This window comes from Quercus suber, unplaced genomic scaffold (assembly GCF_002906115.3).
Source record: "Quercus suber isolate HL8 unplaced genomic scaffold, Cork oak 2.0 scaffold_612, whole genome shotgun sequence".
NCBI classification, from domain to species: Eukaryota; Viridiplantae; Streptophyta; class Magnoliopsida; order Fagales; family Fagaceae; genus Quercus; species Quercus suber.
The window spans coordinates 366,710-438,798 of record NW_027070055.1 but is presented as its reverse complement, the minus strand read 5'-3'; the positions used below and the strand labels follow the sequence as shown (position 1 = coordinate 438,798).

Here is a 72,089-nt window from a genome sequence, read left to right as displayed (position 1 = left end):
ATTGTGCTTTGTCTCAAAATGAGTGACACGAAACTTACCATTAGGCTGACGTGCAATAGTCATATGTGCCAAGCAACCAGTTCTTGTTTCCTGCCGGGATTTCCTCACATTTGAATTATATTTGGTAGGCCGATAACCTTGTCTGTAGCAAGTGTACCTTCTAGAGACAACTGCACCATTTACCCTACTTTTGTTTACAAAATCTTTTCGAATGCTGAAACCTTCCAGAACAGCATATCTACTGTAACACTTATACGCATCATCTTCTGATTCAAACTCCATGCCAACTTTTGGTATCACATATACATCATCCTCACTCTTTACAACTACACTGACCCCTGCAGAGATAGCATTTGGGTTCTGACACTCCTGCTCACCAGCAACGTCCATCTCAAACTTGCTAACGTTGGAAACCCTTGGGATCTGACAGTCTTCACCATCAATTTCCTCCTGACTTTTGTCAACAGAAGAAACACTTGGAGTCTCAGAATCATGATCACTGTCAATAACTACCTGACTCTTGTCAACAGAAGAAACAGTTGGACTTTGACTCTCACGCTCACCACCAATAACCACCTGACCCTGTTCAACAAAGGATTCTTTTGGGCTCTGAGATTCCTGCTCTGTATCAATCACGAATGTGGACGATGTTTGACATTCATTTTCGATATCCTTTTCCCGTGGATGACCTGTTATATCAGGTTCGCCACTGCCCATCTGATGTTCAGTAGACAAGGGGCAAAAATTAATTGAGACAAACATACAGCAGTAACTGATGAAGAACAACCTTTGATAGTTTTATAATTCATGTTAACACGCAACTCAAAGTTACATACTGATGTATACACATCAAACATTGAGCATGTCCAGTAGATTCAATAACAGAAGGCAACAGGAAAAGAATCCTCCCCATCCTCCACACCATTAAGTATTTAAAAAAAAAAAAAAAAGACACAGAAGGAAGCTGCATAAAATTGTTACCAATGCTCAACAACAGAACCTAGTCTTCAACCATGTCCCCCTTCATAGTTGAGCACCACAATGAGCCTCAAAAAAATCTAAAGCATAGTATAATATCAAAATGAAGATTCTTGAACTCCTATTCTCAACAAAAAACTGCCAAACCAACATAGTATTAGTTAGTACCAGCCCATCAATGTTCCATACACTTTCTATGTGAACTTCTAACTGATTCCTAGTACAAAATCAACATGGGTACATTCTTTTTGGCGTGAAAATCAATATGTGTATGCATGTCTGAGTCTCTGTCAGCGTTCCTAGGTAGCATGCTTATAGCAAATTCTTCATACTATAATATGAAATTAAACAAACCTTCAATAAAATACAGCATCAAACACAATAGGAAAAAAAAAAGCTATAGCCAATTGGATAAACGTTAATGCTCAGCTGGGTTACTCACTAAATAAATTAAATATATTTCAATATCCTATAAAACCAAAATAAAATAAAGAACTAATTTTTTTCTCTCAAAAACATATATTAGTAGCTGACAATAATTCAGTTGCAGTACCTGAGAGATGAAAGGTGATGGGAATTCGGTGAGACGGCGGTGCAAACTTTATGATGCGGCGGCGGTTTTTTTTTTTTAACGGTCCAGATTTAGTCTGAGTTTGGTGAATGGTTAGATGTGTTGGGTAGGCAGAGGAATCAGAAGAATTGTAGAGAGATAAGGGGTTTTCTCGGCGGTTCGGTTTGGAGATTTGGGGAAAATAAGAAATGCGAAACTTGGTACCGATCGAACCTGACGTGTGTTGTCGTGGCAGTTTGTTAGTGGTTAGCAACAAATTGCACCTTAAGGCACTGTTTGGAGTTGAGACGATCCTGTGTTGTGTACATGCCATGAAATCTTAATCTTTTTTGCAATGGGTCCAATGGGTGTCATTACTGTTTACTACGGCTGTAAATAAATTATTTCGCTTAAGGTAAAATATTATTTTAGTCTTTAAATTTTATTAAAAATTTATTTTTTTATTTTAAATTTTAAAAATTTGTTTTCCGTTTTTAAATTATTAAAAATATTTTATTTATATTTTTAAATTTTATTAAAAATTTGTTTTTTATCTTTAAACTATTGATTTTTTTTTTCTTTCATTTCTATTGTTGTGTCTAAACTATTGAAAAAACTCTTTACAAAGTTTAGGGATGAAAAAAGAACATTTTAAAGTTTTGAGACAAAAAACAAAATTTTATTAAAGTTTAAGGACCAAAATAGTATTTTACCCTTTTGTTCATAAACGGTTCAAATTTTATTTTTTGAGAAAGATAAACAACTCAAATTTGACTCAATAAATAGCTCATATAAGTTTGTTTGTTTCTAAATAAGTCAAGTTTGAGACTTAGTTTTATATTTATTTGATAAACGAGCTAAGTCTAAATAAAATAAATTATTCATGAATAAGCTCATGAACAATAAAGTTTGATAATATATACATATATATATATATATATATAAAATAAAATAAAAAAGCCAAATCTAGGTTCAATTATAAGATTGGTAATAAGCTTGATAAAAGTTTGAAAAATAAACTCATTTAATTAATTAGGGTTTTGGGACCACTCTTCCAAATCAAATGAGGAATAAAAATATATATATATATATATATTTCATATGATATGTATATACAAAATTTCATATGGTTGGTTTATACTTTCAATTTGTTTCAAGCGAATTTGGCAGATAGATAAATAAACTTCTCCAAAAAGATACATATTTAGTAGACCATTACAACAAACTCTTCCAATACGAATATAGTAATTTCTTGTACATGTCAAATAACAAAATTATTGCTAATTTTTAAGGTGGCAACCAAATATAAGAAAAAAAATTATTCTTTGACATATATGTTTCAAAGACATTTACAATCAAAACAAGTTGAGGTTCCTTATGTATTGAAATTAATAAATTTTCATTGTAAAAATATAATTTACTAGATCTAAAATTGTATGGTATCATATTGTTTAAAAAATATTATTCTATTATATGATTATATGATAAATAATAACTTTTGGCAATCAAAATTAAACAACATTACATTATGTATATTTTTTGTAGAGTATCAATTTGTGACCCAAGCCCACGAGATATGGAGTATGAGCTTAACAAGCCCAAAACAATAAATTTGTAAAGAGTGGGTGAAAGAACTAAATTGATAGTGAATTAAACAACGTCTAACACTGATTCTCAAGGGTGACCGAGTACGAAAAAACACTTGAAATTCAAATAAACAGTTGTCCGAAGAGATCAATTATTGTTTAAACAGCTAATACAATTCTTAGAGCTTCCCTTTTTTTTTCCTCCCTCCTCTCTAAGAGGTATCTTACACTTATATAGTTTTCTTTAGACTACCTTGATCGTCCACTTGTCTTCATCTAAACGTTCACTTCAGTACACGTCCCATCAGGCATCTTCATCGGTTCTCCATGAGTGGCGGTAGTTGAGATTGCACTGTTCAGAGGTCTTCTCCACATTAATGCGGCCAGAAAAGTTGCTGCAGTGCATTTAATGCGGTAGTAGCAGTTTTTCCTTTAGATATTTCTCTGTTCTTATCTTCTCCATAGATGCTTGAAATTTATCCTTATCATTGGGATTGCCAGGAAGGTCACTCGAACCTCTTAGGTACTTGCTTGACCGATAATCTTTATATTCGAGGAGAACAATATCTTCGGATTACATTTCTCGATCATTTCCAGGTGTATCTTTCCTACCTGGGGTCCTTCTTAATCATTTTCTCTTCTTCGAACACACCTTAATATTCAAATAGGGCCTTAGGCCCAATACATAATTTTGGGCTTTTATCCCCACATTTTTATATGGGTCATATTCAAGTTATAGCTCCATAATTTTTTATTATATAAGAACTTACAACAAATTAATAGTTGAATTGCATTGCGTTGTTATACCATCCAAGCTTGTAAAATATAATTTTGTTATTTTTTTAACAGAATAATTTTGTGAATTAGATGCTATAAAATTTGATTTACATATGTTAAGAATAAAGAGAATATATAATGTTTTTTATATATATAATCTAAAGGTAGAATTATGAAAATATTAATTTACTAAGAAAAAAATTATAGAGTTATGTATCATAGTAAAGAGTTACAGTAAGTGTAATCTTATCATAATCTATTTTAACTCTTTACAGTAGGTGTAATCTTATCATAATCTATTTTAACTCTTTACAGTAAGTGTAATCTTATCCTAATCTATATTTATATTAAGAAATATGCTACGTACACAACATTTTTACAACTAATCATAGGTGATTAGTTGTTATTAGTTCAAATTTGAACATAACACTAAAATTACTTTTTTGTCCTAACAATAATAACCAGTAACAACCTGCCACTTAAAATTTGTTGTAAAAATATTGTAGTCATATCATTTCTCTTATATTAATGATTATTAAATTTCATAATTGAATGCCTTTTGTTGGTAAATGATGAAAATATATATAAAACAAAATAAAAGGAACAAGAAATATATATTGATGAACTCTTATATTCAAGTGGTCATCCACAATTCTTTTTATCTCTCTAAGATTTGCAGTAAAGAAATCCCACATATATATAGGACCTTAGAATGCTTGTAGAGTTTATGGGATAATGTTGTAATAATGAGTACAATTATGGACATACATCTCTCCTATAAGCTTTACACATTTCAGCCTTTACACATCCCAAATAACCTTTTCATTGCCCAAACTTTACACATTCCAATTAGACTTTATTTCTAACAACTTTATCAATTTTACAAGCACAAGGAGAAATCATTATCTGGTGTTGGAAACTTGGAATTTGTTTTGTTTTTGCCCTTCTTTTATATAATTTTTTTTTTTTTTAAATTCCAAGTTTCCTTCACTATCCAATTTAAAAAATTATTGAACTATGTTATTATTATTAAGGTAGTAATATTAAAAGTCATTTAACATTTTTTTTTTTTAAATTTGACCAATAACTTTTTAACTCAATTAACACTTTTTAATGTTTTCAACAGAAACATTTTTAAGAATCAAATCCATCATCTTCTATTCTTGTAATTATATATATATATATAGTTAAAAAGGATTGAAAATATCATTTATGTTGATTTGCAAGATAATTATCACTAACTCTATTGGATATGGTCAGATATGAACCTCAAGCATTTTAATTGGTAATAACTCATTGCTCATAAGTCTCTCAAATGAGTCGAGCTCTAATTTAGTTGCATCAATTAATCTCTTCCGGGAGAGAACTTGAATTTAAATTTTATATCCTACCTTATTGCAGGGAAAAAGGAAACCACTCAAATGCATTATAAGGCATTTGCAAGATACAATAAATAATAAATAAAAGCATTTGTCCCATCTCGTTTTAATTTAGTTTCCTTGGGATATGTTTGTCTCAAACTAAATTCCTTGAAATGCAAATCCAAAATGAATTCCTAAAGGTGTGATCTCAACTTACTCAAAACTTATATGTTATATCTCAAAACACACTTAAAACATAGTAAGGAAATCTCAATTTATTCAGGGTGTGGTAAATGGTAATTGAGAGAAGAGTACCAAAATGGGCTGGTTGTAGATTCTTATCAAATTTCAAGAGAGTGAAAATGCAAATGTGAAAATAAACCTTAGTCATTAAAAGAAAAGGATAACCCTTAATTTGTTTCCCCTGTTTCTTAGGTGATAGAAAAGGATCAATAGACCCCAAATTTAGGAAAGATGCACCAATGGAACCCTCTTATAAGATCACAAATCTCTTGACCATGTGCGTGTTCTGGAAATAGTGTCAATTGGTATAATTTTTTGCTGCTTCAATCGTTAGGATTTACCGTGATTAAANTTGGGTCCACTCTCTCAACCCGTAGAAGTGCTCAAACCCGGTTCCTACAAAAATATTTTGAAATTTCACCATCAATCACAAAGTCCTCAATTTTATGAGGGAAAAAGTCCATAAAGTTGAGCTTGTTAGGCCAAGTATTTAATATTATTAGTGGAACATGTAGGATTTATTAGGCGTTTTAAGTATCAAGTTATATTTTATAACATGCGGGAAGGAATGAAGGGATGTTTAGGCCCCAATTTGCCAATGAATATGAAAAGGGAAAATGGAAAGTGAGTAAGCGTTCAAACTACATTCATTTGATTACTTCTTTTTTTTGGTTGCTGTAAATTTGATTAATCTTTTTCTCAATTTACTCTTTCAATTCCTTCTAAAAAAAAAAAAAAAAAAAGAAGAAAAAAAAAGAAAAAAAAAACTCTTACAATTTCTAGGTTATATTCAACACGGTGCTTCTATTGACATTGGCTAATGTTGCTATGTTAATGATGATGTAACAAGCACATGTAATTACAAAACATGTACAATTTTTATGAAAATCTACAAGGTGGTGCTTGTTATCAAATTCAGTAATATAATATTAAATATAAAACCTAGTTTGGACTTCAAAAAAAAAAGAAAAAAAGAAAAAAAAAAGAAGAAGAAGAAGAACTAAACCTAGTTTTGAAACAAAGCAAGTATTTAAACCATTTGATTTGTAAAATTAAAGTCTAGAAATTTCACAAATAATAAGAGATTCTTCAATTTTATGAGGGGAAAAAGAAATTTCACAATTACCAAAAAAGAAAGAAAAAGAAAAAGAAAAAATGCATGATAAAAAACTTAAAGGATATACCTGAATTTGAGTTTATAAATAAATATATATATATATATATATCAAAGGTATATCTTTCGGTAAAAAAAATAGGGTTAGTGACCACTAGCACTTCTTTTTCAAAAAAGAAAAAAGAAAAAAGAAAAAAGAAAAAAAAGACCTAGCTAGCATCTGGTCCAAGAAAACATCAAATATGACAATATACATAGACAATTATCATAATTGCATAGCAGCATTCTCTAAGGCATTTTGTCTATAAGACAGCGAATAAGCTTGAAGATCCTTAAGCAATGCATTCTTTTATTATAATTTCCAATCCTGAATAGAAACCAGTTGAGCATAAGTTTTACTGAAAGGAAAAAAATTAACCATATCAAGCATTTAGTTATAGCACAACTGCATACGGAAATATATCTATTATGAATTTATGATATTATGATCTTTACCGGTATTAATATCATAATTTTTTTTAGTTCATCAAAAATTTTATGATATCAATACCGGTAAAGGCCTAAAGGGTGGATGATGTATAAAGGCATAAGATAGAAAGTATAATAAGAACGTCATTTCATCAATATTTGTAAAGACTTACCTAAAATTGTGCATATATTAACAAATACTCTAAAGACACCCGTTAACCAAACCTCTACATTATTAAATGATTAAACAGGTAAATGACTTAAACACAATGTTATATCCAAACTAAAAAAGTCGAAAGACCTATAGGGGAGGAAGAAGAATACTTCTTTCTTTTTTATTTTTTATTTTTTGGAGGAAAGAAGAAAAATGAAAATCAAGAGAGTGATACCAATTAATAAACTCATTTCAATCCACGAAAGCAAAAATTTCAACTATGTAATTCTAAATTAACATTTGGATTAATCAAAGTATCATAACTTTACGGTTTAAAATATCTAACTTCGGAGAATTATTTTTTAGACTGTATACAATCATTGTTATTATATATGACAAAAGATAATAATATTTAAAATAATCTAGGCTTTGAACTTTGTGGGAAATGCTAGTCTTAGTTCTAGAACCGGAAAATTAGTTCTCAAAGACAGGACATGGTCGTGTTAATCTGCTAAGCTTGCGTGCCATAGATAATTTGTTTCACCATATATAGATAAACACTACACCAAATAACGGTAAAATCTATATGATCAATGATAAGGGTAAATCCCAGGGTAGACGGATTGAATTAATGGAGTTAGACTTTAGAGACGAGGTAACCAAAAGAGACGGTATAGTTGCTCTAACAAAGCTAGTAGACGGATTCGCAACTTGAACGGATAAAAGGAGACAGTCTGTTGAAGCCATGTGTCACTCTTATGGCATCTACATGGCACCCACGTGGAATGGGTAGTCTCCAAGGATTCTAGTATGGAAATGTCCATCGTAATTATAGGAATCTCTGTAAGGAAATAATCCCGTAAATTGTGAATATTAGTGAAGATCTTCCCTACAAGGAAATAATATTAGTGAAAATCTTCCCTACAAGGAAATATCTTCTCCACCAAGAAATTAAGGTCGACTCTACGCTACTATAAAAACTCCAAAACTCTCACAAATCAAGGTACGCGTAATTCTCCCAGCTCTGACACTCTAGAGTTGTAGAAATTCTCTCTAACTTAACCTTCGGATGGTATTTGGCCGGTATCACACTGGTATTCTCTGTAAGGTCTTCTTTGTTTCTGTTTCGCATATTCTATCTAGAGCACGTGAGGACTGTGTGGCTTACTGGCGATTTTTGGCATCATCAATCAACCTCTTTATATCAAACATAAAATCCACCCCCCTTACACCAATAGAGCACTACTGTTGATTTGGTCACTTCAAAAATAAGAAACCAAAAAATAATAATAATAAATATAGAAGAAGCATTGGACTCTTTCAACATGAAAGCATTGGGTGGTATACAAAGATTGAGATCCAATACAATTTCTAATATATTGCACGGGGTGCAATATTCCTCTTCCCTTCTCACATAAAATTTTAATATAACCTAGAAATTGTAAGAGTTTTTTTTTTCTTTTTTTTTCTTCTTTTTTTTTTTTTTTTTTTGAGAAGGAATTGAAAGAGTAAATTGAGAAAAAGATTAATCAAATTTACAGCAACCAAAAAAAAGAAGTAATCAAATGAATGTAGTTTGAACGCTTACTCACTTTCCATTTTCCCTTTTCATATTCATTGGCAAATTGGGGCCTAAACATCCCTTCATTCCTTCCCGCATGTTATAAAATATAACTTGATACTTAAAACGCCTAATAAATCCTACATGTTCCACTAATAATATTAAATACTTGGCCTAACAAGCTCAACTTTATGGACTTTTTCCCTCATAAAATTGAGGACTTTGTGATTGATGGTGAAATTTCAAAATATTTTTGTAGGAACCGGGTTTGAGCACTTCTACGGGTTGAGAGAGTGGACCCAAACCCAGCTTGCCTTGCAATGAATTTATAGAAAGTGGGCTCAAGAACTAGGCTCTAGTAAAAAATGCAACTGCCATGCATGGTTGCCTGTGGGTTTAACAACCTAAACATGAATTGGGATGCACAACAATGCTCTTCGGACTTGCCTTCCGGAGCCTGGAGTTCTTGTTATTTCTTTGAAGATTGATTACAAGGATTCAGAGAATATAAGTTGCTACAGTCCTTCTTAATTCAGATTTTCCCCTCCCCTTCTTAAGAGAGATTCCTTACATTATATACACCTCTCTCAACTGATCATAACCCTACATTTGTTGATCAGCCAGGCCACCATTTGAGAGCCTGTCCCATCAGCCGCATTCTCATTCCTCCTGTGGGTTGCAGCACCCAAGACAGCACTGTTCAGGAGTCCTATCCTCATTAATGCGGCTAGGACGTTAGTTGAGGGCACTTAATGTGAAGGTGACAGCTCGCCTTAGACTTGCTCCTTCACCGTGCTCCCGTCGCCGACGCGTGGCGCTTGCCCTTTCCTCCTTGGATATTCAAGAAGACCCTTCTTTGGTGGAGTGGTGCTCGTGTGCTTCAAAGGCTTCGGATGTCCGAGGACAAGGTCGTCCTCGGATATGTTCCTTGGGGGCCGGACACCGTACTTTTATCCTCGGACTCTACATGCATCCTCGGCATGGGCCTTTGGGCCTGGTTTAAAGTGGGCCGAGGCTGCCTGATTTTCTAGCCCCACAATAGCCCCTCAAAATCTTGCTGCATGCATCCTCGGGCGGGGAGAAGGATTTTGACATCCTCGGGCCTGCTTCGTGCCCAGTCGAGCCTTATCCCCCGTCAGTACTGGGTCTATTCATCTGCCCAAGGCACATTGCTGACGTTTCGGAGTGCGTAACGTGCCCTTCATTAAATTCAGGCGACTCTGTGCTCCCCACGTTCAACGAGACGTTACCAATCTAACGGTGGAGATTTGCCTCACATTTTTGGGCGAGAAAACCCGCATGGTTCTTCGATTTGGGGTATAAATACCCATTCGAACTGCTTTTCCTTTTCTTATTTGCAATCAAGAATTCTCGCGCGTCTATCCTAAGTTCAACCAAACTTTCACTTACATCTCCAGTACAAAAAGCCTGTCCGAGGAGCTCCTCCTCTTCCCAATAAGTCGCTTTATCCCTCTCTGAGCTCTCTTCCTCTTTACCCCTTCTTCTCTTTCATTTGTTCTTTCTTAGTTCCTTTAGGCATCACTTGGGATGACTAGATTTAGGAAATACGTCTACACTGAGGAGGCGATGGAGAAATTCATCGCCAACTATGGGATACCTAGCAATGTAGGCCTGAGGTATTGTGAGGATGGGGAGTGGCTCTTTCGAAGAGAGAAGGGCGAAGTGGTGATTCCCATTATCACTTTCCTCGAAGGGGGTATGAGGATCCCCATGGGGCCGGTGATGAGGGGCTACCTTACGCACTTCCAGCTAGCCCCCAGCTAGTGCGCAATAAATGTCTTCAGGATTCTGGGCTGTGTGGACGCCCTGAACGAGAAGATGAGGCTGAGGTTGACCCACCACGACGTGAACTGGTGTTACAACCTTCCGCTCCTTAAGGGCAAGTCGTATTACCTGAAGACAAGGGATGACAGGGTACGGCTTATCCATTGCCTCCCTGAGTCTAGCAAGGGGCTGAACAAGGATTTCTTTATCGTGTCTGGAGAGTGGCACGATGGCCTTCACTGCCCAACGACGGAGGGAATACCAGGTGGAGCAGTGGGAATAGGAGGGGGTTCAAGTTCTCTTGTTTTTTTTTTCTTTTTTTTTTTCTTTTATTGCTTGTTTGGTTACTAATGTGAATGTGTTTTCTTCCTGCAGACCCGCACGCCTTCGAGTGCCACTTCCACCTGGTCAACAGGGAGGATTTGCATAAAGTGCTGAGGGCGTCAGTTTTTGTAAACGAGGACAACCATCAAGTTAGAGCCGCCCACAAAATCTTGGGGTACACTCCTGTTCATAAATCATTCTCGGTTCCGAAGCATGTGATCCGAGCGAACGACCCTCGGCTACAAAAAATTACTGTGACTGAGGATGGGTTTCTGTTCCCCGAGGAGCCCTCTGATCCAGAAGTTGTCACCTTGGCCGTCCCCTCTTCCTCTCACAGATTCGCCGAGGCTACAGAGGAGGATCCAGAACGGGAAGAGGAAGAAGCCGATTTTGGCCCCGCCGCGGAAGAGTTTGACATTTTCAATCAGGTCGATCAGTCCGAGGATCCTCCCGAAGACTTAGGCGACCCTTGTCTGACCGAAGCGAACTTTCTAGCTTCAGAAACCTCTCATCTGCCAATGATGGGTTATAAGAGGAAACCCCCCACTAGCCTGTTGGATCTGATTGAAGGCCAACTGGGGAAGTCCCAGCAAAAGCTTCCCCCTCCTTCTCCCAAGACTCAGTCTGTTCAGACTAGGTCGATTTCTGCCCAGCAGAAGCTTCCCCCTCCTCCTCCTCCTCCTCAGACGAGCCTGCCTTCTAGGTCCGTGCCCGCTGACCCCAAGAAGAAGAAGGACAAGGGCAAAAGGCTTATGGAAGATAAGCCAGTGTCCTCGCAGGATGAGGACAACACTCTACGGCATTCCAAGCAGATAAGGATAGGCGGCAAAGGCCAGGATAGGCAGGTCGTCACCACCCCGTCTGAGGCTCAAGCCTGGCTCCTCACCCCAATGCTCTATAGGGAGCCCTTGAGGGAAGACGCCTCCCTCAGAGACTTTAATGAGGGTGAAGGTGCGCACGTGGCTGACGCGCTGGAGAGATGCCTGCTGCTCTCGGCGGATATGGCTGAGCTAGATTCTTTGAGGAGTAAGCAGGTCTTCCTCAGCCTCAAGCGTTATCTGGGAATGGTAAGAACCCTGATACTTGTGATTTTCCTGATTTCAACTCTTCCCCTTTTTTCTTTTTTGGGGTTGGGCTTATAGTGCATTGGTTACTCTAGCAGGCTGTCTAGGCTACCTATAGGTTGGAGGAGGCAGCCAATGACCAGGGGAAGGCCCTAGAGCATAAGAGGCGCTTTCAGGCCTCCTGGACCCTCAAGACCTCCGAGGCTAACCTTGCCACAGCCAGGGAGGAATTGAAGGCGATGACCAGGGCTCGAGACAGCGCGGAGTCGGGTCTCGCTGGTGTCCAAAACTAGGCCAGGGAGCAGACGAGGCATCTGGGCGAGGCGGAAGAGCAACTGAGGATCGCGAAGGAGCTGATCGCAGATCTAAAAGCTAAGGTGGCTGCTGCCGAGGGGGCCTAGAGGGAGGCAGAGTGGGCCAAAGATGAGGCCCTATGGGCTAAGGCCGAGGCGGATTTTGGCAGGGAGGAGGCCCTGGCTGCCAAGGAGGAAGTCGAGGCTGCAGCTTACGCTGAGGGGGTGGCCGAGATAGAGGCTGCTTGCAAAGCTCAAGTTCCTGGAGTATGTAGGCGCTATTACTCTCAGGTCTGGGCTGAGGCCCTCAAACAAGCCGGGGTGGAGGCTTCGTCCGACCTGTGGAAGGCGGAGAGCGTATACTACCCCCTTGCCATCTCAACGTTGGGGAGGTTGTTGAAGAGGTAGGGGCTACCCCGGGTGAGGGGGCTTCGGCTGCCGAATCAAGGGAAGACCCGAGCGAGGAGGCTACGAACGTCCCTTCCGATGCCTAGATCTCCGCCACCGAGGAAGCAGCCATACTTGCCGTACCTCTGCAGGCTATCCCTTTAGGCCAGAGCTCAGAGGACCTTGAGGTTGCCTCTATCCAGCCATCTACCGAGGGTGAGATTGAGCAGAAGGAATAGATCCCTTAGCGTCTTGGTTTAATCTGCCTTTGCCATTTGTTTTATCTTTTCCTCTTTTCTTTTTTTTTCTTTTTTTTTTAATGTAACGTGGCTCTTGCCATGAAATTTCTATGGACTTATTATTGTAATGCGAGTTTAATTTCCCTTTTTATCTATTCTGGCTGTTTATTTGCTTGCATGCTACTCGTTTCCTTTCTTTTCTTTTTACTTGCATAATTCTAACCTGAATTGTATCTTCGCCAATCACGTCAGTAACAATGATAATGGGAGGGAATGTATGCTCGGGCAGTCCCTTTATGTCTCAAGGGCTAGGCAGTGTTTTGGTCCTTCCTAACAGAGGTCCCTCGCAGGGTAGTTGTTCTTTCGTGGGCTTTGGTCCGAGCCCCATGCAAGGCCTTGGTTATATCTGACTCTTAGGACCCCCTTCTTTTTTGCAGTGGTTAGTTTCCCCATAGGCTTGAGTCCGAGGACCATACAAGGCCTTAGTTCTGTCTAACACTTAGGAGATTTATGAAGTAGTTAGTTCCCCCATAGGCTTGAGTCCGAGGACCATGCAAGGCCTTGGTTCTGTCTAACACTTAGGATATTTCTGAAGTAGTTAGTTTCTCCATAGGCTTGAGTCCGAGGACCATGCAAGGCCTTGGTTCTGTCTAACACTTAGGAGATTTCTGAAGTAGTTAGTTTCCCCATAGGCTTAAGTCCGAGGACCATGCAAGGCCTTGGTTCTGTCTAACACTTAGGAGATTTCTGAAGTAGTTAGTTTCCCCACAGGCTTGAGTCCGAGGACCATGCAAGGCCTTGGTTCTGTCTAACACTCAGGATATTTTTAAAGTAGTTAGTTTCCCTATAGACTTGAGTCCAAGGACCATGCAAGGCCTTGGTTCTGTCTAACACTTAGGATATTTTTGAAGTAGTTAGTTTCCCCATAGGCTTGAGTCCAAGGACCATGCAAAGCCTTGGTTCCGTCTAACACTTAGGATATTTCTGAAGTAGTTAGTTTCCCCATAGGCTTGAGTCCGAGGACCATGCAAGGCCTTGGTTCTGTCTAACACTTAGGAGATTTCTGAAGTAGTTAGTTTTCCCATAGGCTTGAGTCCGAGGACCATGCAAGGCCTTGGTTCTGTCTAACACTTAGGAGATTTCTGAAGTAATTAGTTTCCCCATAAGCTTGAGTCCAAGGACTATGCAAGGCCTTGGTTCTGTCTAACACTTAGGAGATTTCTGAAGTAGTTAGTTTCCCTATAGGCTTGAGTCCGAGGACCACGTAAGGCCTTGGTTCTGTCTAACATTTAGGAGATTTTCTGAAGTAGTTAGTTTCCCCATAGGCTTGAGTCCGAGGACCATGCAAGGCCTTGGTTCTGTCTAACACTTAGTCTGGCCGTCAAAATGCGAGATACATAATCATGATAGGCTAAGAATTTGAATCCAAAAAGACTTCTTTATTAATAATAATAATACCTTTTTAGGTTATTTACATTCCACGGATGAGGTATAGGTTTTTCGTCTAAATCTTCTAAATAGTATGCACCTATCCCCGCTACTGAGGTAATTCAGTAGGGCCCCTCCCAGTTGTGCTAGCTGGATCATCGCTCGTTCCCTTCATTCGTCTACTAGGTCCAGGCTCCTCTCCAGCTATTTATCATTGCTGCCTGGAGTGAAAGAGCTCGTCCTTAGCGTCGGGAAGTTTGTTTCCAGGGGGATCACCGCCTCGGCACCATAAGTCATGGCAAAAGGTGTTTCCCCCATTGATCGCCGGGGCGTAGTTCGGTACGTCCAGAGAACGTGGGGCAGCTCTTCTACCCATCTCCCCTTGGGTCGTCTAGTCTCTTCTTAAGCCCACTAACGATGACCTTGCTGACGACCTCGGCCTGTCCGTTTCCCTGAGGGTAGGCGGGCGTTGAGTTTCTATTTGTGATCCCAAGTTCACAACAGTACCTCCTGAAGGTCTTGCTATCGAATTGTAGCCCATTATCCGAGATGAGGGTATGAGGGACCCCGAATCGCGTGACAATGTTCCTCCAAAGGAATTTCTTTACATCTACGTCCCTGATGTTGGCCAGTGGCTCGGCCTTGACCCACTTGGTGAAGTAGTCCGTGACCACCATCAAATACTTCTTATTCCCTGGCGCTTTGGGGAAAGGTCCTACAATGTCCAAGCCCCATTGGGCGAGCGGCCATGGACTGGACAAAGGATTAAGGACCCTTCCTGGCTGATGGATATTTGGGGCGAACCTTTGGCACTGGTCACACTTCTTGACATACTCCTGGGCCTTTTGCTGCATCCCCGGCCACTAATATCCTTGTGTGACGGCTCAGTGAGACAAGGATCTCCCCCTTGTGTGGCTCCCGCAGATTCCCTCATGCAGCTCTTCAAGCAGTAGTTCTGCTGCTGCGGGGTGGACGCACAGTAGGTATGGCCCAGAGTAGGAGCGCCTGTATAGTTCGTGATCCTCGGATAACCAGAACCGAGGAGCCTTTCTTCGTACTTTCTCAGCTTCTGACTTATCTTTGGGCAGGATATCATCTTTGAGGAATCTCACAATGGGGTCCATCCAACTAGGACCCGCCCCGACCTGAAGGATGGGGATCGTTTCCTTTGCCACCTCACTCGCCCTCTCCAGATGCTCCACAAGTACGATCCGAGGTAGACCGTCTGCCGAGGAAGTTGCGAGTGTGGCTAATGAATCGGCATGGTTGTTCCCACTCTTGGGAATATGAGACAAACTGAAAGGGTCGAAGTCCAATTGCAAGCGCTTGACCTGGCTCAGGTACTCTTGCATTCTCGAATCTCGGGCCTTCATCTCTCCCTTTACCTGTCCTACCACCAGTCTCGAGTCTGAGAACATCTCCACCAACTTTCCTCCCATCTTCTGTACCATGACCATTCCTTGCAATAATGCCTCGTACTCGGCCTCGTTGTTTGTGGCCGAGAATCCGAGCCTCAGGGACTTCTCTATGACATGATCTTCAGGGGATACTAAGACTAGTCCTACTCCTGACCCTCTTTGGTTTGCCGCGCCATCAACATACACTTTCCAGCATGGTGACCTCGGGACAAAGACCGCTCCAACTGGCTTCTCATCAGTGATCCTTCCCTCGCTCTCCACTTCTATAGTAGGCTCAGTGAACTCCGCCGTCAAGTCTGCCAGAACCTGGCCCTTTATGGCAGTCTGAGGCATGTATTTAACGTCGAAGGCCCCCAGGATAGTATTCCACTTTGCAATTCTTCCCGTGTAGTCGGCGGCCTGAAGTACGGACTTCAAGGGTAGTTGGGTTAAAACGACCACCATGTGAGCCTAGAAGTAATGGGGCAGCTTTCGCGTGGCGTGGACCACGGCGAGTATGGCTTTCTCCAAGGGTAAGTACTTGACCTCGGCTTCGTGCAATGACTTGCTAACGTAGTAGACCGGTTTTTAGACGCCACTGTCATCTCGTATCAGCACCAAGCTCACAGCGTGGTGCGCCACAGCAATGTATGCGTATAGGACCTCGTCGGCCTACGGGTTAGACATGATGGGTGGCCGGGCCAGGTAATCTTTGAGTTGTTGGAAGGCCATGGCACATTCTTCGGACCACTCAAATCCCTTCCACTTATTGATCAGGAGACAGAACGGTCTACATCGGTCGGCCGACCTGGAAATGAATCGATTCAAAGCCACGATCATTCCAGCAAGCTTCTGGATCTCTTTGGGGTTTCACGGAGGATTTAGGTTTTGTGTAGCTCTAATTTGGTCGAGGTCAACCTCAATCCCCCGGTGGGTGATGATGTAGCCTAGGAACTTGCCAGATCCCACGCCAAACGAGCACTTGGAAGCATTTAGTCGCAGCCTGTGCTTTCTAAGGACGTCGAATATACAGCCAAGGTCCCCCAGATGCCCGGACACCAATTTTCTCTTCACCACCATATCGTCAACATAGATCTCAATCTTTTTGCCCAACAGTGGCTTGAACATTCTTGTCATCATCCTCTGATAAGTAGATCCAACGTTCTTCAGGCCGAATGGCATCACCTTGTAGTGGTAGTTCCCGATGGGTGTCACGAAGGCCGTCTTCTCCTGATCCTCCAAGGCTAAAGGGATCTGATCATAGCCCTGAAAGGCGTCTAGGAAGCTCATCCAAGGATGGCCTGCGGTCGCATCCACCAACTGGTCTATTCGTGGCATTGGGAAGGGGTCCTTTGGGCATACTTTATTAAGGTCTGTGAAGTCCACGCAAACCCTCCATCTCCCATTTTTCTTCTTGACCACCACAGTGTTGGCTAACCACTCTAGGTAGAATACCTCTTTAATAGCCCCCGCGTGCTTAAGCTTATTGACCTCTTCCTTAATTGCCACGGCGTGCTCCTTTGACGGGCGTCGGGGTGGCTACTTCTTGGGGATCACCGAAGGGTTGACGTTAAGGTGGTGATAAATGAAGGATGGGTCAATCCTTGGGGCATCGCAGGGATCCCATACGAACAAGTCAAGGTTCCTCCTAAGGAACTCAAGCAACTCCTCATTCTCTCGGGGAGGCAGTTGGGTTCCGACCTGAAAGAACCTCTCTTGGTCGTTGTCGATGACCACTTTTTCTAGGCCTTCAAGCCCTGCTTCCTTGGCGGCCGTGTCAGCTAGTGCCACCGAGGTGGTTAACTGCTATAAGTTTTCGGCCACGGTGGCCGAGGGCTCCGTATCTTGCGGACGTGAGGTGGCTGCGACCATACACCGCCTTGCCGTTGACTGGCACCCTCGGATCTCAAGGATTCGGCCTCCAGACGGGAATTTCACCTTCTGGTGCAAGGAAGAGGCAACGCCTCCCAAGGTGTGGAGCCAAGGCCTTCCCACAATGGCAGTGTAGGGGGAGTAAGTGTTCACCACTATAAAGTCCACTTCTACTACTTCCGGGCCGGTCTGGATGGGCAGCCTGATCACGCCCTTCGGGATGACTAGCTTCCCGTCAAAGCTCATCAAGGGGGAGCTATAGGGCAATAAGTCCTCAGGCTTTAGCCCCAGCCCCTTATAGAGGTCGGGGTACATGACCTCCGTTGCGTTGCCACCATCCACCATCACCCTTTTGACTTCATAGTCCCCAATCCTGAGGGTGATCACCAAGACGTCATCATGGGGTTGGGTGGTCCCGTCCTTGTCCTCCTCAAAAAAAGTCAAGGTCGGGTGACAACTTCTTCTGGCCCTATTCGGCTCGGACTGGGGCTCCTCGGCGGCCACCTGGGTCACAGACAGCACTCGCGAAGGGCGCATGCCTATTCTTCCTAGCGCAGCCAAGATCACATTAATCGTTCTAGCGGGCTGCCTCATGGCAGTGTCCTTCCGTGGCTCTTGGTAAGTCTGGCCCTGCTAGCTGCTGGAATGGTGCAAGAGGTGCTTCAGCTTCCCCTCACGGACTAACTGGTCCAGATAGTTCCAGAGATTCCTGCAGTCCTCCGTAGAGTGCCCGTGGTCCTGGTGATATTGGCAGTAGCGGTCCTGATTATGCTTCTCAGGATCCCCCGACATCTTATTCGGCCACTTAAAGTACGGTTCGTTCTTGATCTTTTCCAGCACCAGCTTCCCCTCACGGACTAACTGGTCCAGATAGTTCCAGAGATTCCTGCAGTCCTCCGTAGAGTGCCCGTGGTCCTGGTGATATTGGCAGTAGCGGTCCTGATTATGCTTCTCAGGATCCCCCGACATCTTATTCGGCCACTTGAAGTACGGTTCGTTCTTGATCTTTTCCAGCACACTGTGCACCAGTTCTCGAAACACAACACCGACAGCCTGGGCGTTTGTCGCCCCAGATTGCCCCATGAAATCTCTCCTCGGACGGGCATTGTTATATCAGTCCGACCTGGAATCCCTCCTCTCCTAAGGGATAGCTTTCTCCTTCCCCTTGCCTTGTAGCAAGTCCTCCTTCACCCGTTTGTATTTGTCGATCCGATCCATTAACTGCCACATGCTGGTGACGGGCTTACCAGTTAAGGACTTCCTCAGGCCGTGCCCTATCGGGAGCCTGTTCTTGAATGTGTTGATGGCGACATCGTCGTACTTGCCATCCAGCTCGTTGTAAATCTCCCAATACTTGGCCGAGTAAGCCTTGAGGGTCTCGTCGTCGCGCATGGTCAGGGACAGCAACGCGCTCATGGGCCGAGGAGGTCTGCTGTTCGTGACAAAACGGGAACCAAAGGCTTGGGTCAGCTGTCTGTACGAGTCTACGGAATTCGTCCTTAAGCCGTTGAACCACCTCATTGCCACAGGTCCCAAGCTGGATGGGAAGACTTTGCACATCAGCGCCTCGTTCTTAGAGTGAACGGCCATCCTCTGGTTGAACTGGCTCACGTGCTCCACGGGGTCCGTTTTGCCATTGTAAACAGTGAAGGTTAGCTGCTGGAACCTCCGAGGGAGCACCGCCTCTTCTATGTGACGCGTAAAGGGCGATCTGGAGAGCCGATCCAGTGCCTTGCTCATGGCGTCACTTCCTAATCCCCTAGGGGTTGGGCTGCCACGCCTACTCCTCTGGTAACGCTCATCCCCGTGGAAGAAAGTTTCGCTCGGGGGTGTTGTCGACCTTTGCCTGTAGTCGTCATCATTTTCGTCGTCAAAGGGTAGGTCAAGGCTGGGCTCGGATCGCCTTCGCTGTGCATGGCCAACTTTCTCTTCAGATCATCTATCTCTCGCTGCATGGCCACCTTATCGTCCTGTCTCTAGGAGGCGTGACTCTTATCCTCTCGCGATCACGTGGCTGAGCCATTATCGCCCCTCTGGGGCACGCGGCCGCTTCTATGCATGTGGCTTTCGCTAGTTTGTGAGGTATGCACACTTCCTTCTCGGAATCATCCGTTCTCCTCGTTCTGGCCATGCCCAGTGTTGCCATAGTCATTCGGACGTTGGGATCTAGCTAGTTCGTGCCGATGGGAACTCACTTGATGAGGGTCTGACCCTACCATGCCTGGCTGTTGTCCTTACTGATGCACGAGTTCTCCCTACAGACGGCGCCAATTGTAGAGACCGGGTTTGAGCACTTCTACGGGTTGAGAGAGTGGACCCAAGCCCAGCTTGCCCTACAATGAATTTATAGAGAGTGGGCTCAAGAACTAGGCCCTAGTAAAGAATGCAACTGCCATGCATGGTTGCCTGTAGGTTTAACAACCTAAACATGAATTAGGATGCACAATAATGCTCCTCGGACTTGCCTTCCGGAGCCTGGAGTTCTTATTATTTCTTTGAAGATTGATTACAAGAATTCAGAGAATATAAGTTGCTACAGTCCTTCTTAATTCAGATTTTCCCCTCCCCTTCTCAAGAAAGATTCCTTACATTATATACACCTCTCTCAACTGATCCTAACCCTACATTCGTTGATCAGCCAGGCCACCACTTGAGAGCCTGTCCCATCAGCCGCATTCCCATTCCTCCTGTGGGTTGCAGCACCCAAGACAGCACTGTTCAGGAATCCTATCCTCATTAATGCGGCCAGGACGTTAGTTGAGGGCACTTAATGTGGAGGTAACAGCTCGCCTTAGACTTGCTTCTTCACCGTACTCCCGTCGCCGACGCGTAGCGCTTGCCCTTTCCTCCTCGGATATTCAAGAAAACCCTTCTTTGGTGGAGTGGTACTCGTGTGCTTCTAAGGTTTCGGATGTCCGAGGACGGGGTCGTCCTCGGATATGTTCCTTGGGGGCCGGACGCCGTACTTTTATCCTCGGACTCTACATGCATCCTCGGCATGGGCCTCTGGGCCTGGTTTAAGGTAAGCCAAGGCTGCCTAATTTTCTGGCCCCACAATTTTATTTAAATCTTTGCTTTGCGAAAAAACTAGGTTTTTTTTTTTTTAATATAAATAAAAACTAGGATTTATATTTAATCTTATATTACTGAATTTGATAACAAGTAGGCGCCTTGTACTTTTTCATAAAAACGTTTTTTTTTTTTAATTAATTATGCTTGTCACATCACTATTAATTAGTATTAACAAATTATTATTAGCCGATGTTAATAGAAGGACCGTGTTGAATAATGAATATAACCTAGACTACTGGACTCGTTTGAGAAAAAGATAGATCAAATTGACAGCAAAAAAGAAGTAAAAGTAATGAATAAATTTAGTTTGAACTTTTAAGTTTTTACTCCAACTTACTGGACTCGTTTTTTTACCATTGATATATATGGGTCCCTGGGTTGGACTTTAAAGTTAGGAATCATAGTTATTATTAGGAACACGGAATTTGATCATAGAAAGGGATTAGTCCAAATTTTGTTCTAAGAAACTTCTTCATAATCGTTAAAACGTGGGCCTAATATTGTACACGAAAACGAAATGGCCAACACAATTTCCCTTAAGAAAATTTCCAAACACTTTGCAAGTGATCCATGTCTCCAAGAATGCTATCATGAGTCATGACGGATTTATTAAAATACGGCGTGACAAGCCAGTCCTATTATCGCAAATATCATGAAACCCTCGATTTAATGAGGCCTCAACTGGGCTGTCATAAGAAGAAGTCACTCTAGCCAATATTATCCTTGAAATTGCTATTTTTTAGTCAAAAACACGTAGCTTGGAGTAATGACCAAGTAATGGCTTAGCTTAATCTAATATCAAGTTTGATTTTGAATAAACCATCAAGTTTTTCCAACATCTCACCCTTATAAATACCCCAAGTTATCAACTTTTTCATCAGACCAAAGAAACCAAAGCCACATATCAAAATCAAACCTATTGAGCTCTTTGCTATACTTTCACCTAAGTCCAATCTCATTCTTTAGTTCTCTCAAGTCTCAACTTTCTTCTCCAAAAAAATAAAGTCTCAATCTTGGTTTTTCTTTATTCCTCTCAATTTTGTTTTTTAAACCAAAAAAGCAGTGTTCATGGAGAACCACGCACCATGGGGGCAACCTTATGAACAAGGAACATACCCAATTTGGTATCCATCGGATGAGAGAATGACCAATTATCCTACAAACAACATGCCATCAAGCTCTTGGAATCAACCAACTTTCGGCACAATTGATGATATGTCAATATTTGAAAGTGGTTTGTATCGGCAACAATATGATTATTATGGTGACAATATGTATATGGGTGCTAATAACTACTACGGATTTGAACCGAAGCCAGAGAAACCAGTCGATCCAAGGTTGTTGTCATTGTTAAAATTCTCTAGGGAGCTCTATGTTCGAAGAAAGGAATTATGCAAGAAAAGCTTTCCGAAACTTCATGATGAATTTGTAGAGTTGTCTAAGAAATGTGGTGGTGGTGTGCCTCAAGTACAAATACCTCATCTTCAAGTGAATAGAAGGAGATCAACTCCAACCTTGCAAAGGAGTTTGAGCGTTGGCTCGCCAAGAACACCATCTAATAGAGGAGGAGAATCGGATTTGAGGCTTGAGCGGTTTAGGGTACGTAATGTAAACGTAGACCGTGGTGATGACGGTGGTGGTGGCGGCGGCAGCAGCGGCGTTGTTGTTCAAGGTGGTCAAGGTGGTCAAGGGGATACTACCAATCCCGGTGGCTCTAAGTCTAAGTAAACCTTTGGACGGACGTGGAAAAACGTAATATTAGAAAGAATATTCTTTGTAATTTACGTGGATTTTTTTTGTTTCTGTTTTGTTTCTTGATAATATTAGAAAGAATATTCTTTGTTCCAGGAGAATATATTTATTTTAGCCTGGTATTTTCGAAAATAAAAATAAAACACAAGGGATAAGGCCTGTATTTTCATCATCATCATCATCATTATTATTATTATTATTATTATTATTTTGAAGCTGTATTTTCATTATAATAAATTCCTAGGGCTTTTTCCCCATTGTTTGCATGTAAAGTTTAATTACGCTGAAGGGTTATTGTAATGGTGAGGAGCTATCTTCTTGTTCATATATCAGTAATACTCGATCGATTTTCCCTTTTGATTATAAAATTTGATTGATTTTGAGTTGATTAAGTGTGGCAATTCGCTTTACCAAAATGCAAAATGTAATTGATTTCGAATTACACTTTGTTGTTACTCGAGAATTACACTTTACTGTTACTCGAGATTTTTGTGGAGATTAATATTTGTGGCAATTGTAGATTGGTGCCTTAAAGACATATGGTGTTACGCAGTTATTCGGTCTAATAAAAATTTTCATGACCCAAGGAAATGGTTAGGCACATTTGATGGCCAGTATAGGTTTCCTTACCACTTTGGAAGTGCATTCATTTTCTAAGAAAGTGCCAATACAAGGCATCACCAGAGTACACCATCATTTCTTACATCCACATTGTTCGTGGGACCCTTAGCTTGATGAGGAATATTTATTTTTGCCCCAAATACATTTCCATAAACTTTTTTATCTTGGTAAAACCAATTTTTTTTTAAGAAGACAATTAGTTATTGTTAGGTTCTAAAAGTTTAGAACAATTGGCAAATCATAAATATAAATTTGTTTAGATATAGATCTTAGAGTCTATAAGTATTATTAGACAATACTCAAGGTGATTCAAGTCAAGATTCAAGAGCAAGTAAGTTGCAGAAAGAAGATTTCAAAATTTGCCTGGTTCGACCGATCGAAAAATAGGCTCGATTGATCGAAATATGGGTCTGCAGAATTTTAAGTTCGACTCAACAGCAATTCAAGCCCAAAAAGGATTAGGGTTTCAGATCTATTTCTCCTAGTATATAAAGGAAACCCTAAGCACATTTTTATGAGGCTTTCAGTGAGAGAAGAGTGTGCCTATTTTTGTATCTAGGGTTTTGTACCCAAAAAACTCTTTCATGTCTTCTACCGGTATTATTCCTTGAAGAATCTCAAGATGCGGTGTTATAAAAGTTGTTGCCTTCTCTAGTCATCAAAGATGCTGATAATCTAAACCTTCAAGGGTGGTATTGGAGTCACAAACAAGAGAGTTTGTGTTTTTTATCACAAGTGTGGGTGCTTGTATTGCAAAGGCCTAATAAAGAAAAAGTCCATGGATTTGAAGTTTGCACATGGTCGTGTTAGTAAGTTGTACATGTGGTAGTAATAGGATGTTAGTGATCTCAGTCTTATTGTAAATTTCAATTCTCTATAGTAGATTTGTTTTTTACCTTGAAGATAGCTAGATTAAATCATTCCCAGGTTTTTTACCGGTTTGGTTTTCCTGGGTTATTATATCGTAGTCTTATTTACTTTTCCACTATTTTACATGATATAATTTTATTATTTTAAATTAGATCTGAATAATAAACTTAATAATCAACTTGGTTAATTAATTAGATTAAATAATCTAGTTTATAGGGATCTAAAACCTAACAGTTATTAAGTAATACGTACAAGTAATGATTTTAGGTCTGTTAAGGTAGATTTATCGTTCTATGAAGCAAAACTCATCTATGGCAAATTTAGACCGCCGAAAAGAATTGGTTCCGAACTGTTTTTCCAACTAGGGTAGGGACTATTTAGAGTAACTTTTTCTTTTTTAGCTAGAAGTATTCCAAAAATAAAATAAAAATCTTTTCCTGTTAAGTAAAATGGAATCCCTGTCCATTTTTGTAAAGGCCCAACCCATGTTAGTCTTTTACCATCTTTGGATATGATCTTACCATTGCCTTTTTCGATTGAAACTGTCTTTCCCATGTCACTCATATCAAGCCATTTTAGTTTGGCATGCTCTAAAAGTTGTAAGGGTTGTTTAGTACCGGCGTTTAAATAACAGTTTTCAATATTTAAACAATAATAACATTTTTAACACGTTTTCTATAACATTTAAACACGTATTTCTACAACTTTGAAAACTGAATAACAATACTAGAAATTTCCTACCAAACGGACCCTTGGCTTTTCCGTTCCTATCTTCCCTATGTTTCTTCTGTTTCACACAAACAAATTCTCCTACTTTTATATTCTGCTGATTTTTTTTTTTTTTTCCCTTGAATCAAATTCTCCAAAACTTTTCAATGGGAAACTAAAGTAAGCTTTGTCCACGACAAAGTATGATCCATTTAACAGGTCAAGAGAAAAACTGTGGTCATTAACGTGAATAAACAAACATGATAAGTGTATGTAAGAATACAAAGTTACAAACTAAAAACATCCCGCACCAGTTGATGTATAATATAAAAAGATGTGAAATTGACACATTTAAGCCTCAAAAAACATGTTTATGAACTTCTATTTATCTATTTCAAATTTTGATGGCTATTTTTCCAATAATTGGATGCCAATAAGCTAATCCAAAACTTTGTTTCTTAGTTTATTACTTGTACTAGTTTAATGTTTTTTTAAACACCGAGACGTGTAAGCCATGCTGTCACACCATATATATTTTCAATCTGAGGAAGGTCCTTCTGAGTCCTAAAATGCAAGCGACCCAAATATTCAAGAAACAAAGGATTTCTATTACGACACGATAATAGCATTGCGAATAATAAGACAGTCCTATACTCCTATCACAATTCACAACCACAAGATTATGAAGTTGACCAATTTTTAATTTTCAGCTTATCCAAAACCTGCTCTATGATTGGGCCATCTTTATTCATTAAGCTATAGCTTTAGCTGGAATAATCCAGAAAATATAAGAAAGTCGATCGGTCGATAATGCCTAACTTAATTGAAAATGACCAAGTCATGGTTAATTTAGCAATTGTTAATTAATTATTCAAACATGTTATATACTTGCATGTTTATTTAATATTCTATCTTCAACATCTATATATATAAGGCCAAACCTAAACACCAAACCAAATTTATAAACTATTATTCATTGTCATCTACCAACCCTAAGCTACCTCAATCTTATTTTTTCAATTTTCTCATCCATCTGATCAACCCTAAGCTACCTCAATCTTATTTTTTCAATCTTCTCCATGGGTAACCTTCTAAACAAGAATGATGTATCCAAGGTTGATCGCAATCACAAGCTGCAGCCGGAGTCTCATGCACCGGAAAAACACGAATACAAGAATCCAACCGATGAGCAAATGGCTATTCCATCAAACACTTCTCCAATTTCAGGCTTTGACATTGATGCATCACAACTAAAAAGAAGTATGCTTCACAAAAATGATGGCGACATGTGTGACAATTGTTATGCAATTCATAAGAAGGCTGCAGGGAAAGCAGTTGATCCAAGGTTGCTGACCCTACTAGAATTTTCCAGGCAACTCTACGTTCGAAAGCAAGAAATGTTCGAGAAAAGTTTTCCTGAGCTTCATGATGATTTTGATGAGTTGTTTAAGAAGCATGGTGCAAAGTTATCACAAGTCAAATCGGGCCGCATGAAAGTTCAAACTGTGCAAAGGAGTTCGAGCGTTGGATCCTCACGTGAGATTTCGCAGAATGATTTGAAACTTGAGAGGTTCAAGATAAAGACTATAGATTTTGGTGGTGATGTTAAACAAGGTCAAGGTGGTAATAGCAATGGTGGTCAGGATGATAAAACTAAAACTAAGGGAGGTGGTTCCAAATAAGGTAATTCTAATGAAGGGTCAATGTAGTAATGGGTTCTAAGGAGAATTTATGACAATTTTTGGCAGAATATTCTTTGCTTCGGAGGATTTTCTACATACCAATTAGTTGTTGCTTGTTAATGTGTATAATATATTGTGGGCTTTAGGCCCAGTTAGGTTACTTGTACTGCACACATATGCCTCCTATATAAAGGCACCTATGTACATTCTTTTATCAGGAAATACAATACAATTACATTCAGTATTTCTAACATAGTATCAGAGCCACTGCTCTAATTTTCTTGTGTCGTGCAGTCTTGTTTTGTCGGTATTTTCCGCTGCCTCAACTTCTGTGGTCAGTAAACCCTTTCAGTGCCCTCTCCTGATTGCTCCCCGCCATCAGAGGTCCTCAGGGTTGAATCTCCACCACCAGAAGCTACTCCTCCACCGCCAAAACCACTGCCATCATCGGATCTGTCACCTCCGACCTCCGATTAGGACATAAGACATATCACCGTGTAGCTATTCACTTGATCTACACATCGCCGCTAGAAACATCCACATCTAACCATCCACGCGCCGCCACGCGCCGGTCAACGTTTCGGCCAATACATCCACGCGCTCCACGTGCCACCAGGGCTGCTCCAATCTTGTTTCCGTCGACACCATTAGAATCGTCCTTCCCTGATCTGCATCTTCGGAAAAGAATCACCTTCATTGGCTGGCTCACGCACTCTCACGCGCCGCCAAGATCTTCGGCAAAGCTAACCCACATGCCTCACGCGCTACACGCACCACTGGGACACCTACTGACGTCATCTCTGACGTCATCACCACCACGTCAGCCCTAGTTAACATCACCTGCTTACATCAGCAACACATCATCTGCTGACGTCATCACCAGTTAGCCTGCTGACGTCATCCGTTGACCGTTGCTAAAAGGTTGACTTTGACCAGATTTGACTGTTGACTTTGGGCCAGAGTTGACTTTTTTGCAGTCCAGGTTCTCCTTACCCAGTTTTTCACGTAGATTTCATTTTGCAGTCCATTTTTGCATATTTTGCTTCTAAATGAAGAATAAGGGCAGGTCTTCTTCTTATTGCAACAATCGTTGCTACCAATCCATCAAACGTTTTTACAAATTTTGCAAATGTTTTGGCCACAATATTGAGACTTGCTATCATTGCAACAAATCAGCTGTTTCAATTTTTGCTGCTACTATTGCTAACACTGAGAGTGTCCAACCATTGGCTCCTATCTTTGCATAGTCTAAGTCTTCTGGATCCACTTTCTCCATTTCTAGAGATGACCTTATAAATATCATCGCCAATGTCATTCGTATGGTTGGTAATGCATCTTATTCCTCTTCTCTCTCAGCCTTATCTAGTATGTCTCCTACCTCTTGGCTTATGGATTCTGCTTGTTGCAATCACATGACACCTCACTCGTCCTTATTTTCTGATCTTAAACCTGCACCGCACCCTCTTAATATTCGCACAGAAAATGGTTCCACAATGTCTGGTCATAATATAGGTTCAGTTTCAACCTCCAACCTCTCGATTCCTGGAGTCTTTAATGTTTCTGACCTTTCTTATAATTTATTTTCTGTGGGATAATTAGCTAAGTTGGGTTATCGCATTACCTTTGATTATTCTGGGTGCATTGTGCAGGATCCTAGGACAGGATAGGAGCTTGGGACCGGTCCCAGAGTTGGGCGTATGTTTCCCGTGGATAACCTTCATCTTCCACTTGTTGCTCCTGTTTCTGTTGCTGCAGCTCCTGCAATTTCTTCCACTCCTTCCCTTGCACTTTGGCATGCTCGACTTGGTCATACATCTTCCTCTCGGGTACAACAATTGGCCTCTAGAGGTTTGTTAGGTTCAATGTCTATAGAAAATTTTGATTGTGTTTCATGTCAGTTAGGAAAACAACCAGCTTTGCTTTTCAACACTAGTGAATCAATATCCACTGATATCTTTGACCTTATTCATTCTGATGTTTGGGGGCCGTCCTCTGTCTCTAGTATTGGTGGGTCTAGATATTTTGTTGTCTTTGTTGATGATTACTCTCGCTATACCTGGATTTTTAATATGAAATATCGTTCTGAATTATTGGAAGTATATTCTAATTTTGCAAAAATGGTTGAAACCCAGTTTTCCAGACGCATCAAAATTTTTCGATCTGATAATGCTCTTGAATAAACACAATATGCTTTCCAAGCTATTTTGCATTCCTATGGCACTGTTCATCAACTAACTTGTCCAGGTACCTCTCAGCAAAATGGTAGAGCCGAACAAAAACTTCATCATATTCTTGACACTGTTCGTGCTCTCCTTCTCTCTGCCAAAGTTCCTGCTCCTTTTTGGGGTGAAGCTGCTCTTCATGCTGTTCATACTATTAATCGCATTCCGAGTCTTGTTATCCAAAATCAAACTCCATATGAGCGCCTTTTTGGGTCACCTCCAGACTATCACCACCTTCGCTCCTTCGGATCTGCTTGTTTCGTTCTTCTTCAGCCACATGAACATAACAAACTTGAGCCTTGATCAAGGCTTTGTTGTTTTCTTGACTATGGCGAAACTCAAAAGGGGTATAGGTGTTATGATCCTGTCTCTCATCGTCTTCGTGTCTCCCGCAATGTTGTCTTTTGGGAACATCACCTTTTTGTCGAGCTCTCTCATTTCAGTGCTTCCCTGTCTTCCTCTTCTGTCTTAGATCTTTTTCCAAATGAGGCACATACTCCTTCTGTAGCTGCTCCTGATCCTCCTATAGTTGCTCCTGATTCTGTTGCTGTAGACTTCTCTGTCCAACCACTAGATATCACTGATACTTTTCCTAGTTCACCCTTTAATGAACAGGTGGGAGATGAACAGGTTGAAGACGAGCTACCCAACCCCAATTCTGAGCTTGGGTCTCCTGCTCCTGCTCCGCCTAAAGATCTTGCACAAGACATTCCACCTCGTCACTCAAGTCGGGTAAGATCTATTCCTACACATTTACTTGACTATCATTGTTACACTGCCCTTGCTACACTACACGAGCCTCACACCTATCGTGAGGCTTCCACTGACCCTTTTTGGCAGATTGCAATGAAAGAGGAACTTGATGCATTATCTAAAAACCATACTTGGGATTTGGTGACACTTCCTCCTGGGAAATCTGTGGTTGGTTGTAAGTGGATCTACAAGATTAAGACTCGCTCTGATGGGTCCATTGAGTGCTACAAAACTCATCTTGTTGCAAAAGGTTTTACACAAGAATATGGGATTGATTATGAAGAGACCTTTGCTCCGGTTGCTCGTATCTCATATGTTCGTGCCCTCTTAGCTGTTGCTGCTGCCAGTAAATGGGACCTTTTTCAGATGGATGTCAAAAATGCATTCCTTAATGGGGATTTAAGTGAAGAAGTGTATATGCAACCTCCTCCTAGTCTCTCTATTGACTCAAATAAGGTTTGTCATCTTCGACGTGCACTTTATGACCTTAAACAAGCTCCACGAGCTTCGTTTGTCAAATTCAGCTCTACCTTCTCTCGCTTGGGTTACATGACCAGTCATTATGATTCTGCCTTATTTCTTCGTCGCACTGACAAAGGCACTATTTTACTTCTCCTATATGTGGATGATATGATCATAACTGGTGATGTCCTCAACGGCATTCAAGAACTCAAGGCTTTTCTCAGTCAGTAGTTTGAGATGAAAGATCTTAGACATCTCAGCTACTTCTTGGGTCTTGAAATCACTCATTCTACAGATGGACTTTATATTACTCAAGCCAAGTATGCCTCTGAACTCTTGCCTCGAGCTGGACTCACTGATAGCAAGACTGTTGACAATCCAGTTGAGCTTAATGCGCATCTGACTCCCTCAAGGGGGAAACCATTGTCTAATCCCTCTCTTTATAGACGCTTGGTTGGCAGCTTAGCTTATCTCACTGTCACTCGTTCAGACATTTCTTATGCTGTACACCAGGTGAGCCAGTATCTATCTGCACCACAATCGACTCACTATGCTACTGTTCTACGCATTCTTCGATACCTAAAGGGCACTCTCTTCCACGGTCTTTTCTACTCTGCTCAGTCTCCTCTTATTCTCCGTGCATTTTTTAATGCTGATTGGGCAGGAGATCCCACTGATCGCAGGTCCACCACTGGTTATTGCTTTCTTCTTAGTTCTTCTCTGATTTCTTGGCGAAGTAAGAAACAAACTCATGTGGCCCGCTCCAATATTGAAGCAGAATATCGTGCCCTTGCTGATACCACATCTGAGCTCCTTTGACTACGATGGCTTCTCAAAGACTTAGGTGTATCTACATCCTCTGCTACTCCTCTTTATTGTGACAACCAGAGTGCTATTCATATTGCTCACAATGATGTCTTCCATGAACGAACTAAACACATCAAGATCGATTGTCATTTTATCCGTTTTCATCTTGTCCATGGTGCTCTTAAGCTAATCTCATTCTCCTCTAAAGATCAACTTGCAGATATCTTCACCAAGTCACATCCTAAGGGACGCCTTCGTACTTTGGTTGACAACCTCAAGCTGGTCTCACATCCACCTTGAGTTTGAGGGGGGCTGTTAACGTGTATAATATATTGTGGGCTTTAGGCCCAGTTAGGTTACTTGTATAGCACACATATTTACTTGTACTGCACACATATGCCTCATATATAAAGGCACCTATGTACATTCTTTTATCAGGAAATACAATACAATTACATTCAGTATTTCTAACATTGCTAAAGGGGAATTCAAGCTCTAGATCCTTCAGAGAGAATTTCAGTATAATCTTCCACTTTGCTTTTCTGGTGGATGTGGAACCAAAGTTTAAGTTACAAACTAGATTTGAAATGAAGGTTATAAATAGCATTGTGGTTATTTGGTTGCACAGAGTACGAGTATTGGTTATTTACTTGGTTTGAATTATTTTTGTTACGATATGAGTGTTGGCATACATTGTGTCAAATTTCTATGTAATTTCATTTAATCTCAGATGAAAAAAAAAATTCATGTAATTGTATTTGTGGGTTGCTTTGTATTTGTGATGAGGGATTGATTTTTGGAAGTGGGTTGTTGTTTGAAAATCTTGGTCGAGCGACTTGGAGCTAAGTGAAGTTGTCAGGCGAGTTGCATTCCTTAGAAAGCGGTTCGCAAAAAGTCTTGCTGCCTCGGTAGACGTACATATCTGTCGAGGGAGATCATCAAAATCTTAGAAAGCTCAGTTTTTCACTTCCCTATTGTACATATCCAATTAGCCCTCTCATATATCTCACAGATTTCATAAATTTTACACACCCAATTCTCAAATTGAAGAGAAAGAGGGCTACCCATTTTCCTTTGGAAAAAACTTGTAGTCTATTTCTACACAATTGCCAAATCCTTAGAGAGGAAACCCAAGCCACACACATTTAGATACCTTGAGTGATTATTTATTTATTTTTTTTTTATAAGAAACTGTAATACTTATTAAAACAAACGAACACGAAAGTAATATATAGAGTTTTATAAACTGGTACGTTTATAATATAAGCTTGTTGAGTGATTTTATTGAAGCTTGGTGTTGAGAATTGATGGAGCTATCCAAAATCTTCAAGAAACCTTGAAGTGGCCGATGGAGGCTAGGTCTTGTGGTTGGCAACTCAACTTGTGGAATCAAAAGCTAATAAGGAGAAAGGATTGGTGAACTCGATTAGTAGCGTGAGTGGAGAGCTCGAATACATCTACATTACTGAGCTGGATTGGCTGGTGCTATAGGCCCCAAGGAGTCTTATAACTATTGTGGATTTTCTCTATGTAAACACTTTGTGAGGTTCGGGTGCTCGTGATTGTTTGGTATTTGATATTGTGTTTTTGAAGCTATACATATATCAGTTGGCTAATTAATTATTTAAATGAACTTAATTTTGTAATTAGCTTAAAAGCGGTATTCTCTCTCCAAAAAAAAATCTTAAAAGTGGTATTACCGTAATTGGGGGCCTAACAAGATATAAAGATCTTAATGAAAAAGCCTTGCGCTGTGTTATCTGATGTCAATGAAACATCCGTCGATTTTAATGCAACATTGCCCAAAATTCATTAAGCTTTATGACTTGGGCTCATGGCCATGTCATTCCTTCACTTTACGGATTGAACTCATGACCCCTAATTATTTCACATCACATATTGGGCTTATGACCCATATATTTTCCTCAAGGAATTAAGGCTTACGACTCAATTAATTTATGTTACATATTTATAATGGGCTACCCCAACAGGTCCACAAGCCCCTATTTACACAAAAATGGGTTTTAAGAGAAAAATGAAAACTATAAGCCGATATTTATTTGGGCCAGTAGACCACATGATCAAGAAGTCCACAATATTGGGCAACTGGACTGCATGATCTGTTTGAACATATGCTGTTGAGTACGAACCATGTTAATCCGTGAACATCACATGTACTCTAGGGTCAACGAAATTATGGAGTATCTAAAACTAATGTAGGCACTATAGTTAATATATGCATGAATAGAATTTATATGTGCTATGGTCAATTTAGGATTAGGAATCCTCGTAAGATGATAGGTTTTTCAATCCATTTTCTTTTTCTTTAAATCAATTATGAAAAATAAAACACGCTTTCTTTCTGACCTGTTTAATAAATATTTAAATCAAATATAATTCTTATAATCTTATCTGATGTCCACTTCACTTCATTAAATATATTTCTTTCTAATCCTTTAATTTTCAAAACAATACATTATGCAATTTTAGTATTCCACCGCATATCACTGTTACATTTCTATAATCCTAATCATCATCATCACCACCATCACCATCACTATTTATGTGACTCTGATTGTGATTGTGTATTCATGATACCGTAGTCTTAATTTCACAATGAATATTCCTTGGGAAATGACATTTCCCAAACTAATAACAAGCTGAGCGAGAGAACTTAGAATTGACTATTGAAATGTTTTAACGCCACAGAAATTGGCAGAAATAAGGCAAATTAAATGGCTAAGTTGAAGCATCAATCATACTCTCCCATAAGTAACAATTGGGTTCTTTCTTTTCTTGTTGGAAGGAAAGTTTTCAATCATATTTTCCCCATAATTAAACTTGGTTCTTTCTTTTCTTTTCATATCATTTTTCCCTTCCAACATAGTGATTTCATGTGGCTCTTGATGACTAGTCTAGAAGAACTTTTTATGTGTACTATATTTTGTTTTCGCCACATACAACATATAAGATTCCAGATGTCTTCTTATCAAAAAAAAAAAAAAAAAAAAAAGAAGATTCCAGATGTCTTGGATGATCGGTGTCCTTTCCATGCCCATATTCATCTAGTCACCAATATAATATAAGCAAATGCAAGTGATAATCCAATACAATTCCTATAACTTTTTTTTTTTTTTTTTTTTTTGAGAAGCCAGTTCATGCACATATTATAGGGGTACCCCATGAATGTTAGTAGTGATTATAGGCAGCCTTCTTTCAAGCATTCACTCCTATTAGTTCTCAAGTCCAGTAAGCACTTGCTACACTTCTTGCCATATATTTAGAACTTCAGAATATTTTTATAATACAATGCAGTATTAGATACAGGCATGTGATTTTCAAAGCTTTGATTTTGCAAAAATATTTACAGAAAATAATTTAATTAGATTCCAAAAAACTGCTAAGACATGGCCACCCAATTAATCCATTTCACAGCAAAATTTATCAGATTAAAACTCACAAATCACCTACACACTTAGACACACACAAAAAAGCACCATATACTATCCAATAACCCATTAACTTCATAAATTATCCATAAACCATTTCCAAAAAAAATTTCATATGATTATTTTGCATCATAGAAACTTCATGACAACTCACCAATCACCATACAAACATGAACAAAAATGCACATATTTTGTATTCAAACTGCTTACCATAGACATGCTGGGAAACGATGGGCACAGTCGGGTTAACATCCTCTGCATTAACTGAACTTGAGCTTCAAGGGCATCATATCGAGTGCATTTCTCCTTCATTGCTTCTACTTGAGTAGACAACTCTATAACCCTTTGGTCGATTGCAGTAGATGTTGGAGGTGGCGTGCTATCATCTAGAAGGGGTTGGACCAAGGCCGAGCCCTCTGACACGACCATGTCTCTCTGCACCGATGACCTATCCAAATGCATCGTCGGGCTACCAAAGTATGCTGGCCTCAATGTTGTTTCCCCGCAACTGTGACCCTTTTGTCATAATCAATTTCATCTTTTCCTAGTAATCACAAATAAACAAAACAACATATTAGCAACGAGGGCAATAATAACTCCGAAACCAAAAAATTACCAAAATAATCACAAAACCTACAAAATGACCAAAATACCCTTGAAACCTAAAAATGACCAAAATACCATTGAAACCTAAAAATTACAAAAATACCTCTCAAAACCCATAAAATGACAAAAATACATTTGAAACCCAAAAAATAACCAAAGTACCCCCTAAAACCTTAAAATTACAAAATACCCCCAAAACCCATAAAATAACCAAAATAACCCCAAAACCAAAATACCCCTGAAACCTAAAAAATGACTAAAATACCCTCGAAACATAGAAAATGACCAAAATACCTATGAAACCAAAAAAATGACCAAAATACCTCGAAACTTAAAAATGACCAAAATACCCTTGAAACCGAAAAATTACCAAAATAATCACGAAACCTACAAAATGACCAAAATACCTCGGAACCTTGGCCAAAATACCCCTGAAATCTAAAAATGACCAAAATACCCCAGAACCTAAAAATGACCAAAATACCCCTAAAACCTAAAAATTACCAAAATGCCCCCCAAAACCCATAAAATGACAAAAATACATTTGAAGCCCAAAAATGACCAAAGTACCCCCGAAAACCTTAAAATTACCAAAATACCTCCAAAACCCATAAAATGACCAAAATAAACCCAAAACCAAAATATCCCCTGAAACCTAAAAAATGACCAAAATAACCCCGAAACATAGAAAATGACCAAAATACCTATGAAACCCAAAAAATGACGAAAATACCTCAAAAACCTAGAAATGATCAAAATACTCCTGAAACCTAAAAAATGACCAAAATATCTCCGAAACCTAAAAAATGGTCAAAATAATCTCGAAGCCTAAAAATTAAGCAAAATAACCATGAAACCTAAAAATGACCAAAATACTCTTGAAACCTTAAAAATGGCCAAAATAACCCCGAAACCTAAAAATTGACCAAAATAACCTAGAAACCTAAAAAAGATCAAAATACCCCCGAAACCTTAAAAATGGCCAAAATAACTCCGAAGCTAGAAAATTGACCAAAATAACCTAGAAACCTAAAAATGATTGAAATACCCTTGAAACCTAAAAACTGATCGAAGTACACTCAAAACCTAGAAATTAACTAAAATACCCCTTGAAATAACCCATAAACCTTAAAATTACCAAAACATCCTTGAAACCTAAAAAATGACCAAAATACCCCGAAACCTATAAAATGACAAAAATGCCCCTTAATTTTGTAAGTTGATAAAAATACACCCTAAACGTAAAAAATTACCAAAATCCCCCCTAAAACTAAGAAATGATCAAAATACTCCCTAAATATAACTAATGACCAAAATACCCCCTACACCCCTATTTTGGTAATTTTATAAGCTTTGGGTGTATTTTGTTCATCTTATAGGATTAGTGGTATGTTGGTCATTTTAGATATTTTGGTCCATTTATAGGTTTAGAGGTATTTTAGTCGTTTTAGGGGTTTCAGGGTATTTTTGGTAATTTTAGAGGTTTCAGCCTGTTTGTGGCCATTTTTGAGGTATTGGGTTTATTTGGGTCATTTCAAAGGTTTAGGGGTATTTTCGTCTCTTTTATAGGTTTGAGGGTATTTTGTTCATTTTTTAGGTTTCAGGGATATTTTGGTCATTTTCTAGGTTCTGGGGGGTATTTTGGTCATTTTTAAGTTTCAAGGTTATTTTGATCAATTTTTAGGCTTCGGGATTATTTTAACCATTTTTTAGGTTTCGAGGGTATTTTGGTCTTTTTTTAGGTTTCGAGGTGTATTTTGGTCATTATTTGCACATCAGGGGTATTTTGGTAATTTTTAGGTTTTCGATTTGTTTTGGTCATCCTTTAGATTTCGGGGGTATTTTGGTCCTTTTTTCGACTTCAGGGGTATTTTGGTAATTTTTAGGTTTTGGGGGGTATTTTGGTCATTTTTGGGTTTCAGGAGTATTTTGGTCATTTTGTAGGTTTTGGGGTTATTTTGGTTTTTTTTTTTTTTTGGGTTTTGGGGGTATTTTGGTCATTTTTAGGTTTAAGGGATATTTTGGTAATTTTAGAGGTTCTGGGGTATTTTAAAATTGGTTGATTTGTAGAAATGATAATTGGATCATAATTGGGTCTAATTGGATACCCATTTAAAACTCAATAAACATTAATGTTAATTGGGTTAATACCCATTTAACTCAATTAATAATTTGGTGGGTTTGGGTCTCATTTAAGTAGGTGAGTTTGGGTGGGCAAATGGATTTGGGTTGATTTTGCCACCCTTAGTATTATTCAAGTAATCAAGGGGTTTTCCACCTTTTTCAGGCATAGGAGGTGCTTATGTTATTTTCTTGCTTTTAGGAGGTATTTCATTCATTTCAATGTTTTTGGGGTATTTCGGTCATTTTTAATGTTTCGAGGGTGTATCAGTCCTTTTCTGGGTGTCGGGTGTGTTTTGGACATTTTTGTCTTTCTAGGGGCATTTTGGTCATTTATTAGACTTATAGGGGTATTTTGGTCTTATTTAAGTAATCGAGGGTATTTTGGCTAGTTTTACGCACAAGGGGTACTTCGGTCATTTTCGATGTCTTAGTGGGTGCTTGGGTCATTTTTGATGTTTCGGACGTATTTCAGTCATTTATTAGGTTTTAGGGGTATATCGGTCTTTTTCTAGGTATTGGGGTGTTTTTGCTCTTTTTCGATGTTTTGGAGGGTACTTTGGACTTTTTCTAGGTTTAGGGGAGTATTGGTCATTTGATAATTAAAAATCCCTCCACAAGTACAAGTGCTTATGGGGTGTGGGGGGTAAGGTTCGGGGTTCAAATCTCTAGGAGGGAGCTTCACACACATATACACTTAGATTAGGTTAGAATAGAAATTCTATCTTGTGTAAAAAAAAAAAAAAAAAAAAAATCCCTATTGGTGACCTAGTGCTTTTTGAAGCACTGGAATAGGGTCAAACCTATTCTAGCACTTACAAAAGTGCCAGGATAGGTCTTTCCTATAAGGGAAATTTGTAACCCTATCCCAGCACTTTTGGAAGCGTTGGAATAGGTGGACCCTATTCCAGCGCTTCCAAAAGCGCTGGGACAGGTCTCTCCCTACAAGAATGGAATGACCTATCCTAGTGCTTTTGGAAGTGCTAGAATAGGTGGACCCCATTCCAGCGCTTCCAAAAGTGCTGGGATAGGGTTACTAATTTCTCATATGGGAAAGACTTGTCCCAGCGCTTTTAGAAGCGCTGGAATAAGGTCTACCTATCCCAGCGCTTCCAAAAGTGTTAGGACAAGTCTTTCTCCATTATGGAATGGATTGACCTATCCCAGCGCTTTTGAAAGCCCTGGGATAGGTCATTCCATTCTTGTAGGGAGAGACCTGTCCCAGCGCTTTTGGAAGTGCTGGAATAGGGTCCACTTATTCCAGCGTTTACAAAAGCACAGGGATAGGTCTTTCCTATAAGGGAAATTAGTAACCCTATCCCAGTGCTTTTGGGCTTCCTATACCAGCGTTTTTAAAAAACACCGTTATAGGGCTCCTATTGCAGTGATTTGTAAAGCGCCAGTTTTGAGTCGCCGTAATAGGATTTCCTATACTAGCGTTTTCAAAAAACGCTGGTACAGGCTTATCTATTACGGCGGTTTGTAAAAAAGTTAGGAAAAAAACGCTGGAGCAAGGCGATTTTTTTGTAGTGTTAGTTTTTGAATTATGGACAACATCCCATCAGGGACGAACAACGTACGTTAACGTTGCAATAATGCAAGCATATATTATTCTTCTTCGATGAAACGATGTTCTTCTCAATCTTGTTTAGACCCTATATATGCAAAACAACATCTGGGTATGAAAGAACATTGTACGCTAGCTATAAGGTGAAGGGCAGACATTGTTTTGCCTTTTATTTTATTTCAAGTAATTTATCCTTTTTATCACTAATTCATTTGTTTGTGATTCTTTAACAATTTTTATCATTGTAATATATAGTTTTTTACTTTTCTAATGCATGTTTACATTATGGTTTACTCATTAGGTTTATCAGGTTTATAACTGAAATTCGGTAAGTGACAATAGTAATGCTGATCTCCGGATTGGGCAAGAATATGTAGGTGCCTAACATCTTTCTACCATCATACCCTAATTTTAAACTTAGAAATAATTTTGGTTAAGATTTTGCCTAAGGGANATTTTTTTTTTTTTTTACAAGATAGAATTTCATCTCTAACCTAATTTAAGTGTATATGTGTGTGAAACTTCCTCCTGTAAACTTGAACCTCAGTCATTGCCCCCCACATCCCACAAGCATTTATACTTATGAAGTGACCATCGCATCAAGGGTGCGCGGTAGTTAGTTAAACTCACTTAAGATGCTATGTTTACAAAGGAAATTTATTTCACAATAACGGCAACACCTTTTACTATTTTTTTTTTAAAAAAAAAAATTCTACAGTCTAATAATAAACTTATGAGTTATGAGAGAGAAAGAGAAGGCTATATGATATTGGAAAAATTATTAGGTACTCTCGGAGTACTATAAATACATACTCCTTTCTCTCACATGAATGGTGAGTTCCACCATGAATTTAATTAGTGGAACCTACCATTCATATGAGAGGAGAGATGATATTCCGAGAGTACACAATAATTTCGCTTGATATTGTATGTGCTACCCCATGTCTTCATGAAATATGAATTTGAAATAAATGTTATCCACGTCCATGTTACTATAATTAATATTGTTGGCATGTAATAATAATATAATATTAGTGCAGATATACGTAAAATCAGTACCTAATTTTAATATAATTTATATCTATTTTTGAATTTTTGTCAGCTCTCTGAAATCACAGATTAAATATCATACAACAAAGATATTTAGAAAGAACTATGAAAGAGGGAAAATATTGTAAATTGAATTGAAGGATGACTGACATGGGTGTACTTTAAACGCGCGCAACAAGAGGAACAAACAAAACTACCAATTGCACCCAGCTAAGGAGTAAATGGCTTTTTACAAACATATATTCGCAAAGGCACAGCTCTCTGCATAGGCATATTCTGTTTACATAAATTTAAAAAATAATAATAATAATAATTAAAAAAATTTAAAAAAAAAAAAAAAAAAAAAACCTCATTGGTTATTAAACCGACAATAAAAAGCAATTAACATTTTTTTTTTTTTTGATGAGAAAAGCAATTAACATTAAGCAAACGTCATAGATTTCAATTCCATTGTCTATTGATTTTTTTTTTTTTTTAAATCCCTACATGAAAATGTTCTAGCCATTAAATGTGCTGTTATTTACTGTATTATGCTCCAATTTTACATTCCAAAAACGTTAAAATTATCATTCCTTCTCCCTCTTTTCTCACATTCTGCCCTTATACAAGCCATAGGCTAATTCCATTTAGGGTTTTGATTGTTTTACCTCTAACAAAATTTAAATTCTTTTACATTATCTGTAAAGTGTCGACATTCTTGAAATATGTAAATGCTTGACTTTGAAAAATGTGGATATTATGTAAACTATTGTGAATATAAGGGACTATGAAATAATAAGGACAATATTTTCTTAATTCTAAACTGGTTTAGAGCAATTCCCTCCAACTCACTACATAGCGATTTATAAAATCATCCGCATGTATTATTTTAAAATGTTACATGACTAAATAGATCATATGACAAACAATATATATGTATAGGTTTATAAATTGTCACATGGTGAGTTTGAGGAAATTTCTTTTAAATTGTTTTGAAGGTAAACTTTTTCCAAACATATCTATTGCCTCCCTCACCCTTCAAAACCACTCACACCACTTTGGTGAATTATGGTACAGGTCTATTCACAAGCTTGCTTCAATAATTTTCCTAGGCAATATTTAACATCTAACTAGACGTAACAAACCTAACTTGATTGTTGGTTGATTAGACTCGACTTAAATTATTGACCAAATTCTTCTCAATTTGATACATAATAATAACATTTTGACTATGCTTTACATGCATGATCATTAGCATCTTGATAATACAATTAGGGCCTACAAAAAGCTACTTAATTACTCGTACTTATCACAATAACAAGCACATTAAATTCAGACAAGTTTTCATGTTAATTTGGGCTAAACAATCTGATTAAGTCAAAAAGATCATGCTCTCTTTGAACTTAAAACAAACACATTATAAGTGGACCATATTATAGAAAAGATACAAACCCTAGCTTCTGTTAGCTTAAAGCATCAACAATTACCTAGACTTTGTCTTCTCCCATGTGATGAATTAGAAGAATTTAGTAGTACGTCAAGCTTATATATGCATTGTCCTCCATAGATAATGGACTATGCTAAAGTATGATAGTCCTGCAGAGACAAGTCATGGCCAAGCATGTGGGGTTCCTCAGCTTGAAGAGCTTGATCACCACGTAAAAAAGTCCTGTCGTTGTCATGGTTTCCCGACATGTGAATGCTTGCCCGGTAGATGTTCGGCAATTCCAGTGGCCACAATGGTGCTCCCTATTGCTGTCTGAAAGGTGACAAGCTGGTCCAAACACTAATATCCTATAATTATTGTGTTAAATACTCTTGCTACCATCTAATGTTTATGGATTAGACCTACTTTTCCTAGCCTTGCTATTACAGCATCAGCATGTATGACTTCATTCTAACTATTTAGGTTGATTTTTCTTTTGCTAAGATTCTTGTACCGACATAACATGCTCTCTTTTATTAGGAGAATTGAGGATGAATTAATCCTCATTTCTTATTGTTATAACTATCAAAATATTTTTCAAAAAAAAAATGTTTTTTTTTCTTTTCAAGTGATTTTTAGAGATGCTATAAATTTAATACATAAACTTTACAAATTTTTGTATCAATTTTTAAATTCAAAAAATAATTAAGAAATTTATTTATTTTATTATTCATGTAATACAAACCACATTCATTGTCATTTTTAGTACAATGTAAACTAAGAATTTTCCTTAATATTTTTCTATTTTTGGACATTAATTTTTCATTTAGTAAAAAAGTCAATTTTCCCTTGGCTGCTATATAGTGCAAGTTACAAATGCCGAGTAAGATTTAAAATTAGGCTTCTGTCTAGTGCTCCCATGCACAAAATAGTATATTGGATGAATACATTGCCTTTTTAATTAAGACATATGTCATGCACAATGTCTAAGCTACTATAGCATTGAGTGTGCTAAACACCAAAAGTTCTATTTTAGCACACCAAGTATCGAAAATGACCTCCATTTGGTGTGCTATTTGCCAAATTTTTTAGCATTTACTACAATGATTTGCTACTAATAGCCAGTAGCAAATCATTGTAGCAATGCTACTCTCTCTTTCTCTGTCTCTCTCTCCAACGATGACAATGGCTTTGAGGACGGTGACAACTTTGTTGGTGATAGTGGTGGTTGGATTTTGGTAATGGTAGTGGTTGGGTTGTGTACACGATAGTGGTTATTGGGTTTTATTTTTTTATTTTTTTAATTAATACACGGTAAGAATTATTTTAATATTTTCTATACTAAAAGTAGAATAGAAGATTAGGGTGTAGTGTTAAATGAGGCTTTAAATAACAAAAATAGGTTCTTGGTAATCTCAATTAGCAATTTTTACTCACCAAATGCTTATACTCTAAGAAAAAGAGATTCTAGAATTCAATAAGACCTATGAGTTCAATCCCATAAAAAACTTATCACAGTTTCAAGTCTGGCTTCTCAGCTCACTGAGTTGGCTTAGGAATTCATAATATGCATGTATTGGATGTAAACTGAGGAGCAACCAAATTCACTTTGTTTTAACCTTTGACTAGTTCTATCACAAAAAAATAAAAAATAAAAAATAATAATTGTCTAGTAAATCCTACGGTTTTATTGTTTGTCTATATATATAATATTGTATATTTAAATATAGCACTATATATAGTATTATTATTCTAATAACAATAATAATTAGTTTCAACCTCTGCAGCATTTTTTCCTGCAATATTGCTTTAACCTAGAGTTCAGAGGGTCAATGACTTCTCACATGGTATTTTGTTCGGTTCCTCCATTATAAAATAAGAAGTATGTTCAAGTATAGTGGAGTTTGTTCAAAAATTAATGGTCTTCACATGGCATCCCACATGCACTCTCTTTGCGCATGCACTTTTCTTATCCAAACTTGGATTCTTCTCTCCCACTCAACCAATCTCATCTCCCAATCAATCATTTGACACTTATGTATATAGCACCTCAACTTTTAATAGCCGAATTCATATATATATATATATATATTTTTTTTTTTTCTTCTCTTCTCGTGTACTTTTATAATATACAAAGTATATTTCAATAATAATCTTTCAACTTTTAATAGCCGAATTCATATATATATATATATATATTTTTTTTTTTTCTTCTCTTCTCGTGTACTTTTATAATATACAAAGTATATTTCAATAATAATCTCTGCCATTTGGTAGATTACAACTTTATATCACTCTCACTTCTAACCAATCATTACTATTATCTACTATGTGTGTTTTGAACTTTTTATGATAGAAATCATAAAACAAATCTTATAAATTTCAAATTCTGTCGTATCAATTCAAAAAAATAAGAACAATATTAATCGATAAAACCAAGAATGCAATTAAAAAGGATTTTATTTTTACCAGCACATATGGCAAAGGATTAACTGCAAAAACGAACCTTTGAAGAAGCTAGCATGCCCTATAAAGTTAAATGCCTCACCTAGAATCAGTAGTAGTTCCAATCACAAATGAATTAATTTATAAATTTGAAAGCTATGTGTGTGTGTGTATATATATATATATATATATAATTATATATGGTGAATTTATTGGTTTCTGTGAAGTATTGCTAGATTTTGTTATATGGGGTGTGTCGTCAATTATTATATTTAGCTACTTTTGAACTTTTTAAATTAAATTAGCTTCAATCATATATATTAGACTCAACAACATAGTCAGCCCCAACTCCTTCCCACATCACATGAAAGCTTTTAGGATGCCGCCCATGGTATCTACACTATAAATAAATAAAATGGCATACGACGTGTGAATCTGCATATAAATACATAAATAATTAAATATATGAAAAGATTGCTCATGGAACCTGGCTTGAGCCCACTTGATTTTGCTCGCAACTATAGTATTCCATGTAGTAAAACGTTATCCACAATAAACTTTTGAAATGTGAGCAATTAAGTTTGAAACTTATTAAAAAGAAACATTCTATCTGATTTTCTGATTTGTTATCTACATAAAATAATACAATGATGATCAAGATTTTTTTGTTTTGTAATTAAAAAAGGATTTTGTTACAAATGTCCTAAGAGCATTTGTTTAGGAAATATTTATAACAACTTATAAGTATTTAGTATTGAACTACAAAGCTACTCGTTGATTGAGACGTAGCTTTATCCAAGTATTTTTATTTCTATGCACCTTAATAATTGATATCCTATAGACGTTTGCAATATTAACGGTGCAAGTTGAGCGTATCAGAATAGCCAGATTTTAAATTCATTATCAATTTATATTATAAGTTTTAAAATTCTATATTTATATAATAAAAACAAACCATATAAAATGCAAGATGCATGACCTGATATTTGTCTTTCCTTTTATAGTGATAGGATTTTTGTCTTAATATTACAGTATTGCATAAGGTTATGATTGCACCATTAATTGGAGCACGGATTATTCAGAAAAAATAAATAAGTAAAAAGAGCATGAATTCTTCCTTAGACCAGGATAAGTGGATAACCAATAAATCTACCAATATACATGTGCATTTGGATTTAACGTTTTCACCTTTGTGTTTTGCATTTTCACGTTTTCTTATTTTCTTTTTCTTTTCTTTGTTTTTTTTTTTTCTTTTTTATTACCAGAAGTTGGTTTCACATTGGACACAGACCTGCCAGTGGGTCCTGTGCACTATGCACAGGACCCACTAGCACTTTGAATGTCCACACATTAGTTTGAAATGGCATTGTTAGTGGGTTCCTGCACTGTTTATGAGACTCACAAACTTCATTTTTTAACAACTTTTTCATTAAAAATAGGTTCTACGTCACTATTCATACATTTAAAAATTATTTTACTACAGTGTTTTCAGTTTTCAGCAAAATAAATTGTATCAAAACAAACTCGTAGCTTCATTTCACAACTCTTTGAATTGTGCGAGAGGGGAGAGGACACCTTTTGGCCACCATGGTTTATATGAACTAATAATTTTTTTATTGATCTTTCATAATTATATAAATCAACAAGTTGTAAAATTAAATATGAAAATAGGCATATCTTTGTAGTATTGTTAATGAAAAAAAAAAGAAAAAACTAAAAAGCCACATAGGCAAACCTAAAGAGATATGCTATGGACGCTAAAATTAGTGTCCCTAGCATTTCTCAAACCTAAAACAATCAACCGCATGCGTGGAGAGGTGGCCTAAGCCTAGCGGCTAAAAATGTTGGAAGTGGGATCGTCTTTATGGAAAAATAGTTTTTTATTTTTATTTTTTCCATTCTCGAAAGAAGTTATAAAACAGAAGACGTGAGTCACATGACACAACACAACACTGGACGATATAGCTTTGCAGGACCCACCCACGTGGACTTCGCAATCAGCTTGTCCAATGACTATCAGTCTTCCTTGCTTTCTCGTGTGTTGGCTAGGCTGCTAGCCGGCTAGGCTTTTTTATTTTTATTTTTTTTGGCATAAATATACTTTTAGTCTCTATATTTTAACGTTTTTCTATTTTAGTCCCTACATTCTATTTTTTTCACTTTTAGTCCTTAAAACCAATTTACGTGTTTCATTTTAGTCAATTTCGTCAGTCAACCGACAGAAATAACTGAGGTGGTAGCCAAAGCAATTAAAATATTATAAAAATGTCACGTCACTCATGACACATCAGTATATAAATTAAAAAAATTAATTTATTAATTTTAACTAAATAAAAAAAATAAAAACATAATTAAAAACAATAAAATCAAACCCAAACCCAGAAAATCATACCCAAGAACACGAATTCAGTATTAAAAACAATAAAATCAAATGCCTATGAACACAAGAACACAAACCCAGAATCAAACCCAAGAACAAAACCCTGTTTATTTCAAACAATCAAACTCAAAATCAACCCAGAAACCTCAAAAAAAACCAAGCCAAACTCAACTCATTGAATCAAACCCAGCCAAACCTCAAACTCAAACTCAAAATCTCAAACCCAGAAAAACCCAGCCAAACTCAGCTCATTGAATCAAACTCGGTTCTTTGATTTTTTTTTTTTTTTTTTTTTCTGGTTTCATTTTTTGGGTTTGGGTATTTTGCCGATCTCCACGCCCCAAATGCCAATCTTCAAACAACCAAACCCCAAACACCAATCTCGACACCATCCAACCAAACCCAGAAACTGCCACCACCACCGCCACACAACCCACCTCTACCATATGACCCACACATCCCAAAACTTCCACCACACGACCCACACAGCCCATAACCTCCACAACCCGTCAATCTCCACCATGCCGACGCTGATCTGCACGGCCCATAGAAACCCCAAATGCTGATCTCCACGCCCCAAATGCCGATCTTCAAACAACCAAACCCCAAACACCAATCTCGACACCATCCGCTGATCTATAATGAGAGAGAGAAGGAAGAGAGGGAAGAGAAATAATAAGAGAATGGGTGGTGGCTTGCAGTGGACTGGACAGTGGGTCCGGCCATGGGTGGCTCTAGTGATGGTGTTCATGACCATGGGTTTCAGCCTTGAAGAGAATGGGTTTGAAGAGAAGAGAGAGCAACATGAGAGAGAGAGAGAGAGGAGATGAGAGAATGAAGAGAGAGAAATAGGTTTGATTCAAATCTGATCTGGATTTTTTGTGTTTGATTCAAATCTGATGTATTTTTATGTTTTTTTTTTTTTTGATTTGATTTGGTATTTTTATGTTTTAAATTTTGTTTTTATGTTTTTTAATTTTGTTAAAATTAATAAATTAATTTTTTTAATTTATATGCTGATGTGTTATGGTGATGTGGCATTTTTTATAATATTTTAATTGCTTTGACTGCCACCTCAGCTATTTCCGTCGGTTGACTGACGGAAAGGACTAAAATGAAACGCGTAAATTGGTTTTAGGGACTAAAAGTGGAAAAAATAAAATGTAGGGACTAAAATGGAAAAACGTCAAAATGTAGGGACTAAAAGTGCATTTACGCCTTTTTTTTTCCTTTTTTTCTTTTTTAAAGATAGATCAAGACATATATTAATTGAATAATAACAAATGATCTGGACAAGGTTGAATCCTAATCCTAAAATCGGATTACCAACAATGATCTGAACAAGGAAGTAAATAATAGTTGAATCCTAATCCTAAACTGAACAAGGATAAATCTTCCTCTTGTCTAGGACTAGCAATAGCATTGTTGTTAAAAAGTTTAGGTAAGATATTTACCAAAATGATCTAACCACCACTTTTAGTTTACTATAATCTTTGTATCATTAAACGGATTGAAATGGGATCGGTGTTTCACCTAAAGCAATTAATCCGCTTAAAAAAAATTACTTTCTTTTAATATTATTTAATTTAATGGTTGAAATTGAAACTTGCCTTTTTCAACTTTCAATCTCAGCCATTAATTATAATTGTATAAGGTGCAACCTTATCTCAATCCTCAATAAACACTATTCCCTTCCAATTCTTCCATTCTAGAAAGCAATGATCACCATTTGCGCCCAATTCTATCCAACGCCCCTATCATGATATTCTACTCTATTCTCACAATGTGGAATCATATGAAAAGTCATTCACTCAGACTTTGAGTGTTCCATCCTATATCAGGATGGATCCCAATTTCCAAGTTGCGAAAATCATGCTAAGGACCAAAACTTGACAATAACTTTTGAATAAGCAAGGTTTCGGATAAGAGTTATCTAATCATCAAAAAAATATTAAGTGGATGGAGGGAGTTTGTATTATTAACAACAAAAGATTGAGGAGAGGAACTCTAAACTAGAGATGGCAAAAAATCTCCTTTTTACGTGGATTTTATCCATTCCAACTAAGGGATGGGATGGGATGGGTCTTACCTGTCCGTTTTCAAGTGTATAAATATACAATCGACAAAGTTTGGGTACATCCATATCAAATTTCGTGCTAATTGGATAGTAATTATTATTTAATCCATAAACTTATTTTTTATACATAATTTTAGATTATAAAAAATTAAAATTTAAACATTTAATTGATAACATAACTATTAATATTTGATCTTTTGAAAATTTTGCAATCATTGAGGATATAAAAAAGAAAAAGTTATCCAATGGTGGATTTTCACAATTCACATCTAATAAAAAGACAATTAGATAAATGAAAAGTTTGAATTTAGAGAAAAACCTTGTCCTATTTTAGTTGTTCTTTTTTTTCTTTTTCTTTTTTTTTTTTTTTTTTAATAATGTGTGTGTGAGAACTACCTAAAACCATCTCCATCTAAATCTTCATTAACAGGACTTAAAGATTAAAGATGGGCACAGAACCAACCAGGTTACAGGGACGGACCAATTGGGTCAGGTTATGTTCCACTATGTTATACTCCCAATGTATATAGTATATACATTCCAATATTCGATTTTTCTAGCATCAAAACAATGTCTTCATACTAACTTGTAGAGCCTCATAATTACCACGGAGATTATAAATCCCCCCAACACTGGGAAACAGCAAACAGGCCTGAGAAGCATTGTTCATAGGACATTAGCTTTTAACAATATGGCACATGCCTCGAGTGTGGGTGAGGATTTTAGCATGGGGTAAGCGTGGAGTTCATGGCTGAAATGAAAATGAAAGCCACCAACTTTTGGTGTTAACACCTTGTCCCGATGTTGGAGGCCAAAACTCGAAAATGTTCGTCTACGTACACTGTTTCTTTAACGAATTGTGAAACTCACATCTGACCAACACAGAAAAAATTTAATTAAATTGAGCCATGGGGGTTGAGCCATTGACATCTGCATTAAACAAACAGGAGAAGATTGGACCTGTAGGACCAAGACATTAAGGATGAGTTTGGCTTTAGCTTTAAGTTTTTAGCAATTATGTACAGCTTTTTAAAACCTCAATTTTTCTCTTTTTTCATACTTTTTCAAAAAATTTCAAGATACAAGTATATTTTAATACACTTTCAACGAAAAACTCGATAAGTTGTTCTCAAACAGATCCATTTAAACTCCTTACTGATGCAACATAATCTCTCTCTCTCTCCCCGAAAAGGTGGTCCTAACATAGACAGTAATCACAGGACTAGAAACAATCCTAGATCACAAAATAAGAAACATTGATTGCATTCAACAATATAATAAACTCGCTACAAGATTAGTCCTCACCTCAACTCAGAGTAGTGAAACAGAGGTATGAAAACGAGAAAAATTAATCGATCAGTGATAGTCAAACTACATATAGCAAGCAAGTTAGCTAAACTAATTAGCGAGTATGATGTCACAGAAGAGCACCTAATCTCAATATGCAAGCTCAGCTAGCACATGGGACGCGCACAAGTAAGCTACACAAGAACATCAAGCAAAAGACACGTTCATATTTGCAAAAATAATTCCCTAGAACTCTTTTGAGTTTACAAACAACAACAACAACAACAACAACAACAACAAAAAAATAAAAAAATAAAATAAAATTAGAGGCACCCCCTTTAACTATGTTATCGAAGAGCTCGAGCAGGCACCAGACAAATGCCTCCTGATCAACTCTAACTTGTTTTACAGGTATTCGCAATCCAGATCAATTGTGCAATTACTGTACGTCAACATCTCTCAAGATCTGCACCAAAAAAAGAAAAAAAAAAAAAGAAAAAAAACATTTCTCAAGATCATGGCAACAGCAGCTATCAACTTGAGAATATCATCTCAAACACAAAATAAATTGTGGAAATATCATTTCAAAATCAAAAAAGGGGACATACAATCATCGTAATATTTACAAACTCTCTCTCATTTATAAGCTATAGAAGAGCAAAAGGCTAAACACTTTGCTAAGGGCTTGAAAATTATTATTGGAGGGTGATGCACCTAGCCTAGGAAAAGGAGGATGCAAACATCCAAAAATCAATTACATTTCATTTCAATATCCTCGCTTTCCTTGTTAGCATCAGGAATATCCCTTGGAAGGAGGCCAAGGAGAGGCAAAGGCAACAATGAGCTGAGATTGCAGAGGATTATCAATGTGGCTAAGTTGTCAAAACTGTCTTTGGTAATCCCAAAGAGCTGGGTCAGACCAGCACCTATTAGCCCCCCAACAACGCTTCCTCCATTCGATATAGACATTAGTGTTGCAAAAAGTGTGGCTTCCATTCCCTCTGGACATAATCTTGCTGCTAACACAAGAACAGGCATGAAAGAAGCCTGCAATAAATTTACAATTAGTTTCATACTAGAATCAGCAGGATCGTTCTGCAAAACAAGGGATAAAACAGATTTTTTTTTTTTTTGGCTAATAATTCGAAGGGAAAAAAGAAAGGGAAAAAAAAAAAAAAGGCTTGGACAAGATCCATTAGAAGTAATAAAATGGTTGAGCAGAAAACAATGGTACTATGAAAGAACATATATCATCTCATGCATGTGGCTACATTAGATTCATCATATCAAACGTAGAACCTATGTTATAGTCTATTTCTTAAAGGAACCATGCATGTCTTTGGATAGAACTTTCTAACTTCCCTGAGATTCTATTTATTTAAGGTAAAATGTACTGACAACTTTGAACTTTTATGATTTTATCTAGTTATAGCAACCACCCTGAACTATTTTTTTTAGCCAATATAAGTCTTCAAATATCAAGTAGTGGTAACTAGCTCCTACCAAGCTACCATTGGTTCCCAAGGCCTAATGAGATCCATGATGTCCTAAATTCAAAACTACTAATTAGCATCTTGAGACAACCCCCACCCCCCCCCCCCCAAAAAGAATTTCTTGTTGAAATTATCTGGTGTGTGTTGGACGGGACACTACACACACCTGGTGGAATAGTACAGTACTCAAAAAGTGCAGGAAACCCATGTTAGCCAAAAAAAAAAAGACAAAACTAGCTCATTTACATCAACACTCCATCCAAATTGATAATAATGATTTACCATGTGCTAGTCTCATAAGGCATGTGAGAAAATATAAAGAAAAAAATGGAGGGGAAAAAAGAGTTGTCAACAAGAAAAAGGAAGTGATTAAGAGCGTATTCAAAGCCACTCTCTCTCAAAACATAGTTGCCCCATTAGAGGATCGAAGATGGATTCAAACCCTAGTAAGATCCTCATGAACAGTGAGATTCGAGATCCGGGTACAACTGCTTCATACACGTCACCCATGAATTTAAAGTTCTTGAAAGACAGCACAGAGAAACTTGGCATCAATGCCAGGAACAACAATAAAATACCTCAGAGCTTGTCATTGCTCAGATCAATAGCTATAAGCTTGTTTTGGGTGCCCAGAGAAAGAGGGGCTTGTATGGACGAGAACTAGTTGAATGAGAGCATGAATTGCTGCAGAGATGGAAGGTCGAAAAGAAGGGCTGGTATGGAGCCATTAAGTCAGTTGTAACTCAAATTGATTGCTTGCAAACAAACCCATAATTCGGAACCTCTCAGGGATTGTTGTTCCTTCTAAGCTGTTATTGCAATTGGAGCCAAGGAAGGCAGGAAAGTCAACAAGATTCTAGTGCAACTAAATAAAATTCAAGAGTTGTTAGTGCCTTTTACTCTTTATTTAATTATTAATCTATCTAATTAGGTCCAAAACTATCTCCAACAAGATTTAAACCAAACAACCCAAATATGCATTGAACATTTTGTCAAGGAAACTAAAAGTCCTTCCTAGTAAGCAGTTACTGGAGCCAGGCAAGTCTCCAATCACTATGCTATGGAAACTACTGCCTTCCAAATTAAGGACAGTCACATGCATACTTTAGGACAGTCACAGCAAGAGTTAACACAAAAATGGTTTTCACCAAATGTACAGAGAAGTAAAACGGCACAAATAGAAACATGTACATCACCTGACCAAGAACTGTTAAAATCAAAGAATCCCCAATAGCAAACCACTCATCACTTATACCAAACTTCCGATTCAATCCAGTTACAAGAAAAACCTGACCAAAAACCAACAATAGAAAAATAACAATTAAAAAAAGGACAAAACAAATCATCGGGTATACTCAAACAAAAATGTAAATCATCTCAAATAACCTTAGAAGTAAACCTGAGTCATCCCAAGAGCTGAACCGAAAATGGTTGTTACGAGAAAAATCTTATGCAGTGGAACATTCTTTAGGAATCCATTATAAAGTCCAACACCAAGCAGTGATGCCACTGAAGTAACAAGCTTCACACGGCCTAAAAATTCCGGAGTGAAACCAAGCTTATTTGTGCTGTGACAAATTTATAATGTCAATAAATGAATAAGATTATTGCAGATTCAATGTAAATGCTAAAGCTGAAAGGTTACAAATAGCAATGAAAGACATTCACAAATTGGACATACGTAAAGTAGAACATGGCAGAGTCTGACTGCGGTGTTGCCTGCCACAGAAATATAAACAAAGTAGGAAGAAGTACACTGGGCTGCCTGACAGCATCCCACAACTGAATTATGCTCTGCTTTGAACCTTCAATAAAGCTAAGACTGGCCAAAGGAAGATTTGTTCCTCTTGTTGGACCACGCACAGGCTGTTCTCTTACAAGAACAGCAACTGCAGAAGTAATCAGTGGTAGCAAAGCCGTGATTCCAAAAACAAACCTGAAAAATTAAAATTGTAACCAAAATGATTGCTTTGGATCATTATCAGTCATAGGAAATTATCTCCATACACAAACCACCTTAGTTACCTTACACCATAAGCATCCACCAGGGAGCCACTAAAATAGGAGCTCACAATTCCACCAAAAGCTGAGGATCCCCAACATAAAGACTGGAGTGATCCTGACATGCTTTGTGACTCACCACGAGCCCTTTCTACAACCATGGAATCTACAACCTACAATGTACTTCAGTTTTTGACATAATTTGTAAAGTATGCCACAAAAATGAATAGCGAGACACCCAAAATCAAGCAAACAAAATTTCCTTTCCTATCTTTGGCATTAGATAGGAGTTAAACATCCAAGAGATGGACCTCCTAAGGGAAACCAATTAGAATACTCTTGTCACATGTAGTATTTGTACATCAATGCAAGCCTTCACTTACAATGTAAAAGTCCTGGGCTTGCTGCTTTCCTGTGACCTATTCTGTTATTGTAAGATCTTCGGCAAAATGCTCCCAAGACTATAGCAATAGGGATAGGGTTTTGGAAATTATGGATTGGTAGGACTGTGGTAATAATTTATCCAGAAATACAGGAATTTGCGTCTTGTTGGTTGTTAGAGTGGTCATAGCTTGTAGGCAGTCACTTTCCAACTTTATAAATTATTACAGATGATCTCAGGCCAGGCCTTGCCTTTGTTCTCTGAGGATTTGGGGTAGCATATCATTAATAGCAAGTGCAGGTGCTAGGTTCACACGTAGTGGGAAATGTTTTAAGGCACTGTAGATGCAAAGACATCTCCTTCTAAGAAATTTCTATATGTAAAGCCTTGTCTTCCAACAATGAAAAACTGAAAAATATGTGAACCCTACATTATGGTAGCAAATATTTGTAAAGCTCAATATGCAATTCATAAGAATATATAGCTTGCATAACACTCAATCATTCATTAACAATAACTAACAACGCAGCGTTTTATAAGGGATACTTACAACATCAGAGAAGGCAACAGAAAGTGATCCTAGAAGTATGCAGAAAGCAAAGCATNGAGAAAATATAAAGAAAAAAATGGAGGTGAAAAAAGAGTTGTCAACAAGAAAAAGGAAGTGATTAAGAGCGTATTCAAAGCCACTCTCTCTCAAAACATAGTTGCCCATTAGAGGATCGAAGATGGATTCAAACCCTAGTAAGATCCTCATGAACAGTGAGATTCGAGATCCGGGTACAACTGCTTCATACACGTCACCCATGAATTTAAAGTTCTTGAAAGACAGCACAGAGAAACTTGGCATCAATGCCAGGAACAACAATAAAATACCTCAGAGCTTGTCATTGCTCAGATCAATAGCTATAAGCTTGTTTTGGGTGCCCAGAGAAAGAGGGGCTTGTATGGACGAGAACTAGTTGAATGAGAGCATGAATTGCTGCAGAGATGGAAGGTCGAAAAGAAGGGCTGGTATGGAGCCATTAAGTCAGTTGTAACTCAAATTGATTGCTTGCAAACAAACCCATAATTCGGAACCTCTCAGGGATTGTTGTTCCTTCTAAGCTGTTATTGCAATTGGAGCCAAGGAAGGCAGGAAAGTCAACAAGATTCTAGTGCAACTAAATAAAATTCAAGAGTTGTTAGTGCCTTTTACTCTTTATTTAATTATTAATCTATCTAATTAGGTCCAAAACTATCTCCAACAAGATTTAAACCAAACAACCCAAATATGCATTGAACATTTTGTCAAGGAAACTAAAAGTCCTTCCTAGTAAGCAGTTACTGGAGCCAGGCAAGTCTCCAATCACTATGCTATGGAAACTACTGCCTTCCAAATTAAGGACAGTCACATGCATACTTTAGGACAGTCACAGCAAGAGTTAACACAAAAATGGTTTTCACCAAATGTACAGAGAAGTAAAACGGCACAAATAGAAACATGTACATCACCTGACCAAGAACTGTTAAAATCAAAGAATCCCCAATAGCAAACCACTCATCACTTATACCAAACTTCCGATTCAATCCAGTTACAAGAAAAACCTGACCAAAAACCAACAATAGAAAAATAACAATTAAAAAAAGGACAAAACAAATCATCGGGTATACTCAAACAAAAATGTAAATCATCTCAAATAACCTTAGAAGTAAACCTGAGTCATCCCAAGAGCTGAACCGAAAATGGTTGTTACGAGAAAAATCTTATGCAGTGGAACATTCTTTAGGAATCCATTATAAAGTCCAACACCAAGCAGTGATGCCACTGAAGTAACAAGCTTCACACGGCCTAAAAATTCCGGAGTGAAACCAAGCTTATTTGTGCTGTGACAAATTTATAATGTCAATAAATGAATAAGATTATTGCAGATTCAATGTAAATGCTAAAGCTGAAAGGTTACAAATAGCAATGAAAGACATTCACAAATTGGACATACGTAAAGTAGAACATGGCAGAGTCTGACTGCGGTGTTGCCTGCCACAGAAATATAAACAAAGTAGGAAGAAGTACACTGGGCTGCCTGACAGCATCCCACAACTGAATTATGCTCTGCTTTGAACCTTCAATAAAGCTAAGACTGGCCAAAGGAAGATTTGTTCCTCTTGTTGGACCACGCACAGGCTGTTCTCTTACAAGAACAGCAACTGCAGAAGTAATCAGTGGTAGCAAAGCCGTGATTCCAAAAACAAACCTGAAAAATTAAAATTGTAACCAAAATGATTGCTTTGGATCATTATCAGTCATAGGAAATTATCTCCATACACAAACCACCTTAGTTACCTTACACCATAAGCATCCACCAGGGAGCCACTAAAATAGGAGCTCACAATTCCACCAAAAGCTGAGGATCCCCAACATAAAGACTGGAGTGATCCTGACATGCTTTGTGACTCACCACGAGCCCTTTCTACAACCATGGAATCTACAACCTACAATGTACTTCAGTTTTTGACATAATTTGTAAAGTATGCCACAAAAATGAATAGCGAGACACCCAAAATCAAGCAAACAAAATTTCCTTTCCTATCTTTGGCATTAGATAGGAGTTAAACATCCAAGAGATGGACCTCCTAAGGGAAACCAATTAGAATACTCTTGTCACATGTAGTATTTGTACATCAATGCAAGCCTTCACTTACAATGTAAAAGTCCTGGGCTTGCTGCTTTCCTGTGACCTATTCTGTTATTGTAAGATCTTCGGCAAAATGCTCCCAAGACTATAGCAATAGGGATAGGGTTTTGGAAATTATGGATTGGTAGGACTGTGGTAATAATTTATCCAGAAATACAGGAATTTGCGTCTTGTTGGTTGTTAGAGTGGTCATAGCTTGTAGGCAGTCACTTTCCAACTTTATAAATTATTACAGATGATCTCAGGCCAGGCCTTGCCTTTGTTCTCTGAGGATTTGGGGTAGCATATCATTAATAGCAAGTGCAGGTGCTAGGTTCACACGTAGTGGGAAATGTTTTAAGGCACTGTAGATGCAAAGACATCTCCTTCTAAGAAATTTCTATATGTAAAGCCTTGTCTTCCAACAATGAAAAACTGAAAAATATGTGAACCCTACATTATGGTAGCAAATATTTGTAAAGCTCAATATGCAATTCATAAGAATATATAGCTTGCATAACACTCAATCATTCATTAACAATAACTAACAACGCAGCGTTTTATAAGGGATACTTACAACATCAGAGAAGGCAACAGAAAGTGATCCTAGAAGTATGCAGAAAGCAGCATCATACTTGCTGTCAACAAAGCTGGCCATCAAACTCCATGAGAGTGCACCAAGAAGTCCTGATAAAATCAGGTATGACCTTCTTCGGTAACCGAAAAGTGGAACAGAATCGCTGCAGTAACCAATCAATTCTTCAAATGAAATACAGACAAAAATACATACACTTCCTAGATAACCGGAAAGAAAATTGGGAGAGATAAAAGATAGACTCAGTCGCACCTAATAAACCCATATAGAGGTTTGATAAGCCATGGTAATGCAGAAAAACCAGATATGACAGCTGTCTAGTCAACCACATATACTTTGTCAGTGCTCTCAATAAAAAATAAAAATAAATTAACTAATTAGCTTAAAGAAAAGATCAAGTTTCCTTGCATATATTTCTAACCTTTAAAAGAATGCTGTATATGCAGAAAGTTTTTTTTTTAATAAGTATAAGCAGAAAGCCTCTGAGAACATTGGTCATAATATTACATCATTGGAAAGGATCATGAGTTACTCTTTGCAGTCACAACATTAAAGGAAGGAACAATGCATAAGTTAGATATCTAATCTAAAATTCCTAAGATGATCAACAGAACTAATCACAATCACATACCTCCGCAGGATCTAGATGCAAATCGTCCTTTAAGTAAAAATTGACAGCAAGCCTTGCAAGGCCTAATACACCTTGCACAAAATATACCATAGCAACTGCAACATTATCTGGGGACAAATCCACCCCAAAGCATTTTATAGCACTCATTCGATATTTGTTCTTGTGGGCAGTTTTACTAGAAGAGGATGTTTCTCCTTCCACATCTGTTGCTAACATATCCCCTTTTCCTGCACCTGCATAAAGCATGCATATAAAGAATTAGACAAACACAGGATAGGGCCATGAACCAGGACACATCGCCCAAATATATTTTTTTTAAGAAATAGAAAGTAAGAATGAAGGAGCAAGAAATAAGGGCAGAGGAGGAAGCACTGAAGCCAAAACTATATCCTCAGATAACACCTTGGTGTGTTTCTTGATATGGGGAAAAAGACTAAAATGCCACTCCTGGTCAAGATTAGTTTCTGAAAGCTAGAAAATAATCAAAAAGGTTCAACCAAGGAGCCCCTCAACCTCAATCAACTCAAGTATTTAATTCAACAAATATGCCACCCAGTCTCCAAGTTAAGTTCCAATAAGCTTAAAGATGCCCAAAAGTATTCAATCAAAGAATTCCCCAGCACAATTAGTACTCCAAATTAACACACATGTCACACCAATTTTTGGTTAAATTTCTCAAAGCTTGAAAATTTATAATGGTACATGAGCATCAGCTATCCTAGCTAGTAAATTTTTCTGCCCTCCAAAAATAGAAGTGTTAATAATGTCCATAGGGTTCAAAAGATGGGAGAGAATTGCCTCCCACTATTTAGCCTGTATACCCAACCGACCTCCAACATAAGAAAAAGACCAAATCAACAAAATAATATGTGTTGAATAAAAGAGTCACTCGCCCCAGTCAACCTCATTTAAGTTACAAAGCTAAAATTATAATTTCTAAAAATTACTTTTTCTTTTTAATATACACTTGGTTCCCATTGGTCTTCAACCCAATACCTCACCTATACCTGCAAAAACGCTATTGGAGTTAGAGCTCACTAGGTAAGACTTTTAACTTGCTTGGAGACCTAATTCACCATTGTTCTTCAGCAACTCTGTGGTAGAGTGTCAGTTGTTAACTGTCCGTCGTAGGTTTGAATCCTACTTGGGGAGATTTGATTCATTCTAAATTCTTTTATTAGGGAGGGTTCTACATATCTCCTTATTTAGGAATTTAGTAGAAAGGAATGAATTGGCAAAGAGGGAATGCCAATTCAATTCCATTTCATTCATTACTTAAGGAATTAATAAATCCATTATCACTATTACTTAAGGAATTAATAAGAAATTACATTGTTATCCTCATTTCCTTCAGCCTATTTAGGAGGGAAATGGGCAAAAAGAATTGGAATGGAAAGAATCTTTTAAGAATATTCCTTCAAATCCCTTGTTTGGGAGTTTAAGTAAGAGAGAGCCAGAAGAACATTCCTTTATTTGGAATTTTAAATAAGAGGAAATGGATAGCTAGGAAGAAACACTTATTCCTTCCTTTTCCTAAATAGCCCATTTTTTTGTTCTCCCAAGATTGAAAGAAATGGAGTTTAATGAAATTTTCTAAAATGTCCATAATTCGTGTTTATATTTCACAATTTTTTTGTAATACCCCTCTCTTACTATTTGCCTCACTCTACCTAATGATACATCTTATTTTTTTCCCTACCCCTTATTTTTGTAATCAGATCTTGTTGTCTTACACAAAATGAGCTATAATTTTTTTTTTTTTTTTTTTTTGATAAGTAAGAAGAAAATGAGCTAGCCATCATCGTGATCAATTTGCCTTTTGTATAGTCCCAAATTTTTGGAGTTGGCCATAGATCCTTAACCTTTCTTCTTCGCTAACGTGAGTGTCTGGAGCTCATAGAGCACCTAACTAATCCCTTCAGTATGTCATGTGTGTTGTCCCTTATCCCACACACACCAAGTAATTAAGGAAGGAATCCTTTTGGGGGTAACCCCAAGATGCTGAATAGAAGTTTTGAACCTAAAAACTCATAAATCTCATGAGGCATTGGGAACCACTAGACCAGCCCTATGGTGTTAGAATTCTTTTTTACCACTCTATTTTATTCTATTTGAAGTCATACTCTCTCTAACTTCCTTAACTGACAAGTCATTTTTTACTACCTGTACTAGTGTTATTTTTGGTTTTCCTCTAGCTTTTTCTTTCCCCAAACCTAAATCCACTCACCCATTTCTACTAGTACATTAATAATTCTCCTCTGAATATGACCAAACAATCTCAAGTAACTATCCCTCTTTTTTCCTACTAATCATATAGAAGTAATAAAAATATAGTAACAAATGACAACATCTGACATTGTTTTATTATTATTAAAGGAGGGATATAATAGGTAATGTTTTTATAAAATTATTCCTTTTCATTCTCTCTAATGGTAATCCCAAAGAACTTACATTCCATTTCTTCTAAAACATTCAAACAAGACAATTTAGTTTCATACCTTTTCCACCAAGAGCCTGTCGCTCAACTGACACCTCCTGGTATTCCCAATGGACACATCATTCAAATCCCATTCCCCCAACTATCGAATTATTAAAAAAAAAAAAAAAAAAAGTTCCATTTCTTTTCCTTCCTTAATAATGCACTCATTCCATTCCTTTATAAACTTTCATTCAAACAAAGCCTAAAACAAAAACAAATATAATTACTAATCAACATACTCATAGTTATATATTTATGTCTTTTCCTTTCCTTCAAACACACTAGAAAGCGCGCGCGCACACACTCCATCCTATTCCTTCATGAACTTCCAAGCACAGTGTTAGAGTCACTGTAACATCAATTTCGTTATCAATTCAAAATCTTCATGCATTCACAACCTAAACCAATCAGCTCCAATTGCATCATCATCATCATCATCATCATCAAAATTAAACACACACAAAAAAAAAAAAAAGCCTCTTTTTTATGCCTACACTACCAACCACAATTTCCAAGACCCCAAATTTTTCTCAGCAACCAAACATAACCCAAATCGGGGAAAAAAAAAACAAAAACAAACGTACCGGTTCTGGAATCCAAAAGTGGACCCTGGTCTTCATTGTCCCACCGGTGAGACGGCGCCGGCGGCATCGGAATGGCGACCGACATGTCCTTATCCGGCAGCTTCCGTCTCCTCCGTCGAGTCCGAGAAAGCAGAGGTGGTGAGATTGAGGAGAAAGAAATGAAGGGCAAAATTGGGTTTTGGAATTGAAAAGGTACGATTGAGATTATTGCAGAAGAAGAAAAAGTCGACGGTTTTGCCATTTCTTTTATAAAGAAGAAGCAAAAGTACTAAAATAGTAACTGAATTTAATTTTTTTTTATTTTTTATTCGGCCAAAAAAAAATATTTACAAATTATATGTTTGGTAATGTGTTTTTAGTTTGTTTAATTAATTTGGTTTTTAGATTTGATTTCTTTTCATTCAAAAAAAAAAAAAAAAAGTTTATTTATCAGTCTTTCTCTCCTCCCATTTTCGTTTGTGAGGATAAGTTACACAAATTACCATTTTAAGCTAATTTTCAATGGAAAACTTTTTATGATTTTTTTTTTTTTTGGGCTTTTTTTCAATATTTGGTAATATAAAAAAATTCAAAAGAAATTTCTTTTTGGTCAATGGAAAATCATATTTCGGAAATATATGATTTGTTTTTTAGAAATTGTTTTTGGCTAAAATATTTTGGAAAATAATTTTATCTCGCAACATACTAAATAGAGGAAGTTAAGAACCAATATAAATGCTATTGAAAACAACTCTATCTCATTTTGAGGCCACTATTATTTTTTTATTTTAAAGATAATTTTTCAAAAAGTATCTCATTTTTTAGATAACATTAATATCAAATCACTCCATAGTGTAATTTAATTTTAATTTTTAGAAACAATTTGATCAAATTTTTATTGTCACACACCTCATTTGAGTAATAATTATTCAAAACTCAAAAATTAATATTTACATTTTTTGGCAAAATGGAATATAATTAAACAAAACTACAAATTACAAATTCTTACAATACGAAAAACCCAAAGCATCCTAAAATAACAGGTACATAATAGAGGAAGTGAGGTGTGAGTACAAAATAAAGCTATCACTACTAAGAGACCCTTCCTTTGCCAAAAGATCTGTGCATTGGTTCCTTTCGTGGAAGATGTATTGGATGTGGACAGGGATGGAGCCACTGTTGGACTAGTTTAAATATATATATATAATTATTATTGTGAGGATAAGAGTCCAAAGTTATATATGGGGCTTTGGGCCTTATCCGAGGACATGTATATGTCCGAGGAGGAGTAAATAATTGGGAAAAACCCAAAGTTAAGAATCACAAAAGAAAAGAATGGAAGCATATAGTCCAAGGAGTAGCTCCTTCTTGGATACGATGAATATCAGTCAAATAGGTACTTGAGCGACTTAGGTGACCTTCCAGGAAGTTTCAACGATAAGGATGAACTTCAGGCATGTACAAAGATGATAAAAATACAGAAATATCTAAAAGAAAAGCTTCTACCACCGCATTAAATGCACTGCAGCAAATTTTCTGGTCGCATTTATGTGGAGAAGATTCCTGAATAGTGCAGTCTCAACCACCACCATTCACAGAGAGCCAAAGAAGATGTCTGATAGGACATATACTCGAGTTAAGGTTTTAATAATTAACAAGTGTACGATCAAGATGGTCTGAAAGGAAATTATATAATGTAAAAGACCTCCCATAAAAGGGGGATCGGAGGATATAGAAAAACAAAAGAGAAGAAGATTTACTGTAGCACTAAAGATTGTATTAGCTTTCAGGAACAGTAGTTCAGTTCATAGTTCATCTCCTCGAACACCAATTTAATCAAGTTTTAAGTGTGTTTTTGTACTTATTCATCTTTTAAATTCTTATTAGCCGTTGTTTAATTCGCAAATAGCTCAGCTCTTTTACCTACTCTCTACAAATTCATTGTATTTGGCTCATTAGGCTCACATCCCACATCTTTTGAGCTTGGGCTACAAATCGTGACCCTACAATTATATATATATATATGTGTGTGTGTGTGTGTGTGTGTGTGTGTGTTTGTTTGTAGCAATTTTTTTTTTTTAAATTAAAATTTTTTCCCTTAAATTAAATCATTGATTTTTTTAAGAGTAATGTTATACTCACAAACTTTTTTATAAATTGTTGTGATAGCAAATTTTTATTGGTTCGCATATAAGGCTAGCACTTACATCATTTTTTTACTTATCAATAACCACTTATTACGTCAACTATTTATTAAAAAAAAAAAAAATTGTAATTCTAGCATTTTCCTCATTTTTGTGACCACAAAAAAATTTATAGATCTAAAATCTAAAAAAAAAAAAATTACAAGCCTAAAAAAAATTAGGAATCATAGCTTGAAATCGCCGCACACTGCCAACAATAAAGCCGCCCCCCTAAGTCAAAGTTCTGGCTCCGTTCTTGGATGTTGGTTTCCTTAAGAAACTGGAGAATGGACCTCCAATCATATATCAAAGCACTACAAGGGTGAGATGAATTAGTTAAGAGATCATGCTATGTAAGGATTGTGACCATAACTTTTGCATCTTGTTAAACAATGAGTTTCCCAATATTTAGATTCTTTGCCACAACCAAACTATCACAAATGCCCCGAAGTTCAACAATCATGGCTAGTTTTTTAAAATTAAAGAATTAAGATATGACTGTCTCATCTTTTGATTTGCCAAAAAATTGTAAAGGTTTTGATAGCTTATGTGGAAAAAAAAATGAAATTCATGCAAATGTTTTAGACGAAAACAATAATTTAACCTAAAATGTGTTAGCTTAAGTATCCCATAACATTCAAACTACTACTCCCTCATGCACAAAATGTATAACATATTTCCTGATAAAATTAAAAAATAATTGTAACATATCTCGTTATAATCAGAAAAAATTGGCTAGGATAGTGAAATTCAAGCCTAACTACGAATGATGGCACTATGGTAAAAGAAAATGCACATTTCTTAACATTTTGAACTATGTGTCCGTTTGGAACAACTTATTTAGTTAAAATTGAAAACATTTTGCTGAAACTGCAAAAAAAAAAATGTTAAAAAATAAGTTGAATAATATATTATGACTCATGAATAATATCAAAAAGTATAGTGAGACTCATAAATAGTAACAAAAATAAGCTGAAAGTGAAGATAAGCTAAAAAGTTCAAGTCATTCCAAACACACCCTATAAGTTAAACAACTAAAAGAAAAAGGATAAGGAAAAGAGATGTGAGTGCTTACCAACTTTTCCTATCAAACAAAAACGTTGCTAATGTCCAACCAAATCAATTGCGCATCAAACTTTGATAGCGATCAAAGTTAAAAACCGTGGCACAATGTGAGAGGTGAGTCGTAGAACATAGAAATGTGGAATGGCCTAGTCCCTTCAAAAATCAAGGAGTGAAAACCTCGAACCATTTGGGCCGTAAACTCACAGCTGGTGGAAAGTTTTGATGAGCCCAAAGTCATGGCACGTCCATTACATACCGACACCACCATGTGTGGACAACATGAGACCATGTCAACCAATGACCTTTCGACAACACAGGATGCCTATTGTAACAACAAAGCAAACTTTATGGGCTGTAAACAGTAACAGTAGACACTGCCATAATATGCAAGACGTGGATCCCAAACATCCACTACTCTGCTTGCTGATCCTCCTACACTCTCTCTATATATATCACTCTGAGACCAAACATAAATGCCACAACTACTTACTACTACATTTTCTACTACCTAGTACCTACTTGATCACTCATAGCCTATTAGTGAGTTCAATATACAAAAGCTCTTTGGTAATAATGGCAGCCTCATCTGCAATGCAATCCATCTTGGCAAGCCCTTTGACCCGTGTAGTTTCTAACAGGTCTACTAGGGTAAACCAGTTTCTAACTATTCCCACTGGTTATGTGTCACCTGTGCCAAGAAATACTAGCAGCATGCGAGTGCGTTGCATGGCAAAGGTAATGAAATGCTACCTCATCGTGAAAAATATATATATATATATATATATTTCCTGCCTCTCCTTCTGGGTTTCATGTTTTTCTTCCTCCTCTTCTTCTTCTTCTTCTTTCTTTCTTTCTTTCTTCTTCCTCTGGTTTCGGTCTGCTACCTGACTACCTCTTCTTTGTTTTTTGTTTTTTGAACAACAAAAGCAATTCTTTGTTTTGTGGTGTTTGTGAGCCCCACGTAATACTCATTCCTTCCAAGCTCTTTTGTTTTGTCCACTTGAATTTAATTAAAAAAAAAAAAAAAATTTCTTTGTCTTCTTTTTGTGAACCTCACGTGACTCATAATATATTTTTTTTGGAAGGAAAGTAAACGGAGAACACGACAAAGGCATAATATCACGTAACATACCCCTTTACATGGAATGGAAACTTTCAGCCTTTTAATTCCACAGTCACTAAAATTAGAAAAAGCATAGGATTATAAAAGAAAATTTACTTCTTTTTCCCACAATTGTGATGTGAGAGTGTGATTGATGAAAAAAATATTATGACTCATATTTGATTGATGGTTAACCACTCATAATTTATCACGTAAGAATTGTGACAAAATTAACCTATTAGTTCAAATATTTACTTATAACTTTAAAACCTTTAATAATTTATTATATGAATTTTTTTTTATCAAATATATATATATATATATGTATTTATAAAATATTTGTAAGCTCGAAACAGAACGACAAAATAAGCCCGTACTGAAACATTCCGTTCTACTGGACAAACTGAAATGGGTTCTGAAACAATATTCATAACATTGATGAAATCTATGCATCATGACATTTTTATTCTTATTTTTGTCGAAAATTCAAAATCTGATAGAAATAATTTAACATTCATATAATTATGATATGCTAATTGATTTATAATTATAAGTAAAGTTCATGACCGTACGATTCTTTGTCTTTGCACTTTGCAGAAAGAGCAACCAGATGTGACAATTTCTACACCCAAGGTAACTACCCTTAACCCAAGGATACTTCACCTCTTTTTTATCTCTTTTTTTTTTCTTTTCTTTTTCTTTTTTTCCCACTCATTAACCCAAGATATACAATAATAATATTTCTTGAAGATCCATTTTTTTACCAATTAGTTTAAGCACACACAATTATTCATTAATTTTTTTCACAACTTGCTCAGCAAATTATAATTAAAGCAAAATTATTTTCACACAAATTTATTATTAATCCAAATTTAATTATAAACAACTTATAATATGTCACTTTGATTTTGTGAAATTTTTGTCTTTTAAGTTTATTCATTTTTTTTTTTACTTTTTGAGTAATACTAAAGATACAATTATAATCAGCAATATGGCTTGTTCGGATGAAAGTAATATAATTCTTACTTGTTTCTACCAAATAATCATACTTTTATAATCATACTTTTATTAAGCTCCAAGCAAAGTAAGTCATGTCAACCTTTATGGAAAATGTTGTTAATAGTTATGTGTATAACATTAGTTAAGAGTATTTTGTGACGGGTGCTTCCCCGTGATTGACAGGCCAGCACAAACTTCTTAGACTTGTTCGCATTCAGTGGGGTTGCACCAGAGAGGATCAATGGCAGACTAGCAATGATAGGCTTTGTTTCTGCAATGGTAGTGGAGTTATCCAACGGCGAGGATGTGTTTGCCCAGATATCAAATGGTGGTATCCCATGGTTCTTAGGAACTAGCATTGTGCTCACTCTTGCATCTCTAATTCCTTTGTTTAAGGGAATCAGCGTGGAGTCCAAGTCAGAGGGGGTGATGACCTCAGATGCTGAGATGTGGAATGGGAGGTTTGCCATGTTGGGTTTGGTTGCTCTTGCCCTCACCGAATATGTCAAAGGTGGAACCCTTATTTAGGTCTCTGATGTACTGACTCGGGCCAACTTGTGTCAATGAATATTTAAGTTCCATGTAATTTGGAAAGCAAATCATGTAATTTGTTTTTCAGTAAATTAGATTTCAAGTTTATAAAGGAATAAAAACTTATATGCAAATGAGTTTATCAAAATTAGTGGTCCTCTCTAAATATGTTTGTCTACTCTTGCCGTTGCCATACACGTAGAAAGATTGGAAAATTTTAAGCTCTAAGGTTCACATTAATATTTCAATTTATATTCCTCATGGCCTGTAGAGCGGATCTGCAACAGAACAAAGTGAATAAAATGTGTTATTAGATGATAATTAGTTAATTACAAGCCTTTCATAGTAGATATTTTATATTTATAACTACCTCGAAGCGAAATTATGACCACATAATATGAAATATGTTGATTTTTAGTAGTGCAAGTACGACCCACATAATACAATAGGACTTATTGTAGACATAATATTTGCAAACTTGCATGCATGATACAAATTACCATTTCAAGCTAATTCTTGATGGAAATTGTTTTGTGAAAATAGTTTTTCCTGTTTATTTATTTATATATTTATAAGTAGCATAAAAATAGTAATTCAAAAGAAAATTATCTTTGATCAATGAAAAATCTTATTAAAAATATGATTTATTTTTTAGAGATTGTTTTCAACTAAATTTTTTTGGAAAACAGCTTTATTTCACCCCAATACTAAATAAAGAAAGTTAAAAAACAATATGGAAACTATTAAAAACAACTCTATCTCATTTTGAGGCCACTACCAATAATATAAAAAAAATAAGATAGTTTTTCAAAAAAAAAAAAAAAAGTCATTTTTTAGATATCATTAATGTCAAAACAAACATAGCATAATTTCATTTTAATTTTGGTTAGAAACAAATTTATCAAACTTTTTATTGTCACATGACTTCATTTGAGTAATAATTATTCAAAATTCAAAAATAAATATTTACTACTCTCATGACTAATTGATATTATATATATGTCAAAGTTATTGCTACGTTAGATCACTTATGTAAATTACTCACTCAAATTTGAGTGTTATCCATCTATCTAGGTGGTTCAATGTTTGTGTATTACAAATTTACATAGTAGTCAATTCTAACTCTATTGTAGTCAAAATGGCCAAAATATTTGTTTCATGCAATAAATTGAAACAGTTAATCCTTTTGTTATAATTTATTTTGACCGAGACCCATTCTCAAAGCTCTTTTTTTTTCCTTCTATTTGTACCTTTATTAGTTTCTATTTCTATCTTCTATTCTCTTATCTCTTTTTCTCTCATATAAAATGAATTTTATTTTATTAATGTACAAATTAATCGAAAATAAAAATACTTTGAATTCAAAGAATGGCTGGTGTATGAAAAGTTGGAGCCGTATTGGTTAGGGGAGTCCTAGCTGCTGAGCTTCAAAGTTGGGCCAAGTGAATGAGTCTTAGACCCAAAACAATGCTAATTTGGGGTCTTGTATGCAGTACAAAATAAAATCAAAATCTTCTATCTCTTTCTCTCTCTTCTGTCATTATTCCTCCGATGCGCCGGTGCCACTTATCGCCGGCGGGACTTCTAGCAAGGGCGACTTGATAGGGTTTTTGGCCGGATCGTGAGAATTTAGGGTTCGTTGAATGGCTCCGGCGCGTAGACGCGGAGCGAACAACAAGGCGAAGGCGAGGAAGAGGCAGTTAAGTGTGGGCGATCTTGTCCTTGCCAAGGTTTCCCTCTTCTCTCTTTACTGCGACTGCTACTGCTAGGGTTTCTTTTTGTAAATAGCTTTTGTTGAATATGTGTTTACAGATTAGCAAACCTGAAGAATTTAAGCATCAGCCTGATCCCAAGCAATACTTCGTCGAATTCTTTGGTACAAAAGAAATGTAAGTATTTCTTACACATTGTGATGTAATTTCATTAACCTTTTTTTTTTTTTTTTTTTTGTTAATGTATGTCTCTTCTTGAAATATTATCTTGGAAAGCCTAAATATTTGTTGTCCAACAATATCCAATCGATCAAATACACACAATTTGGGGTATCACATACTTGTTGACCAAAAGTAATGTTAGATTGAAGTTTTCCAAATTGGTATTATGTGTGCTACACATTTGACCTCATATATTTACATTGAAGTATTACTGGTCCCTTATTGAGCATTCACATCTCCCATATCCTATAGCTCTGGTTCGCTTGGTTTTCATTGTGGAGAGAAAAAAGTATTGATGGGGAAAATATGTGGAAGCTAATTATGAATCATGATGTGAAGTTTTATGTAGAAATAACTTGGTTGTTTCAGAATTGTGGGGCAGTTTTATGGGTATTATTTTAAAATAAGAATTTATAGTTCTTATACAGTTCATTGTTGGAATCATGGTAAATTAACTTCAGCCTATCCCTAACTCCATAAATTTTATGGTGAGCAATGCATTAGATAAGAAGCCCATACATCACAATGTATGGAAAGGACATATGCAGCATGCACTGCATTGCCAATTCATAGGTAGGGTTGGGTGTCACACTTCTTGCCAGGAGAGCTACCATGCCATTAAGGGCTAGTTAATAAGGGCTGCAGCTTTTCAAAAATATTTAAAGCTGAACTACTTTGAGAAGTAGCTCTTAATTTGCTTCTCAAAATCCCTAAAAAGCATTAATTGCCTCACAAAATTGGCGAAGAGCATACAAAAACCCTTGGCTGAGATCAAGTTTGCTTCTCATTTTCAAAAGCCAAAGCACCCTTGGAAAAGCTTAAGAAACTAGGTCTTAGTATGGAAATTTTGTAAGATTAATTTGTGTGGGCATTTCCATTAGGGGAGATTGAATTTTAATTTGATTATCATCTTTGAGGATTTTATAATTGAAGGAAATATTTGGAGGTTACTTGGGAGATACTTTGACATACTAAACTTATTATGATAATGTGAGTTGACTTTATAAATTGTGTAGGTTTGTATGTAATAGTTGGTTTTATTATATTGTTGATTTTTAAGTGTTTATATATTGCAACACACACACATACATACATATATTACCTCTTTATCAATCTATTTTATTTTCAAATAATTGTTTTTATTGTTCTTGCATTAAACATTTACCTATAAAAAAAATTGTTTTTACTATTGACCTGTGCTAATTACTGTGTGAAATTTGGTTAAAGCTGCCCCATTCAGTGGCTTAGAATGAAATGAAAGTAGTAGAAAAGAGGTAAATAATGCTTTTGAATTGAGTGGAGGTTTATGATATATACTATTATATAAAGTGTGTGTTTGGATCTTGATTATAGGCCAGCTTATTGCTTTTTTTCCCCATACTATTTATGGGTCCCACGTGAGTCCCTTACTTATTTTATTTAGTTTTTACTTTTTATTTACATTATTTTCAGTAAAAAGTTAGATAAGTTGTTTCCAAATGGACACAAAGTGAGGCCTTTAGTTGGTATCACATTTTGAACTCCATGACTTGTCAATACATATATGCGTATTAGTTATTGGTCAACTTATCTCATTCATTCCTAGGCACAAATGAGCAAAGCACTTGTTTAAAAACCTTAACAGGCCATGATGTACTCTTAATAGGCCATGACGTACTCTTCCTCTTAACTCATCAAACCAGTTTAAATATAAAACCAATAATTCCATACACATTTGAAGCAGCAAAATTTACAGCATCAAAGTATCATTTGTTCATTGTTTACATGTTATTGATATGCATCCTTATTGATGGTTTTTTTTTTTTTCACTGTAATAATTTCAGTTTTCTTCACCATATTATATTACTTAATTTATGATTTTTTTAAGAAATATTTGATTAAGTTGTTTTTGTTCATCATATAGTAGCTGGATGTGTTTATTTGATTTTAGTGAGGCTGCTTTAGTGTAATATATATTCTTAATCCTTTAAACATTGATTTTTTTTTTCAATGGCAACCCCAAGGGGTAGCACAATTGATTGCAGACCACACCCCAGAATGTTCTCATTTCTTAAAATATTGTACTGTTCTAATACATTTAGTGTTTGGGTAAGCAATATTTGTCTGATGTAGAGCCTCGCTATCATTTACATGTCTGCTGCTGGCTGAGACGACCAGCCCTATGCAGTAACCCGTTTGCATTATCTGTACACTCCAACATGTGATGTTTACTGTTTATTTACATTATCCTATCAGAGATCCACGCATATTTTAAAGATAACCCATCAAGTTTTCTCTCTTTGGTTTGTGTACGTGGGTATAATTTTAACTGAAAATTTTGTCCATTTTAGGTATTTAGCGATCTTAAAGATAGGTTGAAATGTTCTAGGTCAATTTGTAGGTTAAGTTAATTTGGTAAGAAATCTATGATATACTTTGGTTGTATGAAAACTGGTTGAAATTCTGTGTTATTTCTCTTATGGGATGGTTCTCCCATCCATTTCTTTTTGCATTGTGTTTCTTATTCTCCCATTGATTAAGTTGACAACCTCAGGAATTTAGCTTCTTACTTTTACCTTTGGTTACTTCTCCTCCATTCACAGAGGTTTTGTTGCCCCTGCGGATATTCAGGCATTCACTAATGAGCTAAAGAGTAAATTGTCTGCCCGATGTCAGGGCAAAACAGTTAGGCTCTTTTCTCAAGCTGTGAACGAAATCTGTGTGGCATTTGATGAGCTACAAAATAAGAAATCAAGTGGTTTCAGAGATGGTGCCGATAAATCTGATGTTGGGCGTGAGGCTTTATCTGTTAATGAGGTAGAGGTTGACTTAAAGGTTGAGACAGGTAAGGCGACATACAGTGGAGAAGCTTTGAATGAGTCTTTAAGTGATTCTGGCTCTAAGTTGGGGCGCTGCTCACAGAGACAAGGTGGAACTGACATTCAAGATGTAAATCCTTCTATATCCTGTAGTGCAAATGATAGTTTGTCTCCAGGTATTTCCCCTGAGAAAAACAATAGTAAAAGCGGTGGTGGAAACCGTAAGGAACATGTATTAATGACATCCAGTCCAGATAATTCTTTCTTTCCAAAGGAAGAAGCAAGTGATGATGAATTTGTAGAAGATGCTGTTTGCACTAAAAGCAACATGGTAAGGAACAGAAAGCATTAACAACTGGTAAAAAGTTGAAGAAGATGGGTACTGTGTCAAAGAAAAGACATGAAGGTGCTGTTGAAGTACACAAAACTGGTACCTCTGCTGTAATATCATTAAAGGATGGAAGTGATGGTTGTTCTGTTGATCACCCTGAATCTGTTGAGCGATTGAAAGATGGAATTAAGGGCAAGATTGCATCTTGCAGTGTGCGTGAATTTTCTCTGAGTCCTCTTAAAGCAGATTCTGATATCAATGCTGGGAAAAAATCGGAAGATCTGCTAAAAGCTAAAAAGCATGTCATTGTTGCTGATAATATGCTGGACTCTGGTGTTGTTTCTGATAAACAGATCAAGGGAAAACTTTCTGGCAAATAAAAGAGGACCCAAGATAGACAAGGAAAATTAATTTTGTTTTATATTTGGAATGTTGATATTGTATAGAAATAAAATTTGTATATTTGTTTTACTTATCTTTGTGTTATTTTGTTTTAGATTGTAATGTTAGGATTTGTATAATTTTAAAATTGTTGAATAAGTATTAATAAGTTTAACTGAGTTCATTCTTGATATATGTGGTGAATTCAAAATAATGCATTTTACATTAAGTAATTTGTTGCATAACTTTTCAAATGACAGATACATGTTGTTTTCTATATAAAAATATAAAATAAAAAAATTCATATGAAAAATACGGGTCAACCCGACCCAAAACCCGATTGACCCGAACCCGATTTTGACCCGCTTAAAATGACCCGTTTTTGACCCGTGACCCGACCCGACCCGCCCGTTTTGCCATGTCTACTAACCCAGACTCGACCCGCCGGCGTTGGATGGAGGAACCAAAAACCGACCACTGGAATCAATCAGTTGAGTCGATTTCAGGTGAGGGTGAGCGTCGGTCGGTTTGGTTGGTTGCCGAAAACTAAAAAAAGTCATTGAAATCTGCAAAAAAACATCGATGAAATCTGGAAAAAGTCGAAACAATCTGCACTTTTTTCTCCGAAATCTGTATTTTTTTGCTAAAAATTGCTGAAATTTGGCCGAATCTGGCTTGTTTTTGCAGATTTGGTAGGATTTTTTATATGGCTCTAGTCGAGTTCTGGTTGCTCGGGCTTTGGAGAAGCAAACCCTCAACTTGCCGGTGTCGATTCTTAAAAACGGAAACCCACTGTCGATCGACTAGACCTTCGATTCGAACCGGAATCGGGCCGGCGTCAGGGGTTTGGCCGTGTTGTCGAGCTTTGATCGAGTCTGGACAGCCCTACCTAAATCCACTCACTCGTTTTTACTAGTACACTAATAGTTCTCCTCTAAATATGACCAAACAATCTCAAGTGGCTATCCCTCTTTTCTCCTAATAATCATATAAAAATAATAAAAATATTGTAACAAATGACAACATCTTACATTGTTTTACTATTATTAA

General features: G+C 37.0%; 6 protein-coding genes across 6 annotated transcripts in view; 3 read left to right on the top strand and 3 right to left on the bottom strand.

Annotated features, from left to right (window-relative positions):
* Positions 1-1,766, bottom strand: part of LOC112007001 (protein FAR1-RELATED SEQUENCE 12) — a 4,109-nt gene extending 2,343 nt beyond the window's left edge. Inside the window, exons 1-2 of the mRNA XM_024039319.2 lie at positions 1,532-1,766; positions 1-717 (exon numbers count right to left, since the gene is read on the bottom strand). The exon at positions 1-717 is cut by the window's left edge and continues 2,343 nt beyond it. Of these exons, the coding sequence (XP_023895087.1) occupies positions 1-717 (717 nt within the window). The 5' untranslated portion in view covers positions 1,532-1,766. The remainder of the gene's footprint in view (positions 718-1,531) is intronic.
* A 16,955-nt stretch (positions 1,767-18,721) lies between these two features.
* On the bottom strand, positions 18,722-19,321 carry LOC136064032 (uncharacterized). Its single transcript, XM_065765167.1, has one exon. It carries the CDS (start codon positions 19,319-19,321, stop codon positions 18,722-18,724), a length of 600 nt encoding a protein of 199 aa, XP_065621239.1.
* Positions 19,322-21,721: 2,400 nt separating this feature from the next.
* LOC112004281 (uncharacterized) lies at positions 21,722-22,381 on the top strand. Its single transcript, XM_024036515.2, has one exon. It carries the CDS (start codon positions 21,722-21,724, stop codon positions 22,379-22,381), a length of 660 nt encoding a protein of 219 aa, XP_023892283.1.
* A 27,088-nt stretch (positions 22,382-49,469) lies between these two features.
* LOC111987481 (folate-biopterin transporter 1, chloroplastic) lies at positions 49,470-59,997 on the bottom strand. Its single transcript, XM_024019205.2, has 9 exons — positions 59,737-59,997; positions 56,674-56,906; positions 56,295-56,359; positions 56,025-56,187; positions 55,117-55,265; positions 54,773-55,027; positions 54,491-54,659; positions 54,288-54,380; positions 49,470-49,964 (listed from the first exon to the last, which is right to left on the bottom strand). Exons 1-9 carry the CDS (start codon positions 59,975-59,977, stop codon positions 49,668-49,670), a joined length of 1,665 nt encoding a protein of 554 aa, XP_023874973.2. The 5' UTR covers positions 59,978-59,997; the 3' UTR covers positions 49,470-49,667.
* A 3,450-nt stretch (positions 59,998-63,447) lies between these two features.
* Positions 63,448-65,729, top strand: LOC111987464 (early light-induced protein 1, chloroplastic). The gene is made up of 3 exons (XM_024019182.2): positions 63,448-63,698; positions 64,663-64,698; positions 65,248-65,729. The coding sequence occupies exons 1-3, from the start codon at positions 63,537-63,539 to the stop codon at positions 65,590-65,592; spliced, it is 543 nt and encodes a 180-aa protein (XP_023874950.2). The 5' UTR covers positions 63,448-63,536; the 3' UTR covers positions 65,593-65,729.
* Positions 65,730-66,906: 1,177 nt separating this feature from the next.
* Positions 66,907-70,936, top strand: LOC111987411 (protein HUA2-LIKE 1). Its single transcript, XM_024019129.2, has 3 exons — positions 66,907-67,325; positions 67,408-67,484; positions 70,112-70,936. The coding sequence occupies exons 1-3, from the start codon at positions 67,239-67,241 to the stop codon at positions 70,677-70,679; spliced, it is 732 nt and encodes a 243-aa protein (XP_023874897.1). The 5' UTR covers positions 66,907-67,238; the 3' UTR covers positions 70,680-70,936.
* Positions 70,937-72,089: the final 1,153 nt, after the last annotated feature.

What these genes read in the sequence shown, in the direction of transcription:
- LOC136064032 (XM_065765167.1), bottom strand. Translation starts at nt 19,321, where the DNA reads ATGAGCAAGGCACTGGATCGGCTCTCCAGATCGCCCTTTACGCGTCAC.
- LOC112004281 (XM_024036515.2), top strand. Translation starts at nt 21,722, where the DNA reads ATGGAGAACCACGCACCATGGGGGCAACCTTATGAACAAGGAACATAC.
- LOC111987481 (XM_024019205.2), bottom strand. Translation starts at nt 59,977, where the DNA reads ATGGCAAAACCGTCGACTTTTTCTTCTTCTGCAATAATCTCAATCGTA. An exon ending in ACTTTTGGATTCCAGAACCG is followed by an intron (nt 56,907 to 59,736) that starts GTACGTTTGTTT and finishes TGCTTTATGCAG; the next exon opens with GTGCAGGAAAAGGGGATATG. An exon ending in TGCATCTAGATCCTGCGGAG is followed by an intron (nt 56,360 to 56,673) that starts GTATGTGATTGT and finishes GTGGTTGACTAG; the next exon opens with ACAGCTGTCATATCTGGTTT.
- LOC111987464 (XM_024019182.2), top strand. Translation starts at nt 63,537, where the DNA reads ATGGCAGCCTCATCTGCAATGCAATCCATCTTGGCAAGCCCTTTGACC. An exon ending in GAGTGCGTTGCATGGCAAAG is followed by an intron (nt 63,699 to 64,662) that starts GTAATGAAATGC and finishes TGCACTTTGCAG; the next exon opens with AAAGAGCAACCAGATGTGAC. An exon ending in TGACAATTTCTACACCCAAG is followed by an intron (nt 64,699 to 65,247) that starts GTAACTACCCTT and finishes CGTGATTGACAG; the next exon opens with GCCAGCACAAACTTCTTAGA.
- LOC111987411 (XM_024019129.2), top strand. Translation starts at nt 67,239, where the DNA reads ATGGCTCCGGCGCGTAGACGCGGAGCGAACAACAAGGCGAAGGCGAGG. An exon ending in GCGATCTTGTCCTTGCCAAG is followed by an intron (nt 67,326 to 67,407) that starts GTTTCCCTCTTC and finishes ATGTGTTTACAG; the next exon opens with ATTAGCAAACCTGAAGAATT. An exon ending in TTCTTTGGTACAAAAGAAAT is followed by an intron (nt 67,485 to 70,111) that starts GTAAGTATTTCT and finishes CTCCATTCACAG; the next exon opens with AGGTTTTGTTGCCCCTGCGG.